The 54,875-nt window shown below is 42.5% G+C and overlaps 1 protein-coding gene across 1 annotated transcript; it reads left to right on the forward strand.

The window, feature by feature from the left end:
- The first annotated feature begins 1,974 nt into the window (after positions 1–1,974).
- Positions 1,975–46,416, forward strand: DSG2 (desmoglein 2). Its single transcript, XM_063130670.1, has 15 exons — positions 1,975–2,180; positions 20,569–20,604; positions 22,477–22,602; positions 24,625–24,783; positions 24,960–25,104; positions 26,783–26,952; positions 28,923–29,057; positions 30,192–30,377; positions 32,750–33,012; positions 33,605–33,747; positions 36,296–36,523; positions 38,831–39,058; positions 41,318–41,445; positions 42,452–42,823; positions 44,587–46,416. Exons 1-15 carry the CDS (start codon positions 2,130–2,132, stop codon positions 45,499–45,501), a joined length of 3,285 nt encoding a protein of 1,094 aa, XP_062986740.1. The 5' UTR covers positions 1,975–2,129; the 3' UTR covers positions 45,502–46,416.
- Positions 46,417–54,875: the final 8,459 nt, after the last annotated feature.

Below are 54,875 nucleotides of genomic sequence, written 5' to 3' on the forward strand. Positions count from 1 at the left end.
TGGATTCCATTTGTGTTCTTAATATAAAGAGCGGGGGAAAACATAATATCTCCAGTTAGAGATTAAAGATGTTATATCTATGACTTGGTAAGCTAAAAATATGCCATAACTTGCCGTAATATGATTTACATCAATGGCTCTTGCTTTAGAAGTCAACATCTCAAAAGCCTGCACATTTTTGTGAACTTTTGGTTGTTCTAATTTTTTGGTTGGGTTTTAGATTTTTTTTTCTCATGGCCAACAAAGCTGCCTTTGTTTTTTGTATGCTTTAGACTTGTTCCAATATTTTTAACATTGTTTTCCAATGTGGGTTATTTTAAAGGTGCTGCATTGTGGAGTGCTGGATCTTAGGAAGGCAGGAAAGTTTAAAACTATTGTGTTAATTTGTTGTACTTCATAGAAGAGGTTTAATATGTTTGGCTTATTACAAATGCAAGACTAAATTTACATATTGTTAGTGGGGGGGGCGTTAAGTATTTTAAAAGAAATAATTATGCAGAAGCATTAGCCATTTTAATATTTGTATATATTGGAATATTTACACATTTTGTACAATATTATGTGACTAACAAACTTTACCAAGGTGTATTTGCATTTTACAATATGTAATAATAAAAATATTTTTAAAAACAGAACTAACGTGGATGCTTTGAATAAACCCTCTTCCTCATTCATTAAATGTTGGGGTGAGCCAAGCAATATAACTGAAACTATGGATAGTGGACAAAACAGGCAGAAAGGGGGGGTGTTTCTCGATGGAGGGCTCCTAACTGTACCATTCAAGAGGCACTGAACAACTTTTCCATCTATTGTTGTTGATGCTGTTGTTGTGTTGCAAATAAAAATGATAAAAGGAAATCCCTAAATTTACCTCGTTTTATCAGACATCTGTCTGTTGGGCTTTGCATTTTAGGGAGGTTTGCCTGCCGGTAATCATCATCTCGGGATTTTACGCATTTCCCCCACCCACACTCTCATTCCAACCCAGCTCTGCCATGTTGTACCTTTCCTTGTTTCTTCACATTGTCGGCCGGAGAGAAAATAAAACCTGGATAAGGTCCTTAATTTGCATGAAATACTGGAGTGGCTTTGCTGCAGGGCGAGGATTAGGGTAGCTGCCTGCTATGCAGATCCCACCGTCTTGTGTCCAAAGGGGTCAGTGTAAAACAAAACAAAACAAACAACAACACATCGAAGTAATCGCACGGTATTGCCATTTTGTCAGGACCAAACACGAAGTCTCAATGAGGCTGCGGAGCTCGCCAAAACTTTTCATCAGGTTGGAAGTGAAAGGCAGGCGCCCGCGGGGGCGAAATCAGGATTTCCCGGACAAGGTTTAAAACAAAAGCGACGCCTCGTCGGCCGCCGTTTGGGCGAGATCCTCCTTTAAGGAATCCGGGGTGGGGGAGAGGTGGAGGCTGCTGACTCCGACGTCAGTGGAGCTGAGAATCCGCTCTGGGTTTCAGCCAGAACTCCAAAGGAACTATCCAAGGTGCTGAATCTATTTTGGGGCCAAGTTTGAGCACTTTGGACAGCTCCTTTAGAGTTCTGGCAGTTGCTGGCTGAAACCCAGAGCGGATTCACAGCCCCACTGACATCGGAGCCACCAGCCTCTCCTGTGGGGGAGGCGTTCCAGGCATCGTTCGTGAGCTTCAGCCGCGCTCGCTGCAAGCGGATCTCAGGTTGCACCCGAGGCTACCAGGGCGGAGAAAGCGGGCCGGGCTGTCGCCCTCGGAAACAATGCAAAGAGGCGCGATCCTGCGGGAAGGCGTGCCTGCCGGCCAAAGGACAAAGGGCGATCGTTATACCCACCCTCGTCGCGACGCAGCCTTGCCTCACAGGGCGAGTGGGCGGTGTCGTCCGCACCCACCTGGGGAACCCTCCCCCGGCAGCCGACTCCGCCCCTCCGTGGCTTCTCCTGCCTCTTGCCTCTTGCCTCCCGCCTCGAGGGGCGGCCCAGCCCCAGTTCATGATCGCTAGCAGGAAAGGGAACAGCCAGCAGGAATCCCCGACGCCCACAGCAGAGACCAGACTCCACTTCGGGAGGATACACCGGGTTGCCGGTGCGCCTTTAGGCCCAGAGAGCGGGACTTGGAGCCGAAGCAGAGGCGGAAGCAAGCGGCTGAGCCATGGCTGGGCAGCTGGGCGCCGCCGCTGGACCTGGCGTTGTGCTGCTCTTGGTGAGTTGTTGAGCCCACCTGTCGCTCCCCGGCGCTCGAGACCAGAAGCGCCGCTGCCGGTGGAAACGGTAGTGCAGACTCCTCGGAAGGGTCTGCTTGTTGGTTGGTGTGGTTTTTTGAAGCGGATCTGCCCGAGATGGGTGTGGAGGAAACAGCTGTAGGGCAGTCTTCACTTTCTTTCCAAGTCGGAATCGCGGTTTTGATTCGGCGAGAGTTAATTTTGCAATTAGAGCAGGGGGTTGCGCGCGCGGGCAAGAGAGCAGCGAGGGCTGAATGGGGCTGCGCCGGAACAGAGACGTCTTGATCGCAGCCGAAGCCCGAACGCCACACCCTGTGACCAAGCGCGCTGACCCCGGCGGGGACGGTTCGCCAGGCGCCTTGATGGCTCCGTGCCCAAAGCACACACCTCGCGGAGGTGTTCGTGATTAAGAATCTACGTGGTGTTAAAAGCAATCTGGCTGCCCCCTTTCCGGGAAGCAGACGCGTTCGAAGATCTGGGCTATTGCAGAAAATAAGTTTGGGGTGCAATCCTATCTATGGATGTTTAGAGGCGGGGGATCCTACAACTGCCAGCATTCCCCAGCCAGCCATGCTGGGAGTTGTAGGAGTCTTTTCTGTCTAAACATCCATAGGATTGCCCTCAAAATGGTATGTTGGGTGGAGGGGGTTTAAAAGCAAACCCGAATAGCCCAGTAATTCTTCAAGAGTACTGTTTGGGTTGAAAAAGGAAACGACCTGTAATGTCAAAGATTCTGCCACTTGGTTGAATTGTAAAAATTGAGTTGTCTTCTGGGTTGGGACGGGGGAGGGAGGGGGAGAATCACATAGAAATTGTTACTAGTCGGATAGGCTGTGCTACAGTTCCCAGCTGTTCCCTCTTGGAGGAAGAACTGATCATCAAAAGATAAAAGCCTGCTGTAATCAGCCTATGACCTGGTCACCCTTGGTGAGGAACAATCCTCTCCAGGCAACCACTGAAGGGGACGTGTTTGTAAATGAGACTAGAATTGTCATTTGTTTACTTTTGGGTTGCCGGTAATGCTCCATAAATGACCTGGAGGACAGGCCTAGCAACAACTAGTATGATGTAGCAGCCTTCCCCAACTTGGTGCCCTCCAGATGTGTGGGACTGCATTTCCCACCATTCCAAGACAGCATTATATTACACTCCAACACATCTGGAGGGCAGCAGGTTGGGAGAAGTTGTTGGGAGCAGGACACTGAAGCGACCCAGGATCAAATCCACACTCGGCTACTAGGTGACTTTGGTCCAGTCTCTGTTTCTCAACTTAACCTACTTCACAGGATTGTTATGAAGGTAAAATGAGTGAGGAGAACCAAGTTGGCTTCCTTAAGCTTCTTAAAAGAAAGATAAAAACTTCATATTGTTAAATTATGGCTAAATGGGACCTCCACATTCAGAGGCAGTATACTGGGGATAAGCAACAGTATGCTGGTGGGGGGGGGGGTTGCCTTCATCTTCTCCTTGTGGACTTTCCAGAGGCATCTAGTCCGCCACCTTGAAAAAACTGGACGCTGAGCTAAATGGACTCCTGGTCTGGTCTGGTCGGGCTCCTCTAAGATTCTTATGGTTAATATGAGTATGTGTGGGGTAGCAGCCAGTAAAACATGTTAAAGTAGTGACTTTTTGAGAACTTTTACCAGGGGTTGTAATGGCATTTTTTGTATTTGTATTATTTGTAAAAACCATCAGTTATTGCAAGAAGTTAAAACAGAGAAATGGAATTTAAGAACTTTCATTTTCTTAGCTGCAGTTGCAAAAAGGGCCACTTGTTTAGTAAGATAGGATTCATAATTTTTTGTAGACATTTCCCTTGCTTATGATGCCAAGGAAGACTTATTTTTTCCCCTCGGAAAAAATAACATCTCAACCCAATGGAAATAGTCTGCATGCGATTCCTTGTTATTTTATTTTGTTGAAGATTTCCTTGAAATAGACTGGTATGGACCCAAATCCCTCCGTCCTCAAAATGGTAGGTTTCCCCAAGAAGTAAAGTCCTTCTTTCCCATCAGCTTTTCTTAGACTGACACCCCTTGCTCATTGCTCTGATTCTTTTCCTTGATTATACTACCTTGGGGTCTGATTTGAGAAAGCACTGCATATCAGTGCTTCACCCAGACATCTCTTGGTATGTGTAAAACTTTGAGGGAATGACAAATGTCAAGTGTGGGCTTTGTTACATTCAGACATTGCTGCTTCTAAGGTTAGGTTGTTTTTTTTAAAAAAAAATGGGACTGCTTTTTTTTCTTTTTAAAGCTGTAAATGTGAAGGATCACATTTACAGCTAAATGGTGGGGAACAAAGGGGGAGGAACGGGGTGCTCCCTCCCTGGCAGAATATCCAACCCTCCTTTATTTATTTTTTCTTAACAAAGGTCCACAAGGAGTCTTGCTCCAAGCTAAAAAAAGTTGGGGTAAGTGCCCGACTTTTTTAGAGCAGAGCTTTGGGGCTTTGGATCAGAGTGGCAGCTGCGTCATGTAGGTCACCTGCCGCCACTCCGAAGCTACTGCGGGGAAAAGTGCCCGTCAAGACAAGAAATTGATCACTCTTGTATCTTGCCCATAGGCTCTCCTTTCAGATACTGAGCCAAATGTGTGGGCACCAAGGTCAGCAGCCATTGTCCCATCCCCACGTGGTTAGTAAACACATGGAGGCAAACATCTCCCTGAAAACATCAACTCACAATATAACCCTGTATCCACATTCCTGTGAACTCAACGAGATTTAAATCTGAGTAGGCGTATATATATTGTTCTGCCCATATCGAAAAGAGGAAAATTCTACGTTAGAAATGAAAGGGATTAAAAATGGAACTTCCAGTATTACAATGTCTTTATATAACCTATGGTAGCCCTCCCCAATCTGGGCCCTTCCAGATGTGTTGGATTGCAACTGCCATCTTCCCCATCCAAGCATTGCAGTCCAACACAACTAGAGGGCACCAAATTGGAGAAGCCTGATCCAAGGGGTGGCCCATTTAGAATCCTGTGTATAATTCCAGTCATCCCACCTGAGCTGGAAATGGCACAGAAACAGGAAGCCAAAAGGGACTGGAACTCCATTCCTATGAGAAAAGGCTTTTTAGGTTTTTTTTTGGGCGGGGAAACAACTGAGGGAGGACATGGTGCTCTCCAGATGTGATGGACTGCAGCAACTTTCCTCAACCGGGTGCTCTCCAGATGCATTTGAAATCAACAACCTTCCCGAACCTAGCAACCTCCTTATTATTATTATTATTATTATTATTATTATTATTTATTGCAATTTTATACCGCCCAATAGCCGAAGCTCCCTGGGCGGTTCACAAAAACTAAAACCATTCAAAGTATAAAACAAGCAGCATAAAAACATGATATAAACAGATGTGTTTAACTTCTGTGGCCATGCTGACAAGGGATGGGTCCTGCATATTGAGAAGGTGTCTAGTTCAAAAAGGCTGTGGTAGACATATAAAATTATGCATGCTATAGAGAAAGTGAACGGGGTGGTTCTCTCCCACTTTTGTGGGAACTTGCACCAGTTTCGACAGTGAAATTAGCTGCTGTTAGATTTGTTGGCAATAGACAAAAGGAAGTCCTTCTTCATACAACACATGATTAATTTATGGAATTCATTGTCAAAGAGTGGGGTGGGGTGGCCACTACTTTAGCTTGTCTTAAGTGATTTGTTGAAATTCGTGGAGGATGAGTCCTCTCAGCAGCTCTTGGCCATGATAGCTATATGGTACGTATGTTCAGGTTTAGAGGCCATATGCCACTGAATACTGGTTACTGGAGATCAACAGCAGAGGAGGGCTATTGCCTTCATGCCCTGTTGGCTGACTTCCTGAAAGCACCTGACAGGTCGTTCTGTGGAACAGGATGCTGGACTAGATGGACCCCTCTCCTCATATGTTCAGTAATAAAACTGTTAGTGTTGAGATGTCACTGACTTACATAAGGGTAAAATGATACGGTCTAGTTCTATGAATGCACACCTTCACCACTTACTGTGAATGACAGCTGTCACCCTCCCCTGATCTTTTCAGGGGTGGGAGCAGTAGGTCTTTTGGAATACCAATCCCCTACATTTCCTTCCAGTGAAGTGATCTCATCTCTAGAGGGTCTAGAGCCTGAGGCCAAGGTGTGTTGTATATGAAAGTAATAAAAACATCTGAATCCTAGATGTTATCCTCCAGCATAGTGAAACAATAGAGGGACCCTTGGAGGGAAATCTTGAGGTGTTTTTAGTACTTTGTTGTATGCTGAAGATCAGAGAAACAAAAGTTGTTGTATTTAAAAAACTGAAAATTAGGTTTACCTTGGCTATTCCAGGACTGCTGGTCCCAGGATGTCATGCTGTTTATAATAACTTCCTATATTTGAGGATGGGAGGTTTTGTTTCATATAGAGAAACATTTTCCCACACCTGCAGAGTGTGGTACTTGACCTTCCAAACCATGGTTTTGAGCAGGCTTCCTCAACCTGGTGCCCTCCAGATGTATCAAACTGCAACTGAATGAGAATAATTGGAGTTACAGTCCAACACATCTGGAAGGCACCATGTTGGAAAAGGCCAGTTTTGGAGGCTTAGGAAAGTGCCTTAGGGTCACATGGTCTCGCCCCACCTCCGGCATTTGGATTCAATTCATTTCTTCCTTTTTAACACCCGCTAGTTTGCCATTACACCTGAACCAGCAAATGATGGAGTTTCGCCCCACATGAAAACCATGTTTTGAGAACTGACCTCATTGTGTAGAACCTTATTACTGGGAGAGCTTTGGTGGAATGTGGATGCAAGCTTTTAAATTTCACAAATAATTTTCACTTTTGTTCCTCCTCAGAAATTATTTTGCATTGATTTTTCATAGTCTGTTTCCCTTTTGCATCATCATCAGCCTGAGAATCACCATCCTTTTGTTTCTCAAATTGTGTAAAACGTCTCTTACTTATTTGATAAAAATGGATCACAGCCCAATCTTCTGTGTGATGACTCCCATTGTACTCAATGAGATGTGTTCCCAAGAAAGTATGCCTAGGACTGTGGCCTTAGGCAGTTTCTCCTAGTTGGAAGAACAAGAGTAATTACTCAATGATTCCATGGAAATATAACCACAAAATCTGCTTCCACTTTCTGGCCCAGAATTCTTAGGAACAAACCTGTCACAATAAAGGAGCATGTGTAGTGGTTATTATTTATTTATTCAATGTTTGTGTCACCCTATAGCTGAAGCTCTCAGGGTGACATGCTTAATAAAAACAAATACAATAAAACCAAGGCCATTGCTAGACGAGGGTTTAGCCCAGGTTGATACCCTGGCTCACCCCTGTGCACAGGGGATCCTGGGGTCAGCCCGGGCTAAAAAAAACCTTGACCCGGGATAACCGGATCTGCTTGTAGCCCGGTATTTCTGCAGCCCCGGGCTGAGTAGCCGGGAGAAGCCACGCACTGGGCCAGGGGGGGATCGCGGGGGGAGAGAGATGGGGGCCAGTGGGAGGAAGATCAGACCCGGCAGGAGAGATGGGGGGAAGAGTGGAGCCAGGGTGGGGAGATTGCGGCCGGGGGGATTGGAGATTGCAGCTGGGGAGCGGAGGGGGCATCGGACATGGTGAGCAGGGGGTCAGGCGAGCGAGTGGGGAGGCAGGCAAGCGAGCGGGGAGGGGCTGGGGTGCGAGCGGGGGGGTGCATCAGACATTGGGGGAAATCGGGGGCAGGGGGAGTGGGGAACCCTTTTTAAAAAAGACCTACCATTATTGGTGCGCTCCTGCGCACATGGCCCCTTTGAGGTTTTTTTTAAATGGCCGACGCAATGGGGCTTTCCCTTACCTTGTTGCGTGTCACGTGTAGACCGGGGCGATGGCCCATGCTAGCTGCAGCGCGGGCTTGCCCCTACTCCCCACCTGATTAACAGGTAGATCTAGCAAGACCCCAAGTCTGGTTATTACAGTGTTAACTGAATATATACACAAAACTTTGCTTCAGCTAATTTGTTTGCATACTCCCTCATTTAAAACTTGGGTCCATGATGTTAAAAGAGCTCCATCGGCTACCTAAACCTACCAGGCTATTTTTATTTTACCTGCTTATTTTTTTATTTTTTTATAATCTTACCAAAACATCTTAATTACACTTTCAGTCACCTGTGTTAAATTTCACAAAGCAGTAACCTGGAGCATCATCAGACGAGCATTTTATTGCACACTCGTTACTGGATACTCACGGATTTTCATGACTCCTATTCATGATGTCATTTGCCACCTGTGTGTCTCCCACTCCTTCTAGCATTCTTCCTACGATAAAAAAAAGAACCCAGTAAGTCTGAATTATTTTTAGAGATGGAACTTGCTGCTGTCGCCTCCTGTGTGCAAGAGAAGCAGTGTGATGAAAACAGCCCACTGAATGGACCGTGTGCACATTGTTTACTTCCTCTTTTCTCTCTGTGAGAAAGAGGAAATATTGAGCAACAAAAGCAAGGGCAGAGAAGCGACGGTACGGAAGTGTGATTTCTCCTCATCTGATGGAGCTCATAGTTCTGCGACATTGCTCCAGTCAAGTACTGGAGCTCTCCCTAGGCTTTAGAGTGTGGAGTTTGCTAGCACACTAGCTAATGGTCCAAATAATAATGGGTTATCTCCAGAGAAATTTTGCCATTTCTGTTTGTTACATCTTATTCATATTTACAGACATTTATTGTTAAAGTCAGTGGTTCAGTCGTCTTGTAGCCTAAGGCAGCTTTCCCCAATCTTGTTCTCCCGATTGTGGGAATTGTAGTCCAACAGATCAGGAAGGCACCATGTTGGGAAAAGTTGGCTTTGAGGGATGTTTGTGATTATTCATTTGAGAGGGACCACTGTGGTATGTGAGTTCTTTACACTGTGCAAGTGGTAAGACCAAGTTATACTGCAAAAATATTTCCAACTTCAAACTAAGAAGCTGGAATATATTAAAATTTGAATAAGCACTGAGATCAGACTCTGACATAACAAAATGTATAGCAAGGATGAAGGGCACTCATTTTATTCTCTGCTTTCTGGGTGCTTCCAATCTTTGGCTTTCCCAGAAGTAGCAGCGCCAAACATGGAATTGCAGCAGGAAGTCTCTCATAAAAGATAGAGCTGTTACCACAGGTGTAATGGGGTCTTTGTGAATGAACGAGTGTGTGGCTCAATAACTCCCACTTGGCTTCTTCTGCCAGTGAGAGTGGCTAGACATTATTATTATTATTATTATTTATTTATATAGCACCATCGATGTACATGGTGCTGTACAGATAACACAGTAAATAGCAAGACCCTGCCGCATAGGCTTACAATCTAATAAAGTTGTAGTAAACAATAAGAAGGGAAGGAGAATGCAAACAGGCACAGGGAAGTGTAAACAGGCACCGGGAAGGGTGAAGCTAACAGTATAGAGTCAGAACAAACTCAAAGTTTAAAAGCTATAGGGAAAAGAAAAGTTTTTAGCTGTGTTTTAAAAGCTGTGATTGAGTTGGTAGTTCTCAGGTGTTCTGGAAGAGCATTCCAGGCATGAGGGGCAGCAGAGGAAAATGGACGAAGCCGAGCAAGGGAAGTAGAGACCCTTGGGCAGGCAAGAAGCATGGCATCAGAGGAGCGAAGAGCACGAGCGGGGCAATAGTGTGAGATGAGAGAGGAGAGATAGGCAGGAGCTAGACCGTGAAAAGCTTTGAAGGTCAACAGGAGAAGTTTATATTGGATTCTGGAATGAATTGGGAGCCAATGAAGAGATTTCAGAAGCGGAGTGACATGGTCAGAGCGGCGGGCCAGGAAGATGATCTTAGCAGCAGAGTGGTGGACAGAGACCAGCGGACTGATGTGAGATGAGGGGAGGCCAGAGAGGAGGAGGTTGCAGTAGTCCAACCGAGAGATAACCAGTGCGTGAACGAGAGTCTTGGCAGAAGAGACAGACAAAAATGGTCGAATCCTGGCAATATTATACAGGAAGAAACGACAAGATTTAGCTACTGCCTCGATATGAGGAATAAAGGAGAGCGAGGAATCAAATATAAAGCCAAGGCTACGAGTTTCCTTGACCGGAGTAAGCGTGACATCGTTGACAGTGAGAGAGAATGAGAGATGAGGAGAAGGTTTAGGAGGAAAAACAAGCAGTTCAGTTTTTTTTTTTTTTTTATAATAATTTTTATTCATTTTCAACACTATATAAACATAGATAAACATTTCCAAAATATAACTGAAACTAACACAATAAGAAAAAAAAATACATCAAATATCTGCTGCATACATATTGAATAATTGTTGAGTACAAATATCAAAAACTATTACATATGCCTTATCACACTACAACATCTTCATTCTTAACATAAAAGTGCACCCCCCACCTCGGGATCATTCTTGAGTCCAAAATCTAATCATTTCTTCTGCTGGTGGTTTCCCACTTCCCTTAGTAAACACGAACACTAGGAACTGTTTCCAGATTCCTTCGAACTCATTTATTTTAGTTACGCCTTTTCTCCACTTAATATTGCATGTCAGTTTATCATTAATGGCTATGTCCCATACTACTTTATACCATTCCTCAATAGAATATTCCCCTTGGATCTTCCAGTTCCTAGCTATCATCAATCGTGCTGCAACCAACAAACTCGATATCAGCTCTATAGTTCCTTTTCCACACTTTATATCTTCAAATAGTGACAGCAATGCTATTTTTGGTGTTTGTTCTATTTTCATTCCCACTATTTCTTCAATTTCTGAGAACACCATCTTCCATAATCTTTGTACATATTTGCATTGCCACCACATATGTAAATACGTTCCTTTTTCCCCACATCCTCTCCAACAATTTGCTGAATGTTGATCACTTATCTTATTCAATCTAACCGGGGTTAGGTACCACCTCCATAAAATTTTAAAATAATTCTCCTTTATTCTTACTGATAAACTTCTCAACACTCTTTGTTTCCATAGTCCCTCCCAGCTCTGTCGCCCTATTTGTATCTTCAAATCTGATTCCCAAATCATTTTCTCTGTATTCTCTCTAAACTCCTTCTCTAACAATATTTTATATATTTCACTCATTAATCCTTTTGAAACTATACTACCTCCTTTTCCTTTCTCCTTACTTACTACTAATTCTTCAAACCTCGTCATCTTTCTGCACATTCTATTATCTTTAATCCACTTTTTATTCCATTGTTCTAATTGACCATATTCTAACCAAGATAGCTTCTTCTCCTTTAACAAATTTTCCATATCCTCTCTTGTTTTAATATCTCTTACCCAATCCTTTAATTTTATTTTATTTTTCTCTTTTAATATTTTACATAATCTGCCCTTTAGATCCTCTGGGAAATTCTTTAACATTATTATCGGTGCTAAGGGAGAGTTGCTCGGAAGCAGCTTCCCTTTAAATTTACTCCAAATTTCCCATTGAGTCCTCAGGAGTGGATTATCTATACTTCCAACCCACTTTCTTCCTCCATCTTTAAAAAAAACATTCTCCAGATTCATCTCTACCTTACTTATGATTTTTTCTTCCATCCAATATAAATCTCCTACTCCCATAATTGCTTCTACAACATGTCTTAATCTATTTGCTACGTAGTATAATTTTATGTTTGGGAGACCCATTCCCCCCTTTTTTTGGCTTAGGTACCAATTATTTTTATTCACTCTTGCTCTCTTTTCTCCATTACAATATTTATTAATAATATTTTGCCAACTTTTTATCTCGGTTTCTGATATTTTTATAGGTAGCATCCTAAATACAAAATTAATTTTAGCTAATATCTTCATTTTTATCAAAGCTATTCTCCCAAACCAAGATAAATTTAATCTTTTATATTTCTCCAATTTCTCTAGTACCTCCTTCTTTAACCTCGTTAAATTTTCCCTTTCTAGATTCTCTAGATTTTTTGTAATTTTAATTCCCAAATATTTAATCTCATTCTTAACTTTCAATTCCATTCCCTTAAATTCCCAATCCTTTTCTTCCTTCTTAGTATAGTTAAACAACATCATCTCTGATTTAGACCAATTTATTTTTAACCCTGTAATTTCCTCAAATTCCCTCAACTGATATTTAATTCTTTCTAATTTTCTTAATGGATTCTTAATGGTCAATAAAGTATCATCCGCAAACATGTTTAGCTTTATTTCCCTTACCTCTCCAATTCCTTCTAATTCTTTATCCTCCCTTAGTGCCTTCGCCAAAACTTCCATAACCATTACAAAAAGGACCGGCGAGAGCGGACATCCTTGTCTTGTTCCTCTGGCTAGTCGTATCTTTTCAGTAAGTCCGTCATTTACCACCACTACCGCCGTATTTTGGGAATATAGCTGTTCTATTACATTTTTAAATTTATTTCCAAATCCCAATTTATCTATAATACTCTTTAGTGCCTGCCAGCTCACACAATCAAAAGCTTTAAAAATATCTAATGCCATAATACCTGCCTTAATATTTGCTTTTTTTATTACATTTATTACATTTAAAACTCTACCCACTAAATTATGCATATGTCTTCCTACCACAAACCCACATTGATCTGCTCCTATATATTCTGCCAAAAATTTATTTAGTCGTTTGGCCATAATAGATGTAAAAATTTTAGCATCCTGATTTATTAAAGAAATAGGTCTATAAGAATCGGGATTAGTCAAATCTTTATCTGGTTTTGGGATCAGAATTATCACTGAATGTTCCCATGATTCAGGTATCTTCTCTCCTGATAATATCCTATTATAAAGTTCCATTAATTTTGGAACTAAACAATCTTTGAAGACCTTATAATATTCTGGACCCAAACCATCTGCTCCTGGTGATTTACCCACTTTTAACTTATCAATAACCTCTTCAACTTCTCTTTGAGTTATTACTGACTCCATTAACTCCTTATATTCTGATTTTATTTCCTTCTTTATAAACCTTCCAATATACTCCTCCACCTTTTCTTGTTGAATTTCTTTACCCTTGTACAATTCCTGATAAAATTCCTGAAAAATTTTTATTTTAGCTTTCATTGCATGACAATAATTCCCTCGGCTATCTTTCAACGTTTCTATCCCATTCCTCCCTTTTTCTTTTTGTGTGAGCTTGGCAAGCAACCTCGAGTTCTTATCACTGTTTTCAAAATATTCCCTTTTCATATACATTAAATTCTTTTGAATCTCTTCTATATTTAAGTTTTCTAATTGTTTCTTCTTAGCTTGTATTTCCACTAATTTATATTTATCTTTACTTCGCCAATATCTTTCCTCCAAGTTTTTAATTTCTATCTCTAACTTTTCCTGTTCTGCACGTTGTTGTCTTTTTAAACTACATGTTTCTCTAATACAGATTCCTCTTGCTACAGCCTTCATGGTGTCCCAAATGACTGACCCAGCTGTTCCTCCTTTTTCATTAATTTCCCATGACTCCGACAGTTCCTTCCGAATTTTATCTACTATTTTATTGTATTTCAATATCTTTGTGTTCAACTTCCATCTATATGCCTCTTTATAATCTTTCTTAACTGTAAATTCTAAACTTAACAAGGCATGATCAGTTACTTTTATTACCCCCATTTCCATTTTACAAATCCTCGTTGCAAAGTCTTTTGAAACAAATATATGATCTATCCTGGAGTATGTATGATGAACTGGGGAAAAGTATGAAAATCCAGGCCTATTCCCGTTAAGTAAGCGCCACGAATCTAAATAATCATTTTCTTTTACTAACTTATTCAATATAGTCATATTGTTCCTCTTTTCAGCATTAGTGGGATTTGACCTGTCCCTTTTATTATCCATAACCATATTAAAATCCCCAGCTAATATAGCATACCCCTCCTTAAATTCTTCTATTTCTTTAAACAACTTTATAAAAAACTCTCTATGCCTCTCATTTGGGGCATAAACATTAATCAAAGTATAGACCTTTCCCTCAATTTTACCTTTTAACATAAGATATCTACCCTTATCATCCTTTTTTACCTCTTCTAATGTAAACCCACTTTTTTTTGAAATCAAAGTGGCCACTCCATTTTTTTTTGATGTCCCTAATGACTTTTCATAATAGGCTAACCACTTTAATTTTATCATATTCGAATTCTCGGAGCCTTGGTGTGTCTCTTGGATCATTATAATATCTGATCCCTCTTTATTAAGCATTTGTTCAGTTTTTGCCATATTGAGTTTCAAACGGCGATGAAGCAGCCAGGCCAGGGAATGGCTAAACAACCAAGGGATGCTCCGACTCTGGGTTGTATAGTATGACATCCAGACCTGAAACTCTAGCTTGACTCTCCCCTGACAAACCAAAGTTGGAACCCAGGGTTTTAAGTCCCATAAAATGAACTGGATGGACGTTGCTGTCTGTCACTCTGACAATCCAACTATTTTTACAGTTTTACTGCTGTTAGAGCTGGGGAATAATAACCAGTGCTTTCCTCAAATAAAGAAAAGCTCTTAAGAGGGAAAATTCTTCTAAGTTCTTTCAGTGTTAAGTCAGAGAAGTGCATTCAAATATTTTTAGTTGCTTCCAAATCCTTACATGGTGACATGTGATAAGTGAAATTCATTTAATCCTCCCCAAGCCCTCTCTGTAAAGCAATGCAAATAAAACTGAAACTCATATCTGCATACCGACCTGGAAAGGTCATTCTTGATATGAAAACAATGGAACTGCTGATATTAGAATGGTTAATCTTGCTTTTTAAAATGTAGGTTTCAGTCAACACACTGACCCCATTTGGGCATTATGGATGAACATGCACTAGCCCTCCCACTCCATCCCAAAGAGGGCTTCAACTCATGTTCATTTGAATGCAAGTAGAAGGCTCTGTGCAATAAGGACCTCCAACCAGGCAGCATCCCTGACAATACAGAGGCTTTGAATCATGTTCAAACATGTGTGCATAAAAACCCCTGAGCAAGAAAGTTGGGAGCATGCACATCCCCCTACATAAGTTGCTGTTTCCTGTCTGGATATAGTAACTAAAACGGGATTTTTTATTTTTAATAAAATTGATACTCCGCTTCTTTTTCACAAATGATCACGGGTCAAGTCACAGCATATGAAAACAGATACAATTTAAACTAGAGACATCAGCCAATTACGCAAAGACCTACCTAAAAAGAAATATATTTTTTTAGAAATTTTAGGATGTTTTTAGGATGTTTTAATCATGTATGTTATGTTTTAAATCAGTTTTTAATGTGTTTTATATTCATTGTTGTTCCCCGCCTTGATCCAAGTGGAGAGGCGGGTAAGAAATATATTATTATTATTATTATTATTATTATTATTATTATTATTCCGTTGGTGCTAAAAGTTACACAGCGTCGGAGCCAGCTAAATTTAGGAGGGATCAGAAATTCACCATCTGAGTTCTGCTGCTGAGACATTTTAACTTCAGTCAGTGTTGACTTCCTCAGAAGGACCTCCCCAGCTGACCTAAAACCCTAAGTTGGTTGAACGAAGAAATCTTTTCCTCAGGTTTCTGGGTCCCTATGATTTGACATGATTTCTAAAACTGTATCAACCACCATTTTTAATGATGTGGGTGTTTTTGTGGTTTTGATAGCCAATATCTTTAAAAAAAAAACACACAGTTCAAAACCTTCTGTTTTATTCCTTAAATGATTTGAACCATGCCTTAGGCCAAGTTTTACACGGCTAATGCATGGTATGAAAGGCAGCATAGTTTTTCACATATATCAGTTGAATTTCCAATAAAATGGACCTGTTCAGGTGACACGCTAACCCTTTTGCAGCAATTGGTTAGTGAGAGTGTTTAAACTTTGGTTATGGAGCCACCATGGTTAGAAATGGGTCACATGACACACTAAGCCGTAATGTTTAGCTCAAAATGCTTAACCACCATGAGCATGTCATCTGAAAAGAGTTGGTATAAGATATGGCATCAGTCTTAGTCATCTTTATTTAGAAATATGAACATTAAAAATGAAAAGAGGTCCTGTTTCCAGACTTAGCATTTAAAAGGTAGTGACAAAAAATATTAGGAATGAAGGAGAAGGGGAAGGAAAAGTCAGGGAGAGGAGATGGGTTTCGGGCTAAACAATATGTGCAAATAGCAGCTTCAGAGGTGGAATTTTCCCTCAGGACCACAGCAAGGGAAAAAAGAGTTATGTTCCCAATAATTATACACACACACCTGATGCTACTCATGTCTTTTAAATTAAAAGATGCTTTTAACTTCAAGACTAGTTTGGTCCTCAAAGAAGCACCAGAAAAACAAAGGAAGAGATTTTGAAGAGGGTTGGACATTCCAACAATAGGGAAGTGTGTGAAGGATATGTTACTACTTAACTGCAAGCCAGTTTTCTAGTGTGCTTAAAGCCCAGTTAGACATTACTTTGAAGACTTATCAGCTGTATCTTTCTTACTCAGAAGTAAGCTCAATGAGGATGATCTGGATTAGGACTGTAGTGTGAGGGATAGGGAACTTTAATCCTTTGCCCTCCACTCTGGCCTCAATTGAGTGATTGAGGCCACTTACAACTCCCATTGCAAAAAGTGATCCATTTGTTTGAACACATCATTTTTAGCAATGAAAGTTACTCCCCATCTGGTTTGGAGACATAGTGGGGGGCAAAGGATTAACACCCCCTGGTCATTCTAGCATCCCAATCTGGCTCTGTTTGCTTTTTATAGAATAAAAAACAAAGAACGTAACAAGCAATTTGTGTCTTAGGCAGGGGAATTATGTGGGAAAGGAATTCTGTATGTTGGGTTATGAACAGCCCGTTTCTATCACTGTTTTGCTACTATATAAATAGTAATGCTGAATCCCATGTTAGTTCGACATTGATGTAATTTGCTTGCTCCTGAGATTAAAATCCCAGTTTGCCAGCCCTAGTTTTGTCACATTCCTTAAGGGAATGAGTGCAAAGTGCTGTATATGTGTAAAAGGTTGAGCAGCTACAGTAGGGATGAGCAAACCTGTTGGTTTTCTTTTCTTTTGCGTTTGAATTTTCTAAATCTCAGGCTGTTTCTCTTCTAAATATTCCCTCCTCTACATCCCACCAACGCAAGACATACGCAATGGTGGGGCATGGGAGAGGGCTTTTCTCTGTTGTGGCACCCCGACTGTGGAATGCCCCCCCCCCTTGGAGGACTGACTGGCGCCAACGCTGACTTTATTCCGGCGCCAAGTAAAAACATGGCTTTTTAACAAAGCCTTTAATGGTTAAATTCCCCAAGCTCGCACACTGTTTTAACTGTTTTAATTGTTTTTACTGCTTTTAAATTCTATACTGGTTTTAGCTTGATTAATGGTTTAATTTGTTTTTAGCTGTGTATATTTTTTTGTTTTATATTGTATAATTTTATCTTTATGCCATCCTGAGGTCCTAATGATATAGGGTGGGATACAAATGTTTTAATAAATAAATATGAAGTACTTTGCAAATTTTGGTAAATTCTCATCAGAAATTAACTGAAACAAAATTCTCACCCATCTGTTCCAGCCAAATTCAATGTATACAGCTATTTCCATATTGAACCTGCCTGCCATAATAAGGATGTCAGGAAAAAAGGTGGCAACTCTAATTAAGCACTAACATGGTTAAATACACAGAGATTCAAATCTCGACTTTTAAAAGCAAAGCACCCAAAGCTCTGGGCTTTGGGTGCTTTCAGTTTCTCCCACGTTCAACTTTTTTAACCTTGAGTTCTTTTTGTCCTGAATATGAGAAACTTTGAAAATTTTGGTAAATTCTTATCAAAACCAAATTGAAATGACACTCACACATTCCTAAACTGGAGTACTTCCATTTTTCGACCAAGCTTCCTGACGATCTTTAAGAGACCTTTCTCCAAGTTCATACCTGTGCAGTGCTGAGAAAAGGCATGAATTAGGTTTAACTATGTTATGACAGAACTCTTTGTCATGTAACGGCAGAATAGACTTTGACATGGAACAAAGAAAATGCATTTCTTACCCAATACAAAGAGATCTGCCCTGGAACAGAAACCTCCGTTTGGCCATAACCACAACTTTGGAACCTGCTAGGACTTGAAAACAATGATTTACTGTTGGATATACAGATCTTTGCACTGAAGGCAGGGAGTGGCACAAATCAACACTGACGTACCCTAGCTTAACACATATACTGTGTTAATACTTCCTTAACACATTATTGTCCTATGTTCAGAGTCATATATGGGTATGTGTCTTCCCAAGTTAAAACTCTGCATGTAATGCTTATTTCCCAACAACTAGAAAATATTGAAGAAGCAGGTATAAGGTCTACCTTTTCAGTTGGACGTTCTCTTTCCCCTGGCATATTTTGACATGTCATAAAAACATGCCGGGTGGAGGAGAACTTCCATGTAAAAAGAAAAGTCAACAGAACAAGTGAAAAGACAAGAGAATTAGCAAACTGAACAAATGAAAGCTCATTAACTAAAATCATTTAACCATACAAACATAAGTATTCTTCTGTCCTGTTTGTAAATTCAAATCATACTTAGCTGAACTGCTGGCGACATTGGCTCAGCACAAGGGCTGCCCCAGTACACAGGCCACAAGATTTTTGGTTCAAGTGCTGGCTAGCGCTCTGGGGAATCATGGGAGCTGTTGGCCAACACATCTGGAAAGCACCAGGTTGGGGAAGGCTGCAGTAGAGTCACAAACTGAGTAGAAAATGTCCATTTAGTTGCAGGAGGAAAGCCAGACTACGTACCTAGAGTCTTCTTGGAAAGTCCCCATTTAAGCTCTTAGCACTCTGCCATGACCTCCCGAGCCCCCATATGGGGATAATAAAACTGGCCTCCTTTATCTTGTTGCCCTGTGTGAATTGTGGAAGTGAATTGTAGAACCATAGGATTGCTTGGCCTGATTATATATTTCAAAGGTACCCAAAGCCTTCCTAAACATTTCTTCTATCTGTCTTGAAGCAGCATGATGTGTAATATCTTCATTCATTCATTCATTTGCAACATTATATTCTACCTTTCCTCCAAATAGCCCGAGATATCCTCCTCCTCCACTCCATTTTATCCTCACAACTCTCGGAGGTAGGCTTGGTTGAAAGCCAGTGACTGGCCCAAAGCCACCCGATGAGCAGAGTGGGGACTAGAATCCGGGTCTCCCCAGTCCTGGGCAGGATCTACACTACTGCTTTAAAATGGTTTATAACAGTAGTGACAACTGTTGGGGCCCAGGACACACTCCATATACTGTAATGTCCCTCAGGCATGGACAATATAGGGGTGAACTTACCTAGGCTGACCATATGAAAAGGAGGACAGAACTCCTGTATCTTTAACAGTTCTGATGAGGGAATTTCAGCAGGTGTCATTTGTATACATGCAGCACCTGGTGAAATTCCCTCTTCTTGCAATACTTCAAGCTGCAGGAGCCCTGCCCTCTTTTGTATCTAGTCAGTCTAGTATAACTCCTGCAGCTTTAAATGTTGTGATGAAGAGGGGATTTCCCCAGGTGCTGCATGCATACAAATGACAGCTGCTGAAATTCCCTCTTTATCACAACTATTAAAGATACAGGAGCCCTGTCCTCCTTTTCATATGGTCACGGTAACTTACCTGCTCAACTTGCAGCTCACCGTGGGCCTTGACTGCCAAGCAATGACTCTGAAGCTTCTTCCACAACAGTTTCCTTTATTGTTAAAACACTTGTCTGAAGCCATACATCAGACTGCCTGCTCCAAGGCCCACACAAAGGAAAGCATAAAACAGATGTCCCGCCCAGGCTTCCAGAGAGGACCTGAGACTAACAGCTGCAGACCTCTTAAAGATACATACATATACGCATATCACATACACAGTTTTCAAACCATTTTCGAAGTGTCATATCCTGTCATATCCTCCAACCATTACACCACACTGGCTGTCCTAGTACTACAACTTACCTCATGTACTGATATTTTCTCTTGCCCCACTCCACCTAATTGGTTTCTGCTGGCAGGGGCAGTGAAACACTCAAATGACATCAGGAATCAAAGTAAGTTGTACTATTCTTTACAGAGAGATGAGGATGGAACTCAACACAGAGCTGCCATTTTGGCAGCCATCCTTTGTTTATTATTGAACCCTGTTTATTAATAAATAAACAATAATAAACCCTTTGTTTATAATTGAACCCTGTGTTCAAGCAAAGGCAGGCTCTCCAGAGAAGATGTGTGCATAGTGATAAGCCACTTGGGTATTTTGCCTTATGACACTTTCCAGTGTTAAAATCTAACACCGATTTGGATTTAAATCAGCCAAACGTTAATCTTAACAGTTCGTTTTCAATATTATTGGGTGAAAGAATGGAAGAAATGCATTTACTGAATTTCACTGCCACTAAAATGATGCACAGTAAGGCAACTACCTTACTTGTTTTGGTGATTTGGGTGCTTAAAAATAGATATAATATATATGTTCTGTTTGTTTTTGCAGAGCTGTGTAATCTTTGGGAATGGACTCAATGTAGAGGTAGGTGGCTATGTACAATGAATATGATATGACTGTGAAATTGCAATAAAGTAATAGGCGTTGTTGACTGTAGTGCAGACTTCCCCAAGTTGGTACCCTCCAGATTGTTGAACTACAACTCCCAGCATCCCCCAGCCAGCCATTCTGGGATTGGTAGTCCAACAATTTGGAGGGTACAAACTTGTGGAAGGCTGCTGTAGTATACGAAAGGCATGGAGGATGTCTGGACAGTTTAGATTAATGGACTGTGGTAGAAAAGCAAGACTAGCAAGATTCCTGGCAGTATTCTATATACTGACAACACATGTGAAGCCCTTTAAGCACTTAGGGAAAGTATAAACTATTATTATAGTTCATTTATTACCATCCATGTGCCAAAATTCCAGGTGTTGTAAACAGAAAATATTACAATTATAGTCCACAAACTAAAATAATAATATTACATTCCTCTTGGCAAAGAAGGGGGACATAATAACGTAGCACCAAGGACTCCTGCTTCCTCTGGGTTCTTATGTGTTCTCCCAGATCAAAGGCCCATACTGGATGTAATTTAGTTAAACCCCTGTAGCATACATTTTCTTACTGTTGTAATATGTCTGGCATCTCTGGATTTGTGTTTATAAACTACATTATTTAAATTGTTTCTCCCTCTGTTGAGCTTTAGTGAAAATGAAAGTAAATAAACTGAGTAGGTTTGCTTAGAAGTAAGTCACACTGAATTCAATGAGACTAAGCTCTTAGTAAGCAAGCATGGGATTGCAGCCATAAGCACATTTACTAGTGAGTAAGCCCCGTTAGACATAGGACTCATCTACACCTGCAGGCATTTTGGCATGGAGGAGGGATGCTTCCAAATGTTCCCCGCTTCTGCGATCGGCAGTCATGGGGCACATGGAATTATTATTATTATTATTATTATTATTATTATTATTATTATTATTATTTATTTATTTATTTATATAGCACCATCAATGTACATGGTGCTGTACAGAGTAAAACAGTAAATAGCAAGACCCTGCCGCATAGGCTTACAATCTAATAAAATCATAGTAAAACAATAAGGAGGGGAAGAGAATGCAAACAGGTACAGGGTAGGGTAAGGAGGCACAGGGTAGGGTAAAACTAACAGTAGAAAGTAACAGTAGAAGTCTGCACAACATCAAGTGTTAAAAGCTTTAGGAAAAAGAAAAGTTTTTAGTTGAGCTTTAAAAGCTGCGGTTGAACTTGTAGTTCTCAAATGTTCTGATGTGTACACATCAAATGATGTGTACCGCAATTTCAGGAGTGCCATTGGGGAGCACGTGTGCCCCATTATACTGCTTGCACATGTGGATCAGCAGAAGTGAGCAGATGACCTGGATATGGGGCAGAGTTGTTGTTTTTAATGGCTCATCATGCATTTGTAGGAGCGCAGACGCGCAGCAACACATGGAGGAATAGGAACTCTATCAAATATATGCTCCTGCGCAGAGATATGTTTGTATTCAAAACACACTCATATACACTCAGTGGGAAAACACGCCAATACCCTTCCAAACCATGTGGCAATGGCCAGACAGGTCCACTCCCACACACCTCCAATACCCATGCACACGCCCCTCACAGCTGATTGGCTGTTCTCTGAGCCTGGAACTCGCAGCAAACAGCAACGGCCTTGCAAAAGGCAGGCGTACCGCAAATGTTCTTTGGAAGGGAAGAGAGAGAGGCGGAAAAACTGCGACAAAAGCAATCAGGGATATTCCAGGGAAACTGAGAGGTGGAGCTGAGATCACTGCAGCAGCAGGTGAATGTCATGTGCCCCATTAGTGATGACTGTGATACAATCCTGCAATAAACGGCTGGTATTGGAATTGAAATTTGGTTTCTTGACAGATTCTCAGTGGAAGAAATGACCAGCTATTCAAGAACAACCTAATTAGACAAAAGCGAGAATGGGTTGTCCCACCTGTATCCGTCTGGGAAGAGCGTGACAATTCCAACAGAAATCCAATTGCTAGGGTAAGTGAAAGCCAAACAAAATAAAGTCTGACAGATATGGGGCTTCAGTTTGTTGGTTTGGTACAGAAACCTACCACACCACCCATTTGGGTAGCTTTAAGGGACGGTTAGATAAATTCCTGGAGAAGAAGGCAATCAGTGGCTACTAGTCCTAAAAGCTACGTGCTATCTCCAGTTAGCAGAGGCAGGTGTACACTAGTTGCTGGGGAACTTGGGTAGCAGGGTGTCGTTGCACTCATGTCCTGCTTGTGGTTCCCTAGTCAACAGCTGGTTGGCCACTGTGTGAACAGAATGGTAGACAAGGTGGAACCTTGGTCTGATCCAGCATGGCTCTTCTTATGTCTCTCTGTTTGATATTGTCATGTAGCATATCTTAGGCTTTTAAATGAAATAAGAATTAAATTGGGATGATGCTTGTTACTCAACCTGACTATTGTAACGCATTGATTGCGGATTAAAATGGTGCTTTTTTAATCGAGCTGTATTCAGAACTCCAGTGGTGATGCTAGGGACCACTTCCTGCACAACCCCCTTGTGCTTACTTTTAACCCTTTTCCTGCCCCTCCTTTCCAGTATGCAGCCCTACCTGTGACCTCCATTCCTTCAAGTCTCCCATCCCAAGGTCTCCTGCTCTCTTTATGGACGCCATGCGTTCTCTCTTGGTGTCCTTTATGTGTGGAGCTTTTTCTAAGAATTCCCACATATAGCACCTCTGTCTTTTCCTTCATGCCCCTGCTCAGCATCCAGCTTCTTCGGGACGCTAACTCCTTTGTCCTTATTGTTAAGAAAACAATGCCTAGATATGTATAATTGCATGTGCTCACTTTCCTCCCTTGTGGCCTTTTGCCTCTCCAATTTTCCTCTTCTCTCTCCTTTGTTGGTTATGCTTGCTGTCTCTCCTCTCCCTGATAAAAGTAAGGATCAGTCGAAACAGCTTTGAGTTATCTCCATATAAATGACTTCAGAGTCAGCAGTACAGTCACTGTTAGCAAGATCCGCAACCCACAGTTCGAGCAGAATGCTTAAGTTCACTACAAAATGCTGCTACGGCTGAGTTCCTGTGGATGTTCTGGAAGGGATTCCCATGGAGCGCCCTCCTTTTATTAAGATCAGCAGGAGAGGTTGTTTTGAAGACATCCTCCCTTGCAGAGCCCTGTTTGTCAGGCATGTGGGAAAGGGCTTTCTCCTGTGTTGCTCCTAAACTCTAGAACACACTCCCTGTAGAGTTACGACTAATCCTCACTCTCTATTTTACTATGTTTTTATTTGATTATGGTTCTTATGTTTCGAACATTTTGTAAACTGCCTTGGTTGGTGACAGAAAGGCGGTATAGAACTTTATAATAATAATAATGCATTATTATTATTATTATTATTATTATTATTATTGAGTTCTACAGGGACCCTTTCCTGCACAAGCAGCTGCACTTGTGGGAGGATTAAGCATGCCTTTACTCAGCTAATCAAACTTTACTTAATTTTGTTTTAAACTTATGCAAAAGTTTACAACCTTGTGAAGTGTTTAATAATGTGAGATAGATTGTGGTCAAAATATTCTGCTTTAGAACGTAGCATCTTAATTAAGTAGGAATGCTGAAAGTATTCTCAAATTCATGTTGTTTTTTGTCCATAAAGCATCTTTGTATTTGTTAGCAGAACTCAGGCTGCAGGTCACTGAACCTGAAGCTAAAGGGTTAATGTACACCTACAGGGTGGGAAGGGATTGCTACAATGCTTATTTTGCTACTTCCTGTCTCCTCCCTCCTACTTCCTATTCTTCTTCTTGCTGTTTTACCCACCTGCATGGTGTGCTGACTACGATGGGGGAACCAAGCCATCCCATTGTAGGACAGAAGTCAAATGTTGCTGAGAAAAGTTTTCTTTCAAATCACCAGTGGAGTGTTTCTATTGCCTGTACGCGTGGCTACTCACAGGGAGCTGATTCAGACGACAACAGTATTATTTTTCAGAGATGTTAAATTTCCCAAAATGTTGATCTTATCTCCCTCATGTTCCTTACAGATATATTCTGACCGTGTTGAAAAAGGATTAAAAATTACTTACATCATTTCTGGCCCAGGAGTCACAGAACCACCATATCACTTGTTTGTGATTAATGGAAAAACTGGGGAATTGAACATCACTGGAATTGTTGATCGGGAGAAAACACCATTTTTTAAAGTAAGTGAATCAATTGGACTTCAGCACTCAGATGCATGTCAGTTGCCATCCCTTGGCTTTTACTATATTTATTTTCATTTTCTTTTCCAATGTTTGGAACTGAATGAGTAGTATAATCCAGTGACATGGCTATTTTTACTTGCCTCTTGCTTACTTATCTATTATTATTATTCCAGCTGAAAGGCCTTGCAATGAGTCAGGATGGTACTCAAGTGGAAAATGCATTGGACCTGAGAGTTAATGTTCTGGACGTAAATGATAACAGTCCAGTGTTTTCACAGGAAGTTTTTGTTGGTTCTGTCGAAGAAATGTGTGAATTAGGTAAGTCTAGATTTTTTAAAAAAAAAACAACCTTTCATTTTTACAATAGCAATTCATATTGGTTTCTGTCTATAGTTCTTTTGGATTCAATTGTGCTTTTCCTAACTACCCCATCTCCTGGGCCTGCATATAATCTTAATTACTGTTGAAATCCTGCACTTAGGTGCGCATGTGTCCATTTCACTGATTTCAAAGAGATTTCTCACACATGTACAGGACCATAGCATTGCAGGGGTGGGGGGATATCAGACCTGGGGGCAAAATCTGGCCTTCCTGGGGTTCTAATATGGCCCTCAGGTGTTTCACAGATGGCCACACACCCTTCCCAGGCCCTGCCCCCTTTCCTCCAACGAGTGATTGTTTGGTGATTTTTCCAACATTTGTGCAGTTTTTCCCCATTCTAAAAGCTTAAAATGCCTCTCTTAAAAACTTAGTTACTGGCAGTAGGGGCTTTAAACTACAGCATGCCGGTATTTTTTTGTATTTTGTTGCCCTGCCCCTTTGCCTTCAGTGTTAGGGTGACCATATGAAAAGGAGGACAGGGCTCCTGGACCTTTAACAGTTGCATAGAAAAGGGAATTTCAGCAGGTGTCATTTGTATATATGGAGAACCTGCTGAAATTCCCTCTTCATCACAACAGTTAAAGCTGCAGGAGCCATACTAGAGTGCCCAGATTTAAAAGAGAGCAGGGCACCTGCAGCTTTAACTGGTGTGATGAAGAAGAACTTTCACCAGGTTCTCTGTATATACAAATGACACCTGCAGAAATTCCCTTTTCCATACAACTGGTAAAGATACAGGAGCCCTTTATGCCTTTTCATATGGTCACCCTATTCGGTCTGCCCCCCACCCCTGCCCAAGAGCTCCTCCAAAATTGAATTTAGTCCTCTGTCTGAAAGAGGTTTCCCACCCCTATAGTATTGCAATAGATTAGTACCATCACACACTTTATTTTGGGTTGATCAGGGGGAAGCTCTAGAAAATGTAGTAGAGAGTAATGCTGCACTGAATACAAGATCCATTACAAAAAGCAAAATTTGTCTTCTCTTATGCAATACTTTCTAGGCCACTGTGGCGGCGAGGGTGTTTGACTTTAACTGGGTGTGCATTTACTGCTGCGGGCTAGGGGTGGGATGGGATCCCATTTTTAATGCTCCCCTGCACAAAAGAGCATCCTGCAGCTAGAACCATAATGCAATAGGGGTAGGATTGGGTTAAAAGATTTCTCTAGAAATAGACACCGTTATATAATAATATATACTATTATTATAATAATACATTATAATAATATATACTATGTTAAACTACATAATATATATTATTATATTCCCTCCCTATTAGCATAGCATTTATTTTAAAACTGCAATATGATTTCTAGCGCATTCTTCATAGCCTAGTCCAACAGACATATAAAATCTTACATTAAAAAGTCTTATATCATAAAATAAGAAAGCTCTAGGATTTAGATGTCTTAGTCTAATGTATGCTGTTTGACTAAATGTTCATACGTGGAACTAAATCCTTGAGCATAAAGGATAAAATTTATCCTTTATCCAAATAAAACTTATCCTTTATCCATATAAAATTTAGAAGAGCAACATTTGGACACCTTCAGTTCAGTCTAATTTGTTCAGCAGCACTCTATAACAGTGTGTTTTGTTCAATTTAAATTCTAAGGTACTCTGGTGATGAAGATAAGCGCAACTGATGCAGATGAGCCAAACAACCTCAACTCCAAAATTGCTTACAGGATTGTTTCTCAAGGCCCGAGCCAGGCAAATTCCGTATTTCAAATTGATCGATCAACAGGCGAAGTTCGGACTTCAACATTGCAACTCGACAGGGAGGTAATTTTCCCCCTGCCTTGGTCTTCTTTTAATGCCTATCCACCTTTCTCATTTACAGGATAGAAGTATGATAGGCACTTTTTAAATATATGTATGTATGTATATCTCTACAAAACGTTGGTTAGGATCCAGATTGGTCATTCCATGAATTGAGGCGCTGGAATCCAGCTGAAGCTCCTCGCTGGATCACCCTGCAGGTGAACTCTGCCAGTTCACTCTTCTCCCTTCAGCCCTCTGTGTTGCCACTGATGGTGCTCCAGAAGGTGCCCCATCCCTCCAGGGCAGCTTTAGAGGAGGTACGGAGGGCGGCAGGAGGAAGGAGAAACTTTGGAGCTCATCTCCCCATCCCTTTCATCTGCTAAGCACTTCTGTGGAGTCATCACAGAGAATCTAAGACCATAATCTTGACTGTGATTGATATTTTTAAAGAAATATTATATATTGCCTTTCCCCTATTAAAACACTCATGGTGGCTTACAAAAACAACTAAAGACAGTATCAGAAATCTCTAATAACAAAAGGGAAGACAAAAAATTAAAAGTAATCACAGTACATGTAAAACAGGTGTAAGGATGGCAAAGCATTTATGGCAGTAAAACAAGCACTGTTAAAACCTGTAATAGACTTGCCTGATGTCTAAAGATGTCTCGTTTGACAGTTGGTAGGTCGCAGCTGGGAGCACAAAATATCAATCCTTCAGCATCTGCACTGGCTCCCAGTTGACCTCTGAGCTCTGCTTAATTCAGGGGTGGGGAACCTCTTCCTTCCCGAGGGCTGGATTCAGTTTCGCATTCTAGTGGGTGGCACCAAAGTCATCTTGAGTCCCAGTATAGGGGAAAAGGTGGGATACAAATAATAATAATAATAATAATAATAATAATAATAATAATAATAATAATAATAATAATACCCAACCCATGGCTTTATTAATGTGCTGGTTTTAATCTATGAAGCCTCAATTGACTTGGGCCCTGCCTACCTCAGAGACCTCTGCCCTATTGTTATCTGGGAGACCAGTCAAGCATTCTCATTTCAACTGTGTGTCATGACAAGGGTGCTCGCAAGGACATTCTGAGTGGATTTACACATAACTTTGGAAGTCACTTCCATTTGGTTACCGATAGAGAATTCAGCATGAGCATTTTCCAGAAACATAAAAAAAAACCTTGCTTGAGCTGGCTAGTCAGTATTAAGGTAACATGAGGTCACTGTAACTTTACATGATAGACAGCATAGTTGGAGGGAGGTGACTAGGTTATTTGTCAGTGTCGTAACCCTGCTGCTATGTTCTAAGCCAAATTGTGGTAGTGAATCCTCTTGACTTGAGAGTCAGGGAGTTGAACCTCAGTCCCACGGGCGAAACCCGGTCCTCCTAGGTTCTTAGTCTGGGGCTCCAGGATTCCACAGATGGCCATGAACCCTTTTCCCCCAACAACCAATCATTTGGTGGCTTCCCAACTTTTGGACACTTCCCCCCCACCCCGCCCCATTCCGAAAGGTTGAAATGGCTCTCCTAAGTTTAATTACAGGCAGTAAGAATTTTGAGGTAAAATACGTTGCTGTTTTTCATACTCTACTATTCTATAATTCTGTGAAATGGAATTTGGCCTTCAGGCTAAAAGAGGTTCAACAACCCTGCCTTAGAGGGTAGAAGTGGAGCCATCTCTTTGTCTTGTGGGGGCACAACTTCCTGTACTGTGATAGGCCTGCACTGGCCTGTTGTTTCCCAGCTTCTCTGCCTACAGTAGCTTCTCTCAGGACCCAGGCAGCAAAGTTTGTTACCCATGTATGTGTAAGAAGGAGGCAGAATTAAGTACTTTCTGAAATCGACACCACCTCTGACTTTAAGGTTCCCAGGTTTGGAGCAATATTGCCTTTTGGCTGCCTATGATGGTGTGAAGGCTGTAATTTAATTTTGTTTTTGTATTCCCTTACGTTCACTTACACATAACTGTTTGGATATCATGCAGATGTGGAGTAGCTACACCTTAGTTGTGGAAGCAAAAGACAGAGATGGCGGGTTAGGTGGGATGGCTCATCAGACAACTCTTCAGATCACAGTGTTGGATGTCAATGACAATATCCCTGTTCTTGAAAAAACCATGGTAAGTTATTTGTCTGGGAGACAGGCATGTTTTTGCCTGCACATTACAGTTTACGCCTTGGTTAAAATGAAGGAGGGGTTTTGGGGTTGGGTGCCATCAGTAAGCTGATGATACTCAGCTCTACTTCTTGTCGGAGTCAGCTGGGGGCGGTGAAAGTGCTAGACCAGTGCCTGGAGACTGTAATGGGCTGGATGAGGGCCAATAAACTGAAGCTGAATCCTGATAAGACGGAAGCTCTGTGGATTGGTGGTTCCCGAGTCCAGGAACTGGGTAAGCTACCAGTCCTGGATGGGGTTGCACTCCCTCTGAAGGAACAGGTGTGTAGCTTGGGAGTACTCCTAGATCCATCCTTTTCACTGGAGACCCAGGTGGACTCTGTAGCCCAGAGTACTTTGGGTCAGCTTAAGCTATTCCACTAGCTACAGCCTTTCCTGGACAGGGATAACCTAGCCACAGTAGTGCATGCACTGGTAACTTCCCAATTAGACTAATGCAATGGACTCTACTTGGGGCTGCCCTTAAAGACAATTTGGAAGTTGCAGCTACTGCAAAATGCAGCAGCTAGACTGCTGACGGATACATTCCAAAAAGACCATATAACTCTGGTCTTAAAGGAATTGCACTATACACTTCCAGTCGGAATTCAAGGTGTTGGTTATGACATTTAAGGCCCTAAGCAGCTTGGGACTTCAATACTTGAGGGAGCGCCTCTACCCATAGATGATTGCCCGAGACTTGAGATCAGTTGGAGAAGCCCTCCTCCTCATCCCACCAGTGCATGACATATGCTATGGTGGGACAAGGGAGAGGGAATTCTCTGTTGTGGTGCCCCAGCTGTGGAATGCCCTCCCCTTGGAGGCCCAATGGGCGCTGGCACTGGCTTCATAAGACATGGTTTCTTAACAAATCCTTTGATGGCTAAATTCACCAAGCTCACACATAGTTTTGGTTTTTTCTGCTTTAAATTCTATATTGGTTTTAGCTTGGCTAATGGTTTAATTTGTTTTTAGCTGTGTATATTTATTTTTTTATATTGTTTGTATGGTTTTATATGTATACCACCCTGAGAACTCAGTGATATAGGGTGGGATACAAATGTTTTAATAAATAAATAAATGGCTTGTTTGTTTGCAGTATGAAGGAAGTGTTACAGAAAACACCGCAAATGTGGAAATCCTGCGATTGAAGGTCTTTGACAGAGACGAGGAATTCTCTGATAACTGGCTGGCAAACTACACGATTGTGTCTGGCAACGAGGGAGGCTATTTCCATATAGAAAGGGATTCACACACCAATGAAGGAATTTTGACTGTGGTTAAGGTTAGTGTGGAGAGTTGCAGAGGAGACTCAGTATTTGGTACGCTGGCCCTAAGAAATGCTCCCACATAAAAGAAATGCTACATATGAGAGCATAAAGTTCAGTGAGAGGATGCTGGAAGACATGGGTTCCAGTATGGATAGGCTTCCTGCCTGTAAGTTATCCATTGTGTCCTTCCAAATGGTCTGTTGCACCATTTTGACCACTTCCATGCGTACAAAGCAGAGAGAGAGATCTGCCCTTTTCTCCATCTGCTATGGGATTCGATGGTAGCATGCTTGGCATGTAGAACAGCTGTCCCATACACACAGCAACCACACCGCATATGGATAGGATTGCTTGCCAATGAGTCATGAGCAATTCACTCACGTCAAATACCACCTCTTTGTATATGCAGCTCTGCCCAGCCACTATCAGGGCAGACCTGGCCACAGGTGCCTATATGCAAATCTGGGCCTGGTGGTTGCATTCTCGGCCAGTGGCTAGAGCTAGAAGCTGGAACCTAAAGATCAGCAAGCAAAGGGGCCACCTTGACTAGAGAAGGGCACAAAATCAGTATCCTGTTATCCTGAATCAGGTCAGTCCAAAGGATTCATATTGCTTTCTAGTCATGGAATATGATATTCTATAGCTCTAGTCCCATCTATGCCTGGTTCCTGGCCTAACGGGCTGATTTTACCCTCGAGTTTCTGACGCTCATCGCAACACTGATGGGACTGCTTTATTAAGAGTGGATTCACACATGTGCTTTACCCATCAAATGTCATTGGGTTTTGGAATTGGTATGTGTAGTACTTCCCCATTGAGAATACAGGTGGGTGTGTAAATTATTATTATTATTATTATTATTATTATTATTATTATTATTATTTGCATTTCTATACCGCCCAACAGCCGAAGCTCCCTGGGCAGTTCACAAAAGCTAAAACCATTCAAAATATAAAACAAACAGTATAAAAACATGATATAAAATACACATTAAAAACTGATTAAAAACATACCATACATGATTAAAACATCCTGAAAACATTCTAAAATTTCACTAGATAGGCCTGCCGGAATAGATCAGTCTTTATTGCTTTTTTAAATTCTAAAAGACTGTCAAGTTGACAAATCTCCTCCGGCAGGTCATTCCAAAATCTGGGAGCAGCAGAAGAAAAGGTCCTCTGGGTAACAGTTGTTAATCTAGTTTTTGCTAGCTGAAGTAGATTCTTCCCAGAGGACCTGAGTGTGCGGGGCGGATTGTATGGGAGAAGGCGATCCCGCAGGTAGCCTGGACCCAAACCATGTAGGGCTTTAAAGGTAATAACCAACACTTTGTACTTCGCCCGGAAACTAATCGGCAGCCAGTGAAGAGATTTTAAAATTGGTGTAATGTGGTCACCCCTAGGTGTACCAGTGACCAGCCTGGCTGCCATATTTTGGACTAATTAAATTTTCTGGACTAGGCACAGAGGTAGCCCCATATAGAGCGCATTGCAGAAGTTGAGCCTCGAAGTTACCAGTGCGTGCACTACTGTCTTTAGGTCTTCCAACTCTAGGAAGGGGCGCAGCTGGTGTATCAGTCGAAGCTGATAGTAGGCACTCCTGGCCGTCACTTCTATCTGGGCTGTCATTTGGAGCGACGGATCCAGAAGCATCTCCAAGCTGCGAACACAGTCTTTCAGGGGGAGTGTAACCCCATCCAGAACCAGTTCACACACCTCCAAATCCAGGTTGCGGCCTTTGACAGTGAGCACCTCTGTCTTGTCTGGATTCAGCTTCAGTTTGTTTTTCCTCATCCAGCCCATTACCGCCTCCAAGCATTAATTCAGAGGAGGCACACTATCCTTAACCCAAATGGGTTAATTGGATTTGACATGTCTTTAGGTCCCCTGCTAGAGAAAAAGCCTGCCATGACCTCCATAGATGTGCTAACTTCACCTTCATTGCATAGAGAATAGGCTTGATCACTGCTTACAGTCAGGTGTTTTGCACAGAAAGTTAAATCACCTCCATGTTTTTCATGGATCTTCAATAACATCATTGTGAATAAGAAAGAAACCCCTAAATATTTCTGTACATGTTCTTATTAGAGGCATTTGTGGGCTTTTGCACACTTCCTACTAAAAACGGAGGTGCTTTTGATGACAACGAAAGCAAAAATGAAACAAAATGGCTGCCTTGACTCCGCTCTAGTTGTATTTCTAGAATAACAAATGATGGATTTGTTAAGTGGGGGAAACATGTTGCTTTTTTATCTGTCATATTTCACACCAAATTGATCCTGTTTTAATGGGAAAGTCTTATGCTGAGCATTTTAGTCATTCTTCAATTTGAAATTTACACTGTACATATTCTGAGTTGTGTTTTTTGTTTTTCATTTTCTCTTCAGGAAATTAATTATGAAGAATTGCAAACACTGGACTTGAAGATAGTTGTTTCTAACCAAGCAGCGTATCACAAATCCATTATTAGCCAGGGTTACCAAGCAAAACCAATTCCAATTAAAATTAAGGTGGAAAATGTGATGGAAGGCCCTATATTTAAGCCCAGTACACTGGTGATTAAAGCAACTGAAACAATGAAAGTGAACCAGATTATTGGAAGCTTTCAAGCTTTTGATGAAGACACTCAAAAAATAGCACAACGTGTCAGGTAAGATCGCTGACTTTATCAAGTCACTGTGTAGCAGTCAATAATCTGAATGAAGTTCCATGCGAAGATGAGATGTAATTGGTGTCTCATTTATGCCTTTCATTTTCAATATCTGGATTGCAGTCACATTCTTGGAGAATACTAATAATAATTAATAATAAAAAAATATTTATTTCTTACCCGCCTCTCCCTCTGGATCAAAGTGGGGAACAACATTAAATATAAAAATACTGCAATACCCATAAGATGTAATGATTTATGCATGTAACATAGCTCCACTGTTCCTTTATAGTCACTCCAACCCCTGTACTCTTATCACATGTGCAAATGTATGTCTTTCTTTGGAAATGGATTCATTTGTAAACTTACTTTGCTACATTAATATGTTTTTGAATTGTGTGTTTGTGTGTGTATACTTTAAAAATGTGAGAAATCACCCTGAGATATTGGCAGAAACATGGGAAAACAAATGAAGATGTTTCACTATATATCAAAACAACCAGGCCGGTATGTTGTCTCAACATCAAAGTGCCTTTATACACTGATAGCTGTGAATGTTTAAATGTCTCACCTATGTTTAAAATTTGCACAGGTATGCCAAAGGTCATGATGCTGGAAACTGGTTTATAATAGACTCTAGAACGGCTGAAATCAAACTTATTAAGGTGCCTGACTATGAATCACCATTTGTTGTCAACGGGACTTACACTGCAACAATTGTGGCTATAACTGAGGGTATGTGATGCCTCCCCTTCCCCTTCTTCCTAATGAATTCATCAGCATTTCATTCATGCCAAGCATGCATCTGGAACTGAACAGAGCTAGCCTTGGGAAGTGGGAGTAACATCTGGCTAGTGAGCTAGATGAGCAGGGAACAGTGGTCCACAATTTTTGGCTCTGCTTACTAGCTAGCCATTATTTGTGGTTGCCACTAATTGTCTCCCCCTGCCCAAATCCTCTGGCATACTGACTAGGGATGCTAGGAGTTGTATCTGGAGGGTGCCAGATGGAGGGAGGCTGGTGGAGGGCTTGAGAGAAAGGCAGGGTCTTCTCTCGTTTGAGCTTTGGAATGGAGAAAGTAAGAAAAAGCAGGTATCTCTCCTCCTGCTCTGAAGAGACTGATGTTATTTCTTACCTTCTTTAAGCCGCAACACAAATGAAAGTTCCAGGGACGGTGTCTGTGTGCTGTTGGGTATTCTGCACACCAGAGGGCTTGGATCACCTGCCTCTCTTCAGTGGATACCTAATAAGATGCCCCTTGGTGGCATAAAATAGATGTAATAATAGAGACATCTGATAAAGTCATTGTGTTGAATATGTCAGCATGACCAAACAAATGTGATTGCACACAAATATCCCTACTGACCCTGTGTTCTTGTAACGACAGCCTATGACTTAATTAACCCATGGCTTATTGAGTTAACCCACAAATTGGTTGCCAGATGATCGAGCACATGGTGGGTTGTTTTCTAATTCATGAGTCATTTTGTTCCACCCCCTTTGCTGGCTCCCAGCCTGTATCGCAGGAGTGTTTGCAACACCAAAATGTTTCCTCTGTAGACTGCTGAAGCAACCCATGCACAACTCATGATTCTGAGTTCAGACATAATGACAGCCCACAGTTTGAACAGCATAGAACTCACAACCTGACAACAACTCATGAGGTTTCTTTGTGGATTGTTTGTGGTTAATAAACCACAGCTAACCCATAGTTCCAGATTTGAGCATAACAACAACCCATGATTCAACAAGCCATGAGTTAATTAAGCCATGGTTTGTTGTTACATGAAAAAAAGGGTGAGCTATTAATCCAAGACTACAAGGCAAACCTTACTGACATGTATCTGCTTTTCATGATGCCAGAGCCCCTGTAATTTTGAGTAATTGTTTTACATTGCGCTACCCCAAAGAATTGGGACTATTATAAGAGTGGTTTATGCAAGTTCATATAATTACTAAAAAATATTTTCATGAGTATGGATTGCATTCTGTATTAAGAAGAACCATGCTAGATCAGACCAAGGTCCATCTTGTCCAGCATTCTGTTTACAGTGTCTAACCTGCTGCCTGTAGGATGCTCACGAGTAGGCTCATGTTAATGGCACTAGTCCTGACGGCTACTAGCATCAGTGGCTACTAGTCCTGACAGCTATATGGTACCCCAAGTATCAGAGGCAGTATGCCTATGTACACCAGTTGCTGGGGCACATGGGCAGAAGGGTGGTGTTGAACTTTCATCCTGCTTGTGGGTTACCTGTAAGCAGCTGGTTGGCCACTGTGTGAACGAAATGCTGGAAACAAGGCCCTATGAAGAGAGACTGAAACAACAGGGCATGTTTAGCCTGGAGAAGAGAAGATTGAGGGGAGACATGATAACACTCTTCAAATACTTAAAAGGTTGTCACACAGAGGAGGGCCAGGATCTCTTCTCGATCCTCCCAGAGCGCAGGACACGGAATAACAGGCTCAAATTAAAGGAAGCCAGATTCCACCTGGACATCAGGAAAAACTTCCTGACTGTTAGAGCAGTACAACAATGGAACCAGTTACCTAGGGATGTTGTGGGCTCTCCCACACTAGAGGCATTCAAGGGGCAGCTGGACAACCATCTGTAAGGTATGCTTTAAGGTGGATTTCTGCATTGAGCAGGGGGCTGGTCTCGATGGCCTTATAGGCCCCTTCCAACTCTACTATTCGATGACTAGATGGATCCTTGGTCTGAGCCAGCAAAGCTCTACTTATAACCCCTAGCAAATGGTGTTCATAGGTATACTGCCTCTGATAATGGAGACATCACATAGCCATCAGAACTAGTAGCCATCGATAGCCTTCTCCTCCAGGAATTTGTTTAATCCCCTTTTAAAGCCATCCAAATCAGTGGCAATAATTGCATCTTGTGGTAAACAATTCCATTGTTTAACCATTTGTTGTATGAAGAAGTACTTCCTTTTATCTGTCCTGAATCTTCCACTTCATGGGATGACCCTAGTTTCTGGTATGAGAGAAGGAGAAAAATGTCTCCCTATCCGCTTTCTCCACATTATGCATAAGTTTGTACACTCCTATCCCGTCTTCCCCTTGTTCGCCTTTTTTCTAAGGTGAGCAGTCCCAGCTGTTTTGTAACCTTTCCCAGTTGTGCTTTTGAAGTGCACACCTGTCACAGCCAATGCCAAGTTCATGTTAGAATGTTTTATACATTCAAGGAAGCAAATGAACTTCCAAAAATAAAGATTTGTATTTTTATGCAGTGAAATACTAACATTTGAACGTGTTTGTTTTGCAGACTTCCCTGCTAAAACAGTTACGGGTACGATTAATATTCAAGTAGAGGATTTTAATGATCACTGCCCGACTCTTGTGACTCGAGAGACAACTGTCTGTACTGATGCAAAGTACATTAATATCACTGCTGAGGATCGAGATGCTCATCCAAATGGTGGCCCTTTCACCTTCTCTATCATAGATGAGCCTGAAAGGATGTCAGACAGATGGATAATTGGGCAGCAAGATGGTGAGTAGGGATGAATATGGCCTATTTTATGGGCTCCTGATGTTTCTTCAAATTTATTTCTGATCTTGCACTGCAGAGACAGCTTCAGATCTTACCAGGGAAGTGCTTTGTGAGAAACTTCCCATGGCAAGCTGGAGGTGGGAGGGAGGGAGGGTTCCTACCTGCTTTGAAAGAGGTTCACCTGTGCAGTTGAAAGATGGTAGACTTAAAAGTAAACATAAATAAATATGTGGGAACTGGTGGGATGCTGCACCACCAGGTGCCAATTCCCAAAATATTCCACAGCAATTCCAGGTCTATGCAAGATTGGGTGGGATGCACCGATCTAAAGGGTGGGCACCTCTTTCAGGTCCCACCTGATGACATCCTTGCTGGGCCAGTATGGTGCGAGGAGTTCTGAACAGTCAGGTCAGATTTGTACGAGTCCCAGGATATTTAAGTGTGTCTACCATCCAGACACATTGTGATTAAAGGTGAATTTAGACAGGGACAGAGTAGAGTTAAATAAGGAGTGGAGAAAAAGCTTAGTCAGCTGTACTATTCCCAAATCTTTTGTTGCTGAGTATTTCTTTGTATATTTATCCTGATTGATTGATTGATGGCCGATAAATCAAGACTCAATCCAGACAAGATGGAGGTACTGTTTGTGGGTGATTTGTCTATCTGACTGAGTAGGTGTTCAAGGGGTCTGCACTCCCCCTGAAGCAGAGGTGTTCGACCTCAGGCCCATGCACTCAATCACGTAGAGAGCCATTTCAGCTCTCCAGTGAAGGCTGGTGGCTCCTGTTTCAGTGAAGCAGTGAATCTGCTCTGGGTTTCAGTCAGAACTCTAAAAGAGCTACCCATGGTGCTGAACCCATTTTGGGGGTGGGGTTCAGCACTTTAAGTAGCTCCTTTAGAGTTCTGATTTGTTCTGACTGAAACCCAGAATGGATTCGCCGCCCCACTGACATCGGAGCCACCAGCCTCCCCTGCAGATGGCCATGCTCCTTTCCCCTTGCTTTCTGCTCATTTGCTAGTTTTCCAGCTTCTGCATGTGTCCCCCCCGCCACCATTCTAAAAGGCTGAAATGCCTCTCCTAAGGATAAGCCTTAGGAGCTTTAAACTAAAACATACCCGTATGTTTGGTACCTCTGGCCTGCCCACCAATGGCACAAACCCCCTAAGACCTTCTCCAAAATTAAATTTGGCCCTGAGCCTGAAAAAGGTTTGCCACCTCTGCCCTAAAGGGTCAGTTTCATAGTTTGGGTGTGCTCTTTGGTCCAGCATGGTCAATGAGAGCACAGTTGACCTCTGTCACACAGAGCACCTTTTATCTGATATCCCAGCTACGAACCTGTCAGGATAGTGATAGCCTAGGTATAATTATCCACGCTTGGTAACCTCCACTTTGGAAAACTGCAATGTACTATTTGTGGTGCTGCCTTTGAAAACGGTCCAGAAAGTACGGCAGCAGGATTGTTAACAGGAAAAATGAAAGAGGGGTCACTTCCTTTCGATTTAGGCCTGAGTCAAACGGCATCCATTGAAAAGAATTTCACCCCGCCATTGAGCAGTGGCTGTAAATAATGTGAAGGAGAAATCCTCTGCAGATTTTCTACTATCCTTCTTCTGATTGAAAGCTTAGGATGGTATCCCAAAACCACACCCTCGAGTACAACACGTAGCTGGGAAAGCACTTCACATTCTCTGTAGCAAGTAGACTGAATTTCCTGGACACTTGCGAAATTTCTCTAATGCAAGGTGTTGTACCATTAAAGAGAAACATGTACCATGCTCTAATCATTTTAGTTCTGTAAACCTGTGTATATAGAATATGCAGTTTTCAAAGTGACTTTTGTAAACCGCCCAGAGAGCTTCGGCTATGGGGTGGTATATAAAATAAATAAATAAATAAATAAAAGTGGAACTGCTAGAACTGCATTTGTCTCATAATGTGACTTGGGGAAGAATCCAACAGTGTCTGGCCACCAGCACTATTGATGTTGGGCTAGCAGAAACCAGGAAACATGTCACACTAGCAGGCTGTATTAACGTTGCCCAGATGCTGGCTTCTGCTAGCACAATGTTAATAGTACTAACAGCTGGACACCATTGGATCCTTCCCTTGGTTCTTTAGAACAGGGATGGGGACATGTGGCTCTCCTAGATGTTGCTAGTCTGCCATTCCATCTTCCCTCACCACTGGTTGTTGTCATCCTCCAACATTTGGAGGGCTGCATACTCCCCAGCCCTGCTTTAATAGCCACTTCTATTCCATTGCTTTTACACCAATTTTCCTTTGTTGTTGTTTTTTTCCCTGCGAAGGATTTAGAGCACATATTGTACCACAGGATGTCAAGCCTGGCATATATGAAGTTCCGCTCTTAGTGAAAGATAACCAAGGCCTCAGCTGTCCTGAACCACAAATCCTAACGATGCACATTTGTGACTGCGTGGCTGGTGCCGGTTGCCGAGAGACGAGGGTCGGCTCCTCAGTTATGCTAGGACCCGCAGCAATTGCACTGATAATTCTGGCACTTTTGTTGCTGCTGCGTAAGTAACCAGTGTTATTCCATAAGGACTGAGCACATGCTGTGCACTGCACAAGGCTCTGACACAATAGCTCTTTTCTTCGGGGGCTTGCAGCCTTTCAGTTAGATCCAGATTGAATCAACATCAAGCAAACCCATTGAAAGCAGTGGGACTTGAGTTAATCACTGCTATCTTAAGTCCTGTTGATTTCAGTGCATCTACTCCAGGCATGACTAAGGCCACAGCTAGACCTAAGGTTTATGCTGGGATCATCCAGGGTTCGCCCCTGCCTGAGCACTGGATCCCCTGTGTGTCACCTAGATGAACAGGTTTGACCCCTGGATGATCCAGGGATAAACCTTAGGTCTAGCTATGGCCTAAAACTGGATCCAATCTTTTAAGTTTATTTTGAAAGAGGAAACCATGGGCTTGATCCAACCAAAGTTAAGCACCTTCTGAATTCTCTTTCACTGAAACTGATAGGCTTTAAGAGTACATAACATTCCAGGCTTTTGCATATGATGCAGTAAGAACATAGGAAATACTAGGTTTTACTTTAGTATGTACTTAGAGATTGCGCTACTCATTCTTCTTGTCCCTTGCCAAAGCTTCAATTTTCTAATTCTGCAAAATGCCATCCAGCAGCTTGGCAGTAAAGCCAGGCAAGCAGCCAGGAACTTTCCCAGTCTTGCAGTAGCAGGATAAGGTTGGGATTGTGCACGCTGTGCATGTTAAATATAATAATGATAATCAAAACAGTATCCCAAGAGGAGCTGACTTCTGCAAACTGTATAAACCATGGAGATTATTTTCCTGCGTTTGCTCATAAGAACACAGGAACACAAGAAGAGCCATGCTGGATCAGACCCAAGAATCTATGTAGTCCAGTATTCTGTTCCCATAGTGGGCAACCAGATGCCCCATTAACAAGGCCGGAAGCCAGACATGAGTGCAATAGCACCCTCCTACATGTGTTCCCCAGCAACTGGCATGCATAGGCATCCTGCCTCTGATACTGGAGATCATATGCACCCATCATAACTAGTAACCATTGATAGCCTTACCCTCTCTGAATTTGTCTAATCCCCTTTTAAAGCCACCCAAGGCCTTAGCTAGACGTACCTGTTATTGCGTGGGGGAGGGGTGAAGATCTCGCGAGATTTTTATCATGAGATCTCCCCTCTGTTCACACGCGGCGTGTGACGACCTCAGAGGGAGAGGTGTTACGCCCGCCATTTTTTTAAATTTTTAAAGAAGCAGCAGTGCACGAGCGATAGTGTGCAAAAGGTAGGTGTTTTTTTAAAAAGAATTAACTTATTTTCCCTGCTCACCCCACCCCCAATGGGTGCAATGCTCCTGAGGAGCACTGTGCCCTGTGTGCGGGTCCCATCTCCTCGCAAGGAACCGTGAGGAGCCGCAGCACCCAGCCACATGTTCCGTGGTCTCTGGCTCAGCCTGACACCATGGAAAAACGTGCCTAAAGGGGAGGGCGAGATCCTGGGGCAAGGGAGGGATCATCACTCCCTGATCCCGGGATCCCCTGGGCATCATGTGGACATACAGGGACGATCCCAGGGATCACCCTGGAATAAAGCCCCATCTAGCTATGGCCTAAGTTGGTGACCATTACTACAACCTGGCAGAATTCTACTTCTGTTAAGGGGTGGGCGGGCAAGAAGCTATACTGGGGTAGAAGGCACTATCCTCAGATTGCTGAAAACATGGATCTGCCTCTCAGCTGGAGCCCAGGATTTCACAAACTGCACCTTTGTCCTCATGCTTCCAAGCTTCTCTTCACAGTAATTAGGTCTAGAAACCTTGTTTTCTTTCTTTATTTTTAATAAAACCTAGGGATTTCAAGGTGCTGGATTTTGCACCTCATTACAGATTGTATGTTTGGATAGTACTGTTGTGGAATGTGCACAGCCCTGAATGGATGGAGCCCGCTTTAATAACAAGCAAGCTAAAAAGAAAGGAAATCGCCTACTACTGTTAATGCTTAGTTCTGTGTTGCTCTCACCACATTGGCATGTTAAAATGTATTGAGCTGCCAGTGTGCTTCAGCGTGGAGTTGATACACTGCCTGTTTATCGTGGTGCAATGTTTGTACTAGGGTGCTGTTTTTTTAAAAAACATTTATAATATTTTGAATCTGTTATAGATATTTGGTTATCTAACGTGGACGGATGCAGGCTCTGCTTTCATAAATGCCAACATCTTTGTGACTTTTCCTGATATTTGAATCTGGTTGTTCATTGCAACACTGTGTTTCTTTTACAGTTGTGCCTCTCTTGCTGCTGGCATGTCGCTTTGGTTCAGGTGCTGCGGCAGGCTTTGCAGCAATACCCGACAACAGCGAAGAAATGTTGCGTAACTGGAACAATGAAGGGGCAGCACCTGAAGACAAGGTATCGTGTGCTTTGCTGTAGTTTTGCATTTGGCGCCCTTGAATTTCAATTTCCCAGCTGATCGCACAGTCCTGTGCATGTCTACTCAGAAGGAAATCCCAATGAGTCACGTGGCACGTACTCCCAAGTGAGTGTGCATGGGATTGCAGCCTGAAGTCAATTTTAGATCATGGATTACATTACATAGAAGAATCCAGGTGCTTGTGTCTTACATCTGTCAGTTTAAATATAGTATAATGCATTTAGAAAGATTGGATGCAGTGGTTAAAGAAAGATTGGAGGAGGGAGCATGAAGGCCCATAGCCCTACACATGATAACTTGGTAGTAGGTCCCTTTGAAATCAATCTGCCATAAGCTGCAGTCCTACTGACTTACCTGAATGTAAGTCCCATTTAAGTCTTTTAATCTTTGTAAACCACCCAGAGCGCTTTGACTATGGAGCGGTATATAAATGTAAATAATAATAAATGAGGCTTACTTCTGAATAAACATGTATTGGATTGCCATGTTAGTCCTAGGGGTTGGATGCAGTTTTAGTCATATGTAAAATAGACCCATTGATTAACTTCAGTCCCATTGACTTTAATAGTGTTCCTGACGGTCTGAATAATATGGACCTAACCCCAGATGAACATAGACAGGATCAGGCTGCAATCAAGCCATTCTCAAACTATTTTTTCGTAACAGCTGTAATGACATGGAGAAGCTTCGCTTATCCAGCAGATATTCCCATTGATCTAAGAAGCTGCCAGAGCTGCTGTTCTGAAAGACCGGGGGGGGGGATGCAAGTGGCCAAACCTTTGGGCATTGGTTCCAATACTCCATTTCCTTTCAGCTGTTGTAAATCCCTTCTTCCTTTTCTCTGAGTAAGTAGTACACAGAATTCGGATACTGAATCAGGTTAGCCTCCTAGTCAAACCCATCTGCTGTGTGTTGTTTGCTGTCTTCAGCATGCCTCTCCAAGGATGTTTAATTTTACATTTTTATTGTTGCCTTTGATTTTAGGCATTCCTCCCCCTCATTACTCCACCAGCATTGGACACCTCAGGCTCAAACATGGTAGGCGGAGCAGGAGTGAAAGGTGCAGGATCAACAGTCAGCAATGTGGGCGGTGGTGTTTCTTCCTCGGTGAACAAAGAGCATTACAGCAACGTTCAAATGGTTGATGGGCGGTGGCAAGAGCAGACAACTCTTCTTTCTCAAGCCGGTCATGGAGGCATGCACTTTGCAGGGGGCTTAGGCATGGCAGGAGGAAGAGGCATGGCAGGAGGAGGAGGCATGGCAGGAGGGACTATGACCAGTATTGGTAGAAGAGCGATGACCTTGGAGAAAGGAGGCGCCATCAATGAAGAATTCTTAAGGAGCTACTTCTGTGAAGTAAGATTCCACCTTCTTTGAGAAATTCACTATCTTGATTTGCATGTTTCCCCCTTGGAATTGTGGGCCGTTTTTATTTTTCCAGACACACATACACCCTCCTTTCTATTAGGATTGGTTTAGCACTCCCCCTGTCAGACAGGACTGAGCCAAAAATGCTACACCATTTCTGAATTCCCATTCACTGGCTATAAAAATAGGACGGTATATTCACTGAATTCTGAAGTGGTGGCTGAGAGAAACTCCTCAAGCAGGTGGGAAGCTTTCCAGGATAAGAAACATCATCTGTGTCTTTTCTTAACAGTGTAGTTTGGCTTCAAGCGTGAGCGGTGGTGGCTCTCTTCATGGCAACTCAGTGGTCTGCCATTTCCCCCAAAATACCTCACATGAAATGACACTTCGTCCCGACATAGCATCATTCCAGAGGTATTGTTAGTTAGGAAAAAATGCCTCTGGATGGGCGTTGCATCAGGATCTAGCATCATTTGAAGCGAGACATTATGGGAAACTATGGCTGTTGAAAAGAGACCCACTCGTGGGTGGCCACTTTTTAAAAAGAAAAGAAGAGAGGAAAGACATCAGTGATGCTGCTTGTTGGCTTGGCAAAAAGATGCTGACAACACTTGTCCCAATAGGTACCCTATCTCTGACAATATGGAGACTTTTCTCCCCACCTCCCCCCCCCCATTCCAAGATGGGTGGGTTTTTCTTTGTCCTTCATCACCACCCAAAGTTAAAAATGAAAATAAAAAAGCAGAACTTCCATTGACTCCAATGGATACTTTTTTCTTCTTCTTTTAATCTGTGCATAGGATTAAGATGCAAACAAATCAGGAGGGGAGGTTTAATCCTCCCCTTCCAGTGCCTGCTTGCTAAATCTGAATCAGGGATGTGCACCTAAAGATTAAAAAAAAAAAGGCTCAGCTACACACTACTCAATTAATGTAATGTGCAGTTTGATCTTCAAAGTCAGCCTTCCCCAATGTGATCCTCTCCAGATGTTTTCAAATACAGCTCCCATAATCGTTGACCATGTGCCATGCTGGCTGGGGTTGATCAAAGATGTAATCCAAAGCATCTGATGGACACCAGATTGAGGGAGGCAGCTCAAAGCAATCTCCTTCCTCCGTCTGTACACAAACATGGTTCATTACAGTTTGCCAGCTAGAATTTATTCGAATCGTATACAACTAATGATTATTTTAAAATGTAACATATGCTAAACCTGATCTGTACATTTAACATATCTGAACAGACTGCTTAAATCTTATGGAGTGGGGGACAGAGAAAATTAGGACTAAGTAACTGTAAAAGGTAATAAAACTGACAAATTGTCAGGGGTTGCTAACATGTAGAACAGCCTTCTCGAACTTGGTGCTAATCAGATATTTTGGATTACAATTCCCATCATCCTTGATCAGTTGGCCACGCTGACTGGGGTTTATGGGATTAATGGCCCAAAGCATCTGGAGGATACCAGGTTGGTGTAGAAAGTCGGGAGTTTGGCAGTATAGAAAGTAAAATATTTTGAAATGGTTTTAAACATCCTGGAATCCCGCTACCAAAGTTTGAATGTTGGGGTTCATGGTTTGCAGCCTATAAGGCAAGGAATACTCCAGGATAGTTCTGGATTAAAGTCTTAAGATGTAAACGTTAACAACAGTATAGTTTGAAAATGTTTATCACACTGGTGGTTGGCTGGTGCTGGTGTTCTAATTTCTGAAAATGTGAATGCTCACGGTTCTCATTCTTCAATGTTTTAGAAAGCTGATGCTTTTGCTGACGAGGACGAAGCTCATCTTGCAAAAGACTGCCTACTAGTATACTCACAGGAGGAAGAAAAAGAGTCTCCCCATGGGTCCATTGGCTGCTGCAGCTTTATTGAGGGTGACTTTGATGACCATTTCCTGGATGACTTGGGAGACAAATTTAAGACTCTGGCTGATATTTGCACGGGCAAACGTGTAGGCATGGAAGTTGGACATCACAGCTCTGCTGTCCTGACAGATGCAGGTCCTAGCCCAGCAATGAATGAGTCAGATGCACAGTACTTACATCAGCATGATACTATAAATTCAGAACTCACCTATACTTCAGGCCCTAGCTACCAGTTACCTGAACCTGTCAAAAGTGTTGGTTCAGAAACCTTGACCAAAGTGTCAGTAAGATCTGTTCCTGACCCTGTGGTTAGTAGCAGCAATGTTGTAGTGACAGAAACCACTTATGGGGCAAGACCCCCAACATTAATCCTTGACCCTCAGTTTAAGGAGAATGTGGTAGTGACAGAGAGGGTGCTTGCCCCAGCTTCTAGCTTGCAGGATATGTTAGAGAGGCCTGCTGGTGTCTTTCCAGACCTCTCAGATTCAAAGTATGTTGTTGTAAGAGAAAGGGAGAGGGTCCTTGTACCTAACTCTGAACTAAAGGCTTCCTTAAGCATCCCCAACTTATCAGAAGGACAGAATGTGGTGGTAAGCGAAAGGGTGGTGACTCCCACTGCTGGTATGTGGAGCACAGCAGAACCACCTACCTTTTCTGACATTGATAGGCAGGAGAAGATCTTTATCTCTGACCCTTTCTTTAACCAAGCTGGCCCACAGGAAGCACTTCCCTCTGGGTCTGCCATTAGCAAGTCCTCAACAGTAAAAAAATACAGCTCTGTGCAGTATACACGCTCGTAGGTGGTATATTTTCATCCATTGCTTTGTATTTTCATTGACCATTGACAGGGTTAATACAGGAGTGGGTAACCTGCTACCCTAAGGCCACCTATGTCCCTCAGCCTAATTTCAAAAGCCTTTTGCATGCCATCACTTCAGATGTCTGGCAAGAGGGATCTGTCCCTTCCTTGGGGGGTGGGAGAAAAAGAAAATGGCTGACCCAGCAACTTTTGGCTCTGGCCTTGTCTATATGCCTCCCCTGGCAGAAAAAGGAAAACACCCCCCACCCACCCCAGGATTAACAGATGGCTTTCTCAGGGCTAAATATATTGCTTTGCTTTTCTCACAATAGTTTCTATAAGAGAAAACTCCATAACGATCCAAGAAAATATATCTACCCTAAACACACTTACTAGGGAATAAAGCCCATTGAACACAGTAATACTTAATTCTGCTTCAAAAAATTCATAGGATTGCACTGTAAACGAACTACTTCAATGGGTTACTCAATCTGCAGAGCTGCAAAGAATGTTACCAATAAATAACAGCAGCACTGGTTTCTATGTACTATCATAGTCATGTACATTGCTGGGTCCCAGTGACAGTCCAATTGAAGTCAATTTGATTTAGCTCATTTATCAGGAGTCTTTAAATAGCTGTTCCTCACTCATTTGCAGTGTGTTCCTCAATGGGTTGCTTCAGAATTAAGTTGCAATGAGCTCATTGGATTCATTGCCTAGTAAGCATGTTTGGCATTGCAGCCCAAGGCTGTGGTATTCAAATTTCACTTGATTAATTTCTAACAGTGCAATCCTAAGTGTGTTTGGTCAGAACTCAGTCCCGTTGAGCTCAATGGGGCTTACTCCCTACTAAGTCTGTTTAGGAGCGTAGCCTTAAGACTTCTTTTAACTGTGTTGTTGCTCAGGCGATTTCATGGCAACCAGAAATATGCACGGTCCCTAAAAGAGTGGGTATCTCACTTCATTTTTAGGGTTTTTAAAAGCTAAATTCCTTCTACAGATTTTCACACACTTAAAAGCAAAGATCAATTTAAAAAGGGGTAGAGTGAACATGGGAAATCCAGTCAATTCTTGTTTCATATATTTGCAACCCACTTCAAAGATAAGCTTGATTTATCTGAATGCAAGTATTTTTTGGTAGTATTGTATTTGAACAGGCTATCACATTATTTCTGAGGGTTTCTGGAACAGTGGCAAGTAGTTAGAAAGGACACGTGGGATTGCAACAAAATCTTGCAGTATAGAATGTTCCCATTCAGGGTTCCAGACAACTAGCAACTACATTCTGTTCTCCTCACCAGCACCACACACACAAAGAGTTGGTTGCTATTCCATTCCCACTGAGCAAGCTCAGTCCTCATTGGACTGTTTTGTGGGGTGGGGCTTCCTAAAGATGTTGTTTGCACTTCTACAAACCTTGGGGTTCCTCTGAGCCTGCTGATATCTCCCTCTTGTGAGTGGATAGTGCCATTTTAGCTACGTAAGGACTGGCACCTGCAGACTTGAATATTAGTATATATAAATTTCATTCTACTTTCTTTGTATATGAAATGGTCCCTATCATGTATATTACGGGATCAGCAACTAGGGATTCAAGGCCAAGTCTACCCACTTTGCCCAAGGAGTATGAACGGAATGAATCTGGAGATATATCCAGGTGAGCTTTGCATTGATAACAGGTACTGGAGTCCTTTTGCAACATGTAAAATGATCATATAGGTAGCCTCTGTTGCTTCTGCAGGGCAGTAAGAAACCTTAGTTAAAAACCAGAACCAGATCTCTGCACCATACCCTGAATTTGATATGTCCTCTGAGCACAAGACTTCTAATTTATTCATGGCAATCCCCAATCAATAAGGACAACCCATTCATTTCAGTGGAGACATCTGATCCACATGTGTGATTATCTGTGCAAGCAGATGGGCTTCATCTGTTGAAATGAATGGTAAACTCACATGCAAGAAAACATGAGTGCCCATCTCCTGAGGATTGCCTATTCAAAGGACACAATAAACATAACAGTTAAGTCATTTGTGTGTGTGTGTATATATATAGTAGAGTCCGTGTGGTGTAGTGAAAAGAGTATTGGGCAAGGGAGAACTGAGTTCAAACTCGTATGCCAGTCAACCATGAAACATTCTTAATGCCCTGGTATCATTTATATAGGATTGGATCCAGGATCTGCCTTCTATTGATGAAAGCAGTCCTGATTTGGGGTGATCCTCCCTTTTCCTTTGCCCCTTCCACACCACAGCTTGACCCATTCACCAAGGGCTCCAGACTCCGTTTTGCATTTTCAGGGGGCTGGAGGGACTACTGTGGGAGGAGAGGGTGGGGTTAGGCTCCTTCTTCCAGCCCAGATGCACATGCTTTCATCTAGATCCATCACATTACATTTGTTATTGTATCAATTTTGTAAAGGCCTTTGGCTAAAAGCAATAAATACTATTGACTGTTATGCTCTTGAGCTAGTCACTTTGTCTCCCTCTGTCATTTTGAACATAACATGCATGTTTGATAATGAAAACAAAAAATGAATGAGATGGAAATCATAACATGATAAATGTATTTTAATTTTTTGACAAAATAATTAAAATAAAAGGGATGTTTTAATAAGAAAGAAGACCATCAGACACATTGCTTATTTTAAGTTCTGCTCTGTTTTTAATGCACAGTTATATATCATGTAAATGCTTTACACAAGGGGAGCTCACAAAGGACTAACAGATAATTCCCATTTTCTTCCCATTTGGAATATGGATATAACTTGCTTCTTTTCAACAAGTGATATGGATTCCTGGATCTTTAGCTTTGTAGTATATTTTGCACTGATTTTATATTTGAAAAGTGGGTGGATTGTGGTATATTTTTGTAGTATTTCAAATAAAACAAATAAATACATTGTGGTATTGAGTTACTTTGACTAACTGGAAAAACATTCACCTAATAGTTCAGATCACTGTCAAAACATTGGGGATGGCTCACCAAAGGTTAGTTGCTACTAACACCCATTGAAACCTATGTAATGGGACACACAGAGATTTTTTGAATGTTTACTTCACTAGGACTCAACATACAAGTAAATAGGATTGCAGCCTTAGCAAGATTTTGTCGTTACACGTTTGCATTCTGTTATCTTTAAAAGCACACAGAGGAGAAAGAAATTTTCTAATAAGAAACAAACTAAACTGAACGTTTAGTTAATTATTGATAAAAGTGTTGAGTCATGGGTCTAGTTTTCAGCAATGTGATAAGCCTGTGACTGTAAGTTGTGTGTACTGATGGGGTGGGGTATCTCACTGGGCTATCATCTACATGTTTACTTGGGCAGAAATCTCACTTTGGTCAATGGGCCTTACTCCCAGGTTAAGGTTTCATGCCTGGGAGTAAGTCCAATAAAACTCCTTGGGGCTTACCTCTGAATAAATATGCAAAGGATTGAGATGTTAATGTGGTGCGCCCATCACTGCGAACTAAGCAGTAAAACGGGGAATTAAAATGTTGGGCTAGCAGTTGTCGGTAGACAAGCACACGCTAATTTGGTACACTTAATATTCAAAAGACCATTCTGTCTAGAAATCTTCAAAACATAGGAATCTGCCATCTGCAGAGCCAGACCATTGATCCATCTAGCCTGATATTGTCACAATGGCTCTCTGAGGTTTCGGGCAGTTAGACGCCAGAAATTGGATCTGGGACCTTTTGCATGCAAAGCATCTATTCTACCACTGAGCCATGCACCCTCCTGAGTGTGGGGCTGTAGGGGCAAAAGGGGGCAGGTGGAGCAACCTGGATAGCATGCAATCTTCAACCTTTTGCATCAGAGAAGCTATCGATCAAACTACAGAGGAGATCTGTGATTGGATCTCCTTTTCCTTCCAAAAGTAGCCACGGGGATCCCAATTTGGATCAGAGTGCAGGGAGTGGGTTAACATTTTCCCAATGTGCAGAGATTACCCAATGCAAATCACACAGATACCACAGCTGCTATTAGCCACGAAGGGCGGGGAGACATACAGGTGCAAATATGAGCACCTGTATGTTTTCTCCTGTCCAGCTAATAAGAGGCTCCTGAGTGGGAAGCAATTTGCACTGTAGCGTGAAAAGGCTAGCCTCTTCCCGCCCACCTTTATGCACCCTGATCCAGAATGGGACACACACAAACCTGGCTGCTTTGAGGAGACAAAAAGACATTGGGAGATCAAATCATGGGTTTTCCACATCCTGTGTAGTTTGGCCCTCTGTTAGCTAACCAAAAAACCCCACAGGAATTACTAAAGGTTTTCTGAACCCAGTGTAAATTAGCTCATCTGTGAGGAGCAGCAGAGTAACAGCTATGAGAGTTTGTCTAGACTGGAGTGGAAATTGCATTAGCCCAAAGTCAAGTAGAATGCTTGTTCCCACGTCCTCACTCACTTTAAATTCCTCAATCCTAGGAAGGATCTACATTACTGCTTTAAAACAGTTTACAATGGTATTTGACAACTGTTGGGGCCCAGGACACATTCCATATACAGTTTTCAAACCGCCCTCAAAGTGTTATGTCCTGCTTGGTGTAGATCTGGCTCCAGTCTCTTGTCACAACTCCATCCTTATTTCATGCCACTAGATGGCACAATCATCATACTTGCTAATGTCGCTGATGAGCTCAGAGGCAGACTAGTGCACACCTATTTCACAGAACAGCCTTCCTCAACCTGATGCCCTTCAGTTGTTTTGGACTTGGACCCCCACCAACCCCAACCAGCATGAAGATTATATCCAAAACATCTGGAAGGCAACCGGTTGGGGAAGACTAGCATAGAAGTTGGCAGGACTCAACTACATTGAAGAAAACATTTGTTTTTGAAAGGAAAAAGGAGGAAAAAACACCAACCCGAAACTGACACTGTTGGTATGTTTCGCACTAGGTTTGTTACAGCAACCTTTGGCAGTTGAGACAAAATTAAATACAAAGCGGGTGCTGCCCCACCATAAAAACAGATAACAAAAGTAAACACTTGAAAGCAAAAAATACAGTGCCTTCTAGCCCTGGGCCAGGAGTGGAAACATCTATGGTGTTGGGGTTAAAGGCCATCAGTGTAATCTCCTATGTCCCCACCACACAAACACACACACACACACCAGACTTTCTAGGTGCTGAGCTCAGATGTAGTAACACCCAGGGAGGCCTAGATTCTCAGGCAAGGGTATCCCTGTATATGAAGCACATACTGTGGACCTGTGTTTGAAGGAAAGCCTACCGAAGGCCTTTCTGTATACGCAATTCATGCACATGTGTTCCTCGTTTATTGTACACAGCTCTTATCAAGGCAGAGCTTTTATTCTGAGGTATCAGACCCTCCCCAACTCTTTAACAAGGGATAAGGAACATTTTGAGCCAAGGGGTGAATGCCCAGCTTGGAAGGGTCTCGGGGGGGCACATTCCAGAGCTGTTGGGGCCCAAATGGGCGGGGGTGTGTGTTGGGAGCAAAATTACAGCAGCTGACAGAGCAATCAAGAAGTTGAAGGTCTGGCAGGAAATGACCTGGGGTATGGGAAACTGAGAGGGTGGGTTCTGGCTTGCAAAAATTTATTTAAAAGAGGAGGGGGAGGGAAATGGGGAGGATCAATGGTTGGCAATCCTCACTGACAATCAAAGGCAAGTAGGTGGGGAGACCCAGTGGTGTTGTAAGAGGCAGGGCACCCCAGGGAAGTCCCACAGGCCAGATGGGACCCCTGCTCAGATGGTTTAGACATGCTGGATGGGGAGCTAAAGCCTAATATTTAGTGTCTCTCAAAGCAAAAATATTTTACATCTGGGAGAAGTGTTATTGCCCTCTGTTAGTGCATCTATGGCTATTGCACAAGTTATGTGGAATATGACCCCCAAAGTGAAATAATGGGCACCCATTGGATATTATCCATAGCATGTGACAAAGGGCTAGTCTGTTGCAGCAGAAACAACAAAGAAACTGGGGGCATCTTAGACACCCACACATTTATTGTGGAATAGTTTTCTTTCTTTCTTCATTTTTTTAAAGGAAAGGAACCTCTCGTGCAAGCACTTGAGTCATTGCTGACTCCTAGAGGGACGCCTGCTTTCGCTGAAGTTTTCTTGGCAGACTTTGTAGCGGGGTGGTTTGCCATTGCCTTCCCCAGTTGCGGTTACCTTTCCCCAGCTAGCTGGGTACTCATTTTACCGACCTTGGAAGAATGGAAGGCTGAGTCGACCTGAGCTGGCTGCCTGAGAACCAGCTTCCGCTGGGATCGAACTCAGACCATGGGGAGAGTTTCGGTTGCAGTAACTGCCGCTCACCACTCTGCACCACACTCTTCTGGGATATGTTTCTTAGGGTGGGAACCCTTTTTATCAGGTGCATTTTCCTCAGTTGACAGATACATCCCTGAACATACATGCACACGCATACACACAGCACTAGTCACACCACATCTGGACTACTGTGCCCAGTTCTGGGTACTGCACTTTAAGTAGGATGTTGACAAACTGAACAGGCTTGGAGGAGTGCAACAAAGATGGTCAGCAGTGTGAAAAGAAAGTCCTGGGAGGAAAGCTTAAAGGAGCTGGGTATGTTTAGCCTGAGAAGAGAAGACGGAGGGGGGCCATAAGAGGACCCTTCAAGTACCTGAAGGGTTGTTACATAGGGGGGGGCACTTTTGCTCTGCTGCCCCAGTGGGCAGGACTCGATCTAATGGGCTTAGGTTACAGGAAGGTAGATTTTAGCTATATGTTAGGAAAACCTCTTAAGAGAGCAGTTTGACGTTGTTTGCAGCATGAGTGGCTGAGTGATGCCATCTTCTTCCTTCATGCTCACACCATTCCATGAACTCTCTGTGTGTATGAAATTTAATTTAATTTTTTTTAAAAGCACCAAGTGTTGCTCTCTGTCTCACTTTACTAATGTGCATGTAGTGACATCGAGCTGGATCGAGACCTGGTCATATTTTGAGTATAACCATTCAAACCCATGGGACTTAGGTTGGTCATAACTAACTTGCCCAACTGATTTCAATGGGTTTGCTTTGAGCCAGCCTAGTGTTCTTTAAACATGTGCGGCACAGCAGCAAGATCAATTCCCTGCAGCAATGCCCAGCCATTTGTGAACTGTACACTTAGTTTGCATTAACTAAGTGCATTGTTCACAAGTGGGACCTGTGAGTTTTCAGTTGTTATTGGACTCCAACTACCATCAGCCCCAACCAGCAACATCTGGAATGACACAGGTTCACCACATGTTGTTTGAAGGTTCTGCAGTCATATCTTGGAGTACACATCCAATCAGTTTTTTATAAAAAGGGGGTGGGACTTAAACAAACTAATCTCACCACTACCACCTGTGCTCTGCTTTGACGGATCATTCAGAAAGGCAGAGAGTGTCCTTGACCAGAGACACACAAACACATGGAGCCAGGCCCACAAAACAGTGCACAAATCCACGGTTAAGAACAGGATCTCAGTGTTATACGCATTGCAGAGTTAAACAAGCTGACACCACTCATACTAACCCCGCAAGCTCCAGGCAGGTAGAGCGACACAACTGGATGTTTCTAAGTCCTGATGGTCTTAACCAAAAGAAGAAGAAGAAAAGAAACACCATTTTATGTAATAGTCTTGCAGGCAATGAATAGAGAAATCAAGCTGACTGCCAGAAAACTTAATCTACCCCAGTGGAAAAGTATGAGATTTATATTGGCGCGGGGGAAGTGCAAATAGCAAATGAAATTTATAATTACACAAACGTACTGACTGCCAGTCTAATTCAATTTATGATCGCTTAATCTTCTTTGGTTGGCACTTAGCAACAGTCTTGCAAATTGAAGCCAGCAAGCTGGAATTTATTTATTTATTTAGATTCTGCACAATCTCTGCAAAGGCACCAATTATTATGAACATTTTACCAGACCGAGAACTGGTCCACACGTTATTACTTATTTATTTATTTATTTATACGCACCAACAATGTACTGGTGCTGTACAAAATATACAAATAAAACAGCAATACCCTGCCTAGAGGCTTACAATCTAAAATCACATTAAATCATATGAAGGGGGGGAAGGAGTTCACAAAGCAGAAATAAGAGAAAAATCATAGTAATAAGAACAGTAAATCAAGCTAAAATACCAAAAGCTGTTCCCCGTTCCCCTCCCCTCCCCTCCCCTCCCAGCACTCAGGCTGTGGGGCAAAAGAGTGTTGTTCAGGCTCACACATGCACTAAATGTTGAACATCACAATTCACATGTAATCAGAGGGCAATGTCCTATACTGCTGCTGTGCTCCTGCTGTTTTTTTGTGCCAACGGGAGCAGCTTTAAACATTTATTTCTGCATTGGCACAGTTCAGCAGAGCTCCCTTCTGTGGAAACAAGCATTTCCATTCGTTTGGGGATGCTTAAGAACATAAGAACATAAGAAGAGCCCTGCTGGATCAGACCGAGAGTCCATCTAGTCCAGCGCTCTGTTCCCACAGTGGCCAACCAGCTGTCGACCAGGGACCAACAAAGCAGGACATTGTGCAACAGTACCCTCCCACCCATGTTCCCCAGCAACTGGTGCACACAGGCTTACTGCCTGGGATACTGGAGGCAGCACACAACCATCAGGGGGATCCGCACGTCGTACCCAGAGCGCTTCTATGCGACCCCAGTGCACCCCGAAAACTATCGTCTAACTTGCCTGTAAAAGAAACGAGGAAGAGGCGTCCTTGCCGGCGCTGCCGGTGCCACCCACCTCCCTCCTCGCCGGCCGGCGAGGAGAGCTCAACGGAGGGGGCACGACTCCGCTGCTGGCTCCGGCGCCCCTTTCGGAGGGGAAGGTGCCGGCTCCGGGAGACAGGAAGAAGAAATAGGAAAGGGAGAGGCGAGTGGTGTGTTGGTGTGTGGGTCTCCACCTTGAGAGTCTCTTTTCTAACCCGAGCCGCCGCCGCCATCCCTTCCCCCTCAGCCTTTGGTAGGGGCGGCGGCGGGGGTGGGGTGGGGTGGGGAAGAGAACTGGCAGCTTTTGGTCCTTTGAGGAAGGGAAACAAGCAGGAAATCAGCCACTCTTCTGTGCCCTCTTCGCTCTCTCGCCGGCACGCACTTTCCTTTTTCTTTCCTTTCCTCTCCACCCCGCCTTCTTTCGCCGAGCTCTCCTCGCCGGCAAGGACGCCTCTTTCTCGTTTCTTTTACAGGCAAGTTAGACGATCGTTTTCGGGGTGCACTGGGGTCACATAGAAGCGCTCTGGGTACGACGTGAGGATTGCTAGCCTCTGCCTCCAGGAATTAATCCAACCCCCTTTTAAAGCATCCAAATTGGTGACCATTGCTACATCTTGTGGTAGTGAATTCCATAATTTAACTATGTGCTGTGTGAAGAAGTACTTCCTTTTATTTGTCCTG

The sequence above is a fragment of the Elgaria multicarinata genome, chromosome 7 (assembly GCF_023053635.1).
Source record: "Elgaria multicarinata webbii isolate HBS135686 ecotype San Diego chromosome 7, rElgMul1.1.pri, whole genome shotgun sequence".
Classification (NCBI taxonomy): Eukaryota; Metazoa; Chordata; class Lepidosauria; order Squamata; family Anguidae; genus Elgaria; species Elgaria multicarinata.

What these genes read in the sequence shown, in the direction of transcription:
- DSG2 (XM_063130670.1), top strand. Translation starts at nt 2,130, where the DNA reads ATGGCTGGGCAGCTGGGCGCCGCCGCTGGACCTGGCGTTGTGCTGCTC. An exon ending in GGAATGGACTCAATGTAGAG is followed by an intron (nt 20,605 to 22,476) that starts GTAGGTGGCTAT and finishes GTTTCTTGACAG; the next exon opens with ATTCTCAGTGGAAGAAATGA. An exon ending in CGAAGAAATGTGTGAATTAG is followed by an intron (nt 25,105 to 26,782) that starts GTAAGTCTAGAT and finishes TTAAATTCTAAG; the next exon opens with GTACTCTGGTGATGAAGATA.